The sequence below is a fragment of the Sphaerodactylus townsendi genome, linkage group LG16, assembly GCF_021028975.2.
Source record: "Sphaerodactylus townsendi isolate TG3544 linkage group LG16, MPM_Stown_v2.3, whole genome shotgun sequence".
Lineage (NCBI taxonomy): Eukaryota > Metazoa > Chordata > Lepidosauria > Squamata > Sphaerodactylidae > Sphaerodactylus > Sphaerodactylus townsendi.
Window position 1 is genome coordinate 31,333,118 of NC_059440.1, and position 69,784 is coordinate 31,402,901.

Below are 69,784 nucleotides of genomic sequence, written 5' to 3' on the forward strand. Positions count from 1 at the left end.
AATGCTAAATTGAAGGAAGCAATTTATCTGAAACTCTGCACCAGTGGCAAGAAGCAGACCCAAATACTGCTTTATCTTTTGCATCGTTTTGTATGGTTTAAAACAAGCTGGTGCTAACTGGTATGATGAACTGAACAGTACATTGCTTAAACTGGGGTTTAAGAAGTCTGTTGCGATGCATGTTTATATATCAGGGGAACTAAAAAGAATCAAGAGGTCATTCTTTTCTTTATGTTGATGATATATGTGTGTGCAAGATCTAACAACAATTTGACAAATTGTACAAACAACTCAGTGACATGTATGTTCTAAAGGACTTAGGTTTTATCAAACATTACTTGGGTATTGATGTCATGTCTACACCAAAGCAAGGCTATCTCCTGAGTCAGAAGAACAAAATAAATGAGTTGGTGCTAAGACTAGATTGTCAAAGGCAAGGGTTGCCACTAACACCAATGTCCCTAGACTCTTCAGAAAGTTAGCAGTGAAAGTGAGGAGTTCAACAATCCTGAACTGTACAAATCTGTTGTAGGTAGTCTCCTACATATATCTAACTGACACGCTTCAGATATAGCGCTTGCTGTTAGTGCTTAAGCAGAAAAGCTAGCAAGCTCCAGCAAACATGATTGGGAGGAAGTTAAACGCGTTAGGGTACTTAAAAGGAACTGCTGATCATGGTTTACTGATCCAGTCCAACGCCAGCACAGAGTTGCGCGGCTATTGCAGATAGTTCATTTGCAGACTGTGGTGACAGGAAGTCCTGTACTGGTTTTGTCATTCAGTATGGTGATGTAGCTATCACCTGGTGTTCTAGAAAAACAGACACAATCAGCCTGTCCACTTCTGAGGCTGAGTTCTGCGCATTATCCTAAACGGTTCAGAACTACTTTGGGTTGAGACACTGCTAGTCTGAGTTAGGTATGTGGAATCTGAGAAGAAGCCTATAATCGTGTTTTGATGATTCACAGACCTGCATCGCATTAGCAGAGACTGCAAACATAAAGACAAGAACTAAGTACATAGGAGTAAAGTACCAGAATGTTAGAGAGCTAGTAACAGAATGGGAACTATTCAACTTGCCTATGTTGAGACAGAGCTAAATGTTGCTGATGTAAGTTTACTTTAAAGCTGTGTGTCACATGAATAAGCATCAGACAATGTTAGAACAGCTTGAAAGTAATAAAAAAGCTGTCATAGTAGTTTTGGGAAGGGGTGTTAGGACTTCTGACAAAGTTAGATCACCAAAATCTACTTCGACAGCTTGGCTGCTGGATGCAACTCTCCACCTTTCACCCTAGTTTCAGTGGGTGATGCAACCATGACCAAGCACATCTAGTGTGATTGCATCACTGCTCCCTGATTGGTTGAATGTCTCTATATGTATGCACAGAACAGTTTGGTCTATGCGTGCTTTGGTTATCCAGTTGCTGCGCTGCACTCTGTCAGACTGTTTTGTGCTTTTGGAAACAAGGAATAAAACCCTTCTGTTCTTTGAAGTGAACAACGCCTGGGTTCCTGTGTTTTCTTTTCCTCAACTGCTTCTGCTGTTACCACGACCGCTGCTGAGTGGATCCTTCTCAGGTGCGTGGGCCTTTCTGATGGACCACACAACAGCAAGGATGACTCTTAGCTACCCACCCAGCTCACTTGCTTCTGGAGGCTGTGGTGTGCCCGCTAACTGCGCAACAATGTTGTGGCAGAGAAAAAGTCATGCTGGTTGAATCTCCCTGCCCCCACACACAAACCACTTGCCTATCTAAGCGCCAACCTGCTGCCTGTCAGTGGAGATCCGGAGGAAGATGCTGTGGGATGCAAGAGACTGGGTCTTATAGTTTTATACTTTTATTGGTGGAAGCAAACAAGTTTACATTGAGAGAAAGCAGTTCTGTGTAGTTGAAATGTTTGTGAATATTCTGTAGGAGCTCAAGAGCTCAGCCAATAGCAGGGACTCAGATGGGAGGGGAGCCCCTCCCCGTCTTTTCTCCGGCCACCAGGTGGGTTGGGTGTTTTTGGGGGGGTCGCTTTGACCAACTCAGCGGGTTCCCTGATTGGACCGTTGATTCCAATGATCCTTCTCCCATTTCCCTCTTTTATTACCTTTCGGAGATGCTGGCAGTCTACCAGGGGGGAAAGGTGAGGGACCAGCCGACCCCCACCCCCAGCCTTCCAGAGGTGGGTGGGAGGAGGAGCAGCCCCAAGTTCGACCCCCTCCCAATTATCACCCCCCCCCCAGCAGACGCACACACCTGATCTCTCCGGCAGAGTTCAATACACCCCCGCTCCGCCCCCGTCTCCATCTGCGCCTTGGAGAGGCTGGGGGGCTCAGGGTACCAACCGTCTTTTGTCCCCTTTGTCTCTTTCTGGAGCGCCCCCTCCCTCGGGGACGCGCCCGGCGGAGGGGACGCGGCTCGCCCCTGTGGCACTGATCCCCCCCGCCCTTCCTCCCTCCCCCCAGCCCAAAAAACGCCGGCCAAAACCACGCCCCCCTCCCGCCCAGGGATGCCCTCCGCCCCCGGGCGCCCCCTCTTGCCAAGCCAAGCCTCCTCGGGCTGGCAGGGGGCCCCCTAGGCCAGCCCCCTCCCCTCCGGTCTCTGCCAAGCGCTCGGCCGGGCAAGGCAGGCTGGAGCTCCGGAGCGCAACTTTGAGCAGGTAGGGAAGCCGGCTTCGGGCAGCGGGATCGCGACTGGGCTGCCCGGGGGTGGGGTGGTGGTGATTGTGGTGGTGGAGGGGCGCCGTCCAACCTGCCTTCTCCCCAAGGCGGCATTTTTAAGTGGGGGGAGCAGACTCCGGCCGTGCCAAGAATTGGGCAGGGGAAAGTATCCGAGGACTGGGATGAGATATCAAAAGTTGCTTTGCAAGTGGAGAAGGCAGTTTAGCCAGGGGCATCCTTACCTCCCCCCCCCCCCCAACACACACACACCTGTCCCGCGTTAGATTTAATGCATGTCCCGTTTAGGTCTGCCCACTCAGAGGGGCTTGTGATGAGAGCATCAGGCTAGACCTGGTGGTGGTGGGGGGGGTCGTCAGTGGAGGGGGTCGGGGGGGGGGTCGTCAGTGGAGCACAATCTGCTTGGCCTGCATGCCAGAGGTCCCAGGTTCCGTCCCACACAAAGGTTGGTCCGTGGTGGGGAAGACCTTGGAGAGCGCAGGGGAGACTCACCTGGGGTGGGGTGGGGGTCTGATTCAGTATAAGGCAGCTTCGTTCATTCAAAAGTGTGTGTGGGGGGGTAGAGGTGTGCTCCCGTTTGCCCCAGCTGAGGAGCCCCAAGAGGGGAAAGGGCACCGGGTCAAGGTCTGGAGCCTGATTATCCTTCATAGGGAGGAATCATCGGGAAGAGAAGGGCCCACAAATGTCTTGGAAACGGCAGGTGCCACCTGGCTCAACACAACTGGAGGCAGCCAGCAGGTCACATGAAGCCCAAATTCCTGCCCAAGCCTCCCCTCCCCTCCCCTAGGTTTGTGCAAGGGGGCTTCCCGCCAGGCCGGGCACAAAATATAGAAATCTGAACAATGAAGGGCGGGGAGGGGGGGGGGGGCCCGGTTCCAATCTTCCATATTGAGAGCAACCTGCCCCACCCTCTCCACCATCCCAATTGGCAGAGGGAGACAAAGGCCCATAACAGGGGAGGGGGGTGGATGAGAGAGAGAAGGAGCTCTTACTCTTCTGGAGAACCGGAAGAATTTTGCCTTTCCAGGAGAAATTTGGTGGAGTCCCTGCGTATCCACAGAACCTGCAAACTGGAGGAGACTCCGCTGGAAGGATGAAATATTGCAAAGTGGGAGCTAGGAAGAATTGCTATAGGTTTGCGAGGAGGGGCCAAGTCCTCTCACCTGTTCCCCTCCCCCAGCCCCATCTACCTGGGCTTGCCTTCTTCATACCTGAGGCTCGAAGCCTGGTTTCTTCTTCTTGCTTCGGCTGTACCTGAGCAAAGTCCCTCCTCTCCGACTCAGACAGTTCAATCAGCATTTTTTTTGGCCTCTTTGTAATAGGGCTGTGCTGCTGCACCAGTTTGTTGTCTGGGGAGGGGGGGCTGCTCAAGGAACATTCTTTCCACTGCCAGCCTCATCTCTAAACCAGCTTGTCCCCTGTCTGCCTCCCCAACTATTAAAACCACCCTAAAAACTGGGCGAGGGATGCTCAAGCCTCATAACGTTCCTGTTATTTTTAATGTTGACATTTCCTGTGAACCTTGCATGCTTCTGGAGGGCTTCACCTCCCCTGTTGTCTTATTTTCTCCTGAAACGCAGCTGACTTTCAAAAGTTAAGATGTGCGCATCCAAGTCAAAATATTCCAGCAGTGTATTGTCAAAGGCTTTCATGGCTGGAATCACTGGGGTGTTGTGGGGTTTCCAGGCTGCACGGCCGTGCTCAAGTGGCATTTTCTTCTGACGTTTCGCCTGCATTTGTGGCTGGCATCTTCAGAGGATTCTCTGAAGGTGCCAGCCACAGATGCAGGCGAAACGTCAGGAGAAAATGCTGCTGGAATATGGCCATACAACCTGGAAACCCCACAACAACCCACCGTGTGAGTTCTTTGGTGACTGGATTACATTTTCCAGCTGCTGCTTTTGAACTGTCTGTATCTATGAATGGACAGTTAATTTCACACGTTTGTGTTTGCATGTGTAACAGTCACCACTAGATGTTCACTGCAAGTAACTCTGTGTAGATTGTTGTGTAAATGTAACTGTGAGCAATAATCACTGCTGTTTGCATACAGGTGGGACTGTTGAAAAACACGCTTGCAAACGGGGCTGTGGTATCCTTCATAGAGTCAATCCGTCCCAGGCTAGGCTGTCTTTCCCTGCCACCTTTGACTTTTGTTATCATGGTTGTCTTTTTCAGCGACTCTTGTTTTCTCATTGTGTGACCAAAGTACCATAGCCTCAGTTTAGTAATTTTAGCTTCTAGAATCAGTTCAAGCTTGATTTGATCTGGAATCCTTTTTTTGGTCTTTTTGGTGCACTGTTACAAATCTATTTTCCACCCATCTTCACCATGCACATTCTCAGCTTTTACAGGGTCTCTATCATGGGCCCCTTCCGCACACGCAAAATAATGCATTTTCAAACCACTTTCACAACTGTTTGCAAATGGATTTTGCCATTCCGCACAGCTTCAAAGAGCATTGAAAGCAGTTTGAAAGTGCATTATTCTGCATATGCGGAATGGATGCTCCTTTGAAAGAAACAGATTGGTGGGACAGGGGGGAGGGCAGGACACACACCCCATTCCCCGGAAACCTCCACCTTTAATCCTGCGTGGGGGCAAGGCATGACATTTCTTTCTTATTACTCTGCCTAGTTCAGAATTCTAATATGAAGAAGACAGATCCGGCCAGGGTTGCCAATTTCTTGGAGAAGAGAACAGGTTGTTCCTTTAACATGCAGGATCAAAGTGATGTTACTTACCTGGAGATAGTGTTTATTGCAATTCTGCGGAAAGATTCCACCACCCGATTTGAGCAAGTTAATCCTTTGTCAAAGAGACAGGATGCTTTTTCTAGGATTGTTGGCAATGCTACATTTGTATTGTTGAAGACTTTCATGGCAGGAATCACTAGTGTTGTGGAATTTCCGGGCTGTGTGGCCGTGTTCCAGTTGCATTTTCTCCTGACATTTCGCCTGCATCTGTGGCTGGCATCTTACCAGCCACAGATTCAAGTGAAACATCAGGAAAAAATGAAACTGGAACACGGCCATACAGCCCGGAAACCCCGCAACTCTCCAATGCTACATTTAATAGCTGAAATCAGTTACCATCTTTTGTTATGGTTGTGCAAAAAGAAAAAGACCGTCATGCTGTCGCAAAGGTCCTGACCACTTGCCTTTTCTGCTCCAAGTGTCCAGGACTCGGGCACTGTGTTCTAGACCCACAAGGGGTGAAATCAGCTCTCTGCACATGCTCTCTGCCCCCCTCTGTTACCTGCTCCTTTTGCTCTGGGAGAAAACGAACTGGCAAGTTCTGAATGAAATCAATTTGGGCATCAGCGAACTAATGGGCTATTAACAGCTGGTCATTCATCAAGGGGGATTTATTTGTCACATGATCCACCCCATCCAACCCACCGGTTTCCCCTTCATTACTGTACCCATTTGGATGAAAATTGCTTTGCAGTCCAATCACGTTCCCATCCACTCCCCCAGCTGGAAGCTTATTCATGCAGCTGATTTTTTACAAAAGGAAATATAACACTGCAGGGATAACTTTGATATTCCAAAATGAACTGGGCAGGGACGGGTGTGGATTCAAGAGAAAAATATTGGACCAAACTATTTGAAGTTCTCGATTAGGAGTTCAGGGCTCTAAACACTGGTTCACATTGCTTCCGAGGCGCCCGTCCTAATGTTTCTGCTTAGCCATGTTGGTTTTTCACCACTGCTAGCAAATGAGTTGCTAAAACCAGGTTCTTTATATCATGCATTTCCTCAGTGATCAGAAAACGTTCCTTGGTAGGGTTGCGAAATCTCCGGGGGGGGGGGGGCTCAGTGGTCTCCCCCAGAATCAACCTGGAGCAAATGACTGCTGCGGGGGTGGGGGGGGTGGGGCTGTATGTCTTCATACTTCACTGACGTCCCTCCGAACCCCAAATCTCCGGGCTTTTTCCGACCCAGGGCTGGCAACCTTATGCTTTGCCCGTGGCCCAAAGACAGGGCCTAAACATAGGATCGGAGGAAAATGGATCCACTTGATTGAATATGGTGTGCGTGGTCAGGGTAGGCCAGGTTTCCAGCCTGTTTCCACGCAGTGCGCTATCGATTTATTTTTGATTTTCTTTCATAAATGCATTCATGAATTGTTATTTCATAAATGCAAAAGACATTCTCTGTCCTTCTTGCAAATGCCCAAAGGCCTGTGCGGCAAATCTGCCCCTGGATGGTGTGTGTGTGTGTGTGTTTGTGAGAGAGAGATGTGTGGTTCCTGAGCCTCGTTGTTGTATCTCTTTCTGCTTCAGGCAAGCAATGGCATTTAAACAAGTGCGGGGGTGGGGGTGGGGGTGGGGAGCGAAGTGCGGATGAAAGCCGAGCCTCCTGTCGGGGCCTACGCCCCTCACTGCATGGGCTCTGAATACATGTTCAATGGCGGCTGTAGAAGAGCCAGACGGGGACAAAACCAGGAATGCCCCCAGTGGTGTGCCTGGCGCTGTCCTATGGCAGGAGGGGCGGGGGCGTCAGCAGCGCACTGATGAATGGGGGGCAGGTTGAAAGGGGAAGGGGGCATGCTGGAAAGGATGGGGCCTGTGAATTCAGGGTGGGCTTTTTCTCTGAAGAAAGTTGGCACCAAAACCAGGTCAGGCTGAAATAAAAACATAAAATAAGCGGCTTTACAAACTCCGCTGAATGCCCAGGAAGCAGTGGGAGAGGATGTCTTCTCGGGAAGGGAGGCTTCAAAGGAGCCCCTCAGGGGTGTTTTCTAGAGGCAAGGTGGGGGGGGGGCATCTCTTGTGACTGTGGGGTGTGTGTGTCTGTGGGGGAAGGCCTCCTCCCTTCCACAGAGAACTGCCCGAGCATGCCTCCCTCTCCCCTGTCTGCCAGCCTGGCACAGCTGTTTGCCTTTGGGATTCAGGGAAGCAGATGGAGACGAACTCAGCAGGGTAGAGAAACCTCATTTGCCAGCACAATGCCGCCTTCCCGCCTGCTGGCCACACGGCTGCTGGCGTGCGCAGCTTGGCCGGCACCGTGCACTTCCGAGAGCCTCATACATCATCTGTGCCCACCTGCCAAGCCGCCATTGACGAGCCTTCTTGGCGCGGGGGGCTCGGCCGAGTCGTTGGCCACCTCTGACACGTGCACATAGATTTGCCCGGTGCCACAATGCCAGGCCTGTGGACTTCCAGGGAAAGGCAGCCAAATTTCTCACAGGGCAAGCCACAGGAGGGAGAGGGAGAGTTTTCCCTGTGCGTAAGCTGCATGGCAATGGATGGGAAACAGCACATGGGCGCACTGTCTTCCTCCCGTTGGTTTCTCTGGCTGGCTTGTATGCTCTTGGTGGCGTGCCAGATGGAACAGCTTTGTGAAGGGTTACTCCGCTCTGTTGTCACTCTGCAAAATTATGGAGTGGAGGTTTCTGTGATGATACTCTGAAAGCAGGATGTCACATTTAGACAACAAAAGAGAGGGAGACGAAGGAAGGAAGGTGGTCACGTGTTAAAACAGTTATTGTCCCCCAAAGCAGCAAAAGCCATAAAAAAGAGCCAAGCATGGATACAAAATCTTTGTCACATGTTCCGTTCCGAAAGGGGCCAGTGTGGGACAGTTGTAAAGTGTCAAACTAGGAGCTGGGAGGCTCAGCTTGCTCAGTTAGCCAGTCTCCAAGGTTTTCTGGTTGGGAAGGGAGTTTCCATAGTCAGCGTGGTGTAGTGGCTTAGAGCAGGTGCCCTCTAATCTGGAGAATCAGGTTTGATTCCCCACTCAGCCACTGGAGCTGTGGAGGCTTATCTGGGGAACTAGATTAGCCTGTGCACTCCAAAACACATCAGCTGGGTGATGTGAGCGGCGAGTGGTGACCTTGGGCTAGTTACAGCTTTTCGGAGCTCTCTCAGCCCCACCCACCTCACAGGGTGTTTGTTGTTGTTGTGGTGGTGGTGCGGGGGGAGGGAAAGGAGTTTGTAAGCCCCTTTGAGTCTGGTTCTGGTGGGTTTTCCGGGCTGTGTGGCCGTGGTCTGGTGGATTTTGTTCCTAACGTTTCGCCTGCATCTGTGGCTGGCATCTTCAGAGGTGTATCACAGAGAAAAGTCTGTTTCACACTGTGTCTAAGTGAGAAGGGAAAGTTTAGTGTGGTATATTGTCCATGTCCCAGGGTGGGGAACCAATCATTAAGTGTTTGGGTGGAACTTGCTATGCAAAGGTGTGGTTGAGTGCACTGTATTGCGGGTGGGGTTATCAGTTCATTTTTTAAGTAGTGTGAGCCAGGCTTTGCTAATTTTTAATGTCTCTTCTTTCTTATTGAAGTTGTCCTGGTGTTCGTGAATTTCAATGGCCTCCCTGTGCAGGACAACATGAGGACAACTTCAATGCAGGCAAAACGTTAGGAACAAAACCCACCAGACCATGGCCACACAGCCCGGAAAACCCACCAGAACCAGCTGAATCCGGCCGTGAAAGCCTTCGACAATACCCTTTGAGTCTCTTTACAGGAGAGAAGGAATGGCTGGTTGCAGCTGCTCTCCACGTGTCAGAGATCAGTTCACCTGGAGAAAATGGCCGTTGTGGCAGGTGGAAGATATCACACCCCATTGAAGCCCCTCCCCTCCCCAAGCCCCACCCTCTTCAGACTCAGCCCGGGTGCCAGTGAGGAGGAATACAGGCATGGGGTCCCAAATTGGCACACCTCGCTCAGCCCCCCCCCCGCTTCCCATAAGGATGTGAGGTCTTTCTTGAAGGCCAGAGATGGGGGGGGGGAATGCCCCCAACAGCTGGCGCTGCACAGCTCCATATTGGCTCAGCTGGAACTGGTCAAGGATCAGAAGGAATAGCTGGTGATTAATGACCATCATTTGCACATGAAACGCGGCCTCCTCTCCCACTCAGGGGCAGGCTTTGCAGGGGACCTCTGGATACTGGGACTAATGACAGAGTGGGAGGGGAGGGGGCTCTTGAGGCCATGGAGACCCTGGCAAGGTTGGCTTGGAGGCTTCTGTTCTCTGAAACCAGTTGCCCGTCGCCTGGAGGCTAACTAGCGCACAACAAAAATGGACGCTCTGTTCTGTGTTGTCAGCTCTGGGTGAGAAACAGCTGGAGATTTGGGGGATGAGGGGAGGTTGGGGAGGGGAGGTTGGGGAGGGGAGAGAACTCTGCAGAGTAGAACACCATAGAGTCCCTCCTCCAAAGTAGCCATTTTCTGCAGGGGAATTGTTCTTGGTCATCTGAGATCTTTTGCAATTTACGGACATTTTCAGGTGCTCCCTGTAGGTTGGAACAACCCCACACCATTCCCTTAATGTCGCTAAACGATTGGAAAAAATAAATGCCTAATGTATTGTCAAAGGCTTTCACAGCCAGGATCACTGGGGTGTTGTGTGGTTTCTGGGCTGCATGATGGAAGTGTTCCAGTAGCATTTTCTCCTAACGACACCACGCTGGCTCTCTTGAGGTTGCAAGGTCCCCGATCCATTGGATTACAGAAGATGGGCATGTCTAGATCACCCTGACCTAGATAGCCAAGGCAAGCCTGATCCTATCAGATCTCAAAAGCGACCACTTCCAAGTTCCCTTCCCTCCATCCTCCACAGGTCCCACCAGCAGATCTTCACAATGGGCAGCCTCGGTGCTTCCTGACCACTGATTTGAGCCGTTCTTTTGCAGGTGAGGACCAGCTTTCGGGAAGATGGCCTCCTCCCCCGCCCATCTCCCCCCCATTTTTGTCTTCTGCCTGCTGACTCTCAGCCCCACGGACTCGCTTGAGCCAGCCCCCATGGTATCCAGCATCCCAGAGGTCACCAATAATTTCGACAGCCAGGATCTGTGGGCCTCCCAGCCACAAGCCGTGACACATCACCGCAGACACAATTTCCGCAAGCAGGAGTGGGCGCACCACGGGATGCCGGCCCGGGCCAGAGGCTCCGGGGAGGGCAACCCGCACCACCGGGGCAGATCTGGGTCAGTGGAACGGCCCACCAGCCTCCGACAGAAGGACATTTTCTTGGGCTTTGCATTCCCGTATCCCAAGCAGGAGAACCAAGCCCCAGGATCGGAAAGAGGGAAGAAGCAGGACCGTGAACTCCGACGGCACAGCCGCAGGGACAGACTGAAACAACACCGCGGTACCGGGAGCCGGTGCAGGGTGGCGTATGGGGAAGGGTACAAACGGCTCACAGCTCCCTTGGCTGTTCGTAGCGGGGCTGCTGACTAAGTTGGGAAATTCCTCGAGATCAGGGAGAAGAAAAGGTTTGGGGCAGGGAGGGACCTAAGTGAACCAGCGTGGTGTAGTGGTTAAGAGCAGGTGCACTCTATTCTGGAGCACCCTGCTCTGCCACTTGAGCTGTGGAAGCTTATCTGGTGAACTAGATTAGCTTGTGCACTCCAGCACAAGCCAGCTGGGTGACCTTGGGCTAGTCACAGTTCTTCGGAGCTCTCTCATCCCCACCAAGGGAAAGGAGATTGTAAGTCTTTTTGAGTCTCCTTCAGGAGAGAAAAGGGGGATATAAATCCAAACTCCTCCTCCTATTAATCTGTGGGACTCTCTGCCACAGGATGTGGTGATGGTAATTCACTGGCTTTAAAAAGAGGATTAGACAGATTCATAGAGAAGGGAAGGCTGTTGTTGTTAGCCAGGATAGCTGAATGGAACCTCCATGCTTAGGGGCAGCATATCTCTAATTATCAGTTACTGGGGAGCCTTTAGGCCTCACTTGTGGGTCTTCTGAGTGGCTGAGCTAAATGTCCGTTCTTCTGTCTTGCAGGCAAAGGTCCTAATCCGGGGCCAAGCGCGCTGTATAAAAGGCCTGAAAACTTTGAGCAGCAATTCCAGATACTCCAGACAGACGGTTCTCCGACAGGACTGGCTCCTACCTCCCTTCTGGGCTCTACCCCAAAGACCTCGACTGAGGAGACCCCCGCTCTCCAAGCCACCTCCCCCCAGCCTCGGGTCCGCATCAGGCAAGAGGGGGACGTGTTGCCCACCTTGGACATGACTCTCTTTGACTGGACGGATTACGAAGACCTCCGGCCAGACATGTGGCCCCTGTCCCGGAAGAAAGGTACCACAAGCCCTGGGCGATGACAGCCTGAGGTATCTAAGCCAAAGGGGGAGTGGGTGTCCAAAAGCATTCCTAGAGTCTGGTTTACTTGTGGAGGAGCTGTGGCTCAGTGGGAGATCTAAAGGCCCCAGGTTCAATCCTCGGCATTTCCAGCTAAAACGATCAGGGAGTTTATTCAGTCTTCCCCTCGCCTCGAACTGCAGAGCCTACTTTTAATTTCACATCGTCTCTTCTCTGGGTGTTTGTCGTCTTCTCTACTGTTTCCTCCCTTCACCTTCTCCTCCCCAGAGAGACAGCAGAGTAATCCCAGTGGGAACGAAACCACGCCGGCTGAAGAAGACCCCTGTGACCATCACCTTGACTGCCTCCCAGGTAGGCCTCAGGTTTCACGAGGACTGGCACCAAATGCCAGGGAATCCCTGGGCAGACTCCGAAAGTTCAGATCCTTTATTACAGGGGTCTTCAAACTATGGCCCTCCAGATGTTCATAGACTACAATTCCCATGAGCCCTACCATTTGGCCATGCTGGCAGGGGCTGATGGGAATTGTAGCCCATGAACATCTGGAGGGCCATAGTTTGAAGACCCCTGCTCTATTTAGTTAGCAATGTAGATGGCCCCTCTCCAGATATCTGCCAGTGGGGCCTAGCGGTTAGAGTGCCGACCAGGATCTGGTAGACCCAGATGCAAACCCCAGTTTGCCACAGTAGGGCTAGTAGTCACAGGCTCTCAACCTAGCCTACCTCACAGGTCTGTTGTGCACTGAGAGCAATGAAGCTGCTTTGAGCCCCTGTTGTGGGGAAAATTTGGGTATGTATGAAGTAAAGCCACCCCCGTCCTTCTCGATTTGGCAGGCTGCTGTTGTGATTTGCGGGAGCACCTCTGCAAACCCCACAATCGTGGCCTGAACAACAAATGTTACGACAACTGCATGTGTGCGGAAGGTGAGAGCTGACTTTTTTTTCCGGTAAGAGGAAGTCGAGGCGGTCCTCTTCCCAGAGGCACAGAATTGGGGGGACCATCTCCACCGAGGGTATTGGAGCCAGAGCCCCAGCCAGGTCTGATGACTCAGGGAAAGGCCAGAACAGATTTCCAGAGAGGCCTTAATTCAGAAATGACTCACACAGAAGGAGGGTGGCAGCTCACTGGCTGGGCGATAGCCCACAGACAGTGCCGTACCGGTGCTAAACTGCGCCTGGGGGCATGACCGCCTCCCCTCTGCCCCACTTATGGGAGCCAGTAGGGAGGCCCACGGAGGGTTCAGACTGGCGGAAGCTTTTGCCCTCCCCAGGCCCTGGGGACAGCAGGAGCCAGCCTGCAGGGAGCCGAGGGGGTGGGGCTCAGCAGCGTGTGCCTGGCGCCCCCCCATGTGACAAAATGATGTGCACCCAGGGACATGGGTGTCCCCACTAGCCGCACGCCACTGCCCACAGATTCCAGAATGTATTCGAGGGGACTATTCACCAGGCAATAGCGCAGCAGGTAGGGACAAAATTTTACTTAAATTTGTTTTAAAAGAGCCCAGCTCCTGTTATAGGTGATGGCAACTATATAACTTTTGGGCAAAATTGCAGCGTATGGAAGACTGTGGCAGGTGCATTCGTGCAAAGAGTTTTTGCCTTTAGTAAGGGAACAAAACGGCTCCCGCGGTGGGATCTGCTCTATCCCGGCACTCTTTCCTTGCTTATCCCCCAAATTCTCTCTGCCGCTCCAGGTCTGCGCTGTTATGCCAAATTCCACCGCAACCGGAGAGTGACCCGGCGAAAAGGCCGCTGCGTGGAGCCAGAGTCTGTGGATGGAGATCAAGGATCGTTTATTAATGTCTAGGAAGACGCTGGCGAGCTTTTCTGGGCTGGTGGCATTAATTTATGACTAGTGGTGGGGACGGAAAGGAGAAGGGCCACTGGGTGGCTTTGATGCTGTTGGCTGAGCTACAAATCCCGTGCCGCTTTCCTGAAACTTCCACAAACCAATTCTCACTCCCCCCCACCCCTGCCCCCCACGCTGCCACTAGAAGCTGGAGGCAGTTTTTGATCTGACACCTACAAGAGATTGTTTTTAAGATCTGAGGAAACTTTACCCATTGCCTGCTGCATCTCTGTGTGAGTCTCTGTGCTGGGTCATTCTGCTGTATCAGGAATGGCTGAATTTAACACATAGTCAGAGGCTGGGCAGTTACTTGTTGGAAGGTGCTGGGAAGAACATAAGAACATAAGAACTAGCCTGCTGGATCAGAACAGAGTCCATCTAGTCCAGCACTCTACTACTCGCAGTGGCCCACCAGGTGCCTTTAAGAGCTCATGTGCAGGATGTGAAAGCAATGGCCTTCTGCTGCAGCTGCCCCTGAGCACCTGGTCTGCTAAGGCATTTGCAATCTGAGATCAAGGAGGATCAAGATTGGTAGCCATAGATCGACTTCTCCTCCATCAATCTGTCCAAGCCCTGTCCATACGCCGAAGGAGGCAAAGTAGACCAGTGATACATCCAGAGAGACAGCAGGCAATTCTCTTAATGGCATACCAATACTGCCTGGCACACAGCTTGGGAACGTCATATCCAGTGACAGGGCTTGCGGCCCAACCCTGTGAGTTACTACATTGAGGTTTTGGCTGGGGTATGATGGGGCATCCACGTTAGCCCATCAGATAAAGGCACATATAACGTGCAAGTGGCAAGGCTACGCTCTGGCAAAGTCACATCAGTGAATCCTGGAAAGCACCACAGGGACAGGACATGAAGAGACACCGTGGCCACTCAGCTAACATGCCAAGAAAATCTAAATTCCATGTCTAGAATCATAGTTGGAAGAGACCCCGAGGGCCATCAAGTCCAACCCCCCGCAGTGCAGGAACACACGATCAAAGCACTCCTGATATGTGGCCATCCAGCCTCTATTTTAAAACCTCCCAAGAAGGAGACTCCACCACACTCTGAGGTAGTGCATTCATGATGTTCAGGTGGAATCTCTTTTCTCCACCTTGAACCCATTACTCCTGGTCCTAGTCTCTGGAGCCGCAGAAAATAAGCTTGCTCCCTCACCAACATGACATCCCTTCGGATATCTAAACATGGCTATCATGTCACCTCTTAACCTTCTCTTCACAAACTAAACATCCCCAGCTCCCCGAGTCTCTCCTCGTCGGGCATGGATTCCAGACCTTTTACCATTTTGGTCAGGTCGCCCTCCTCTGCACTGGTTCCAGCTTGTCAATATCCTTCCTGAATTGCGGTGCCTAGAACTATACACAATCTTAGATGACAAATTTCCCCAAGTTTTTATTTATTTTGAATGCATTAATCTTATTTCTGTTAGTCGGGGGTGGAGAAACCACACAGAGCCCTGAAGCTCCATTCCGTGTTGTCCTGCCCCTATTGCAGTAGTGGCAAACCTTTGGCACTCCAAATGGCCATGCTGGTAGGGGCTGATGGAAATTGTAGTCCATAACATCTGGAATGCCAAAGGTTCGCCACCATGGCCCTATTGTGAAGTTTTCTGGCCGGTGTAGGGTCCTTTTGCTTCTGAGCGGCTAGTGGCTGGGATGGGCCTTCTTTCTCCTCCAGGGAATTCTCTTTGTTGGAATCCAAGAGCTTCTCCGCCAGGCCCAGCAGCAAAGCTATTCAGTTCCCCCTTCTGTTCCTTATTGTTATGTTAGATTTGGGGGTGGGGGTTAATTTTCCAGACAAAATGGGAAAGGAAATGGCTGGTAACAGGAGAGGTTAGTCGATGCTGTGATGTGGTTGTAGGTTTTTCTATTTTGATGAGCTGTAAATAAAGAGATAGTTATCCTTCGCAAAGACGGTCTCCCCGTTTCTTTCCCCTTAAGGGGTGGGTGGGACACCAGAGAATTCTTGCATTTTTTAAAAAAGTTTGTTTTTGTTTGAATATTCTGATAGTTCCCACCCAATTTGCCAGCATGGTGGAAACTATCAGAATTTGCCAGCCATAGCTTGACCTACTGGAATAAATAAGTGGTTTCCTTGCTTCTTAGTACCCCCCTCGGTAATCTCGCCACCCCCTGGGGGTGGTCCTGCTCACAGTGGGCACCACTGGTCCCTGTCATGGACAGCAAAATAACCCTGGTGGCTTCTGGGCCAAGGAAGATCCTCCGGGCGCATTTTCCACACGCCCTTTGCGCTTTGCAGCAGAGGCCTGATTTTGGCCTCTCCCAGCCACATGCCGTTGCAAAGGGCTCCCAGTGTGCCAACGTGACCCTGGGCATCCCTCCCCCACTGCTAACCTTGCCCGCTTATCTCTTCCGCTGGGCTCCGCGTGTCCTGAGTTATCCGGCCAGTGGGCCCAAGCGGTGGGAAGCCAGGACCGGCCCTCTAAGCTATCCAGCGCAGCACAACACTGTAACGGGTGCTGGCAGATTAAAACGTCTCCCCGGCCTTGGGTGGCCCAGAAGAGGGGATGGGGAAGGAGGGGTCTGAAGTGGTGCCATGCCAGGGGTCTTCAAGGTCAGCTGTCAACCTGGCACCGCTTGAGTGAAGTGCTGCTCAGCGTGCATGTGCAGAGTGCATTTCCCTGACCACTGGGAACAAGAGTTTGTGGGGGGGGGGCAGAGGGAACCTACAGCAGATGGGGAGGGGGGCCAGGCAGCTCCCCCGGGGTCTGGGCTGACTGAAATCACTCAGAGGTGACTTTCTCCACTTAATTGTTTTTTTAAGGGGATTCTGTCAGGAGACCAGGATGTGACACATTTTAAAGCAGGTGCTTTCCACTGGGGACAACATTCTTTATATGGGCAGAAGAACTGTAGTTCCAGGGGGAGGGTCGCTTCACTTAAGGAGAAGGTCTTCTGCCGTCTGACCTGAAGCACCCTTTCAAAGATGGGAGCGGTGTGATTTATTGGTGGGGAGGAGAGAAATAACTGCACTTTGCACATGCTCAGGATATCTCACCCAGGCTGATGGCCCGGTGGCTCGGAGGTGGTCGCAGTTCATCTTCTCTGGCGCCACATCCTCTTTGAACCCGGGTTTCGCCCTGCAACTCGATCCGGTCCCGTGCCGTGAAGAGTGGCGGCTCTCTGCACACGCTTAGGGGAGCCTCCGGCGGCGGCCAGGGACGTCACACCGGCCTCGCTCCGCTTCCCGACGACTGGCCCGGGTTTTCCGGCTTCCTGGGCCGGGGCCGCTGTGGAGGAGGAGGAGGAAGAGGAGGCGGAGGAGGAGTCTGGCCCCAGCCGGCGTCACGGGTCCGGGCAGGGCTGGACGGGGCGGGGTCCGGCCGGGCCGGAGCAGAAGAAAGTTGGCCGGACGGGGCGGCTGGCCGGGCCCGCGGAGATGGAGGTGCCGGCGGTGAACCTCAAGGTGCGGCCAAGGCAGGAAAGGGGGGCAAGCCCCAGGGCTGGGGGGCTGGGGTGCATGTCCAGTCCTGCAAGGTAGGCCGCCGCTCTTATCCCCATGGGGGGAGGGTGAGAGGACAGGCAGCCCTTCCCGCTCACTCTTTACAGCATCACTTGGGGGAAGCCGGCTGTGTGGTGCAGTGGGCAGAGTGTCGGGCAGGGACTGGGAAACTCGAGTTCCACTCTGAAACGAACTCTGAAGGACCCTTGGTGGCCCCGGGCCCCGTCCTCTCCGCCCCGCCTCCCTCGCAGGGGCGTTGTGAGGATGAACTGGGGCTGGGGGTGGTCCCGAAGGAGGGAGGTGGGGATGGGAGAAACGTAACGGGGGGTCTGTTCCAGAAGGGGGGAGAGTGCACAGCTGGGGGAGACCAGAGAGCAAGACGGCGGGGTGCAAGAATGTGTGTTGGGGGCGGGGGGTTGTATGGGGCGAGGCCTGCAGGTTCTCAGAAGCGACTCCCCCCTCCCCTCGCACCTGGAGCTGCTTCTGCCCTTGAACTCGGCTTCCCTGCATGTCCCGCGCCCCCCTTGAGGCCGTGGGGCGGTTGCGGGACATATCCCTGGTGCTGCAAAGACCACTTGCAACATTTCCTTTCTGTCGCAAAGTTCTCCCTCTGCAGTTTTATTTTCTGCCGCTTGCTGGGAAATGAGCCGTTTCCCAACCTGGGGTTTGCTTCCACTTTCTCCTTGAGAGTCTGTCTCGAGTTCCTGGTTGGGGTGTGTGTGTGTGGGGGGGGGATCCCGTCGGGGGTCCCCTCTCAACTCCATCTGCTGCTCCCACCTATCAGTTATGCCCCATAATCCTGGATCCCCAAAGCTGCTTCCCAGAGCCCCCACCCCCCAACCATCCCGCTGTTGCCTCCTGCCTTCAGAAGAGCCCTTCCAAGATGTTTCCTCAGAGGGGATTTGTTGCTGACTTTTAAAAAACAGTATTTGTAGCATTCCTTTCTCACTCAGACCCAGTGTGGATTACTCAGTGTAAATACCCTCCTCTGTTTGTCTGTGCAGCCCCCCACCCCCGAATTTGGTATCCTCAGTTTCTGCCCCCCAGTTTCTGCCCTCCTGGCCCTGATAGAACCCAGCCTGCCACTTCATACTGCCGGCAGTGGAGAATCACGCTGTGAAAAAAAAACCTCCTTGCAGGTTGAAAGTCAGCACAGCAAAGGGGGGCGGGGGCGGCTTTCTCTCTGCTTTCCATCTGCATGGAGGCTTCTCTGCAAAGGAGCTGCCAAAGCTGGAACGCACCCCTGGGAGAAATGCGGTCTCTCCCATGCCTCCTCGTCCTTTTGCACACGTGAGCCAGGCCCACGGCTAGGGTTTTATGGCTTTTCCATGTCTCTTTGTGTTCCTGGTTGTTTGCACCTAGCCAGGTCTGTCCGCTCAGAAGTGATTGCAGAAGGCCAGTGGAGGGTGTTCAGACTGGAAAGAGAATTAAGGAAGGCTGGTTTGATGCATCCAGTTCCTCCCAGACTGTGATTGGGGCCGCCCAACCACCCTTTAATTTCCTGTTGGTTTGTGGCAGTCTCCCCAGGTGGAACGGCCGCCTGCGTTGAACCACGGTTAGCACCAGTGGAGGCTTCTGATTTTGCTTGCTCAGCCTGTGGTTAGACCTCACATTAGTGAAACCCCCTGTGCCTCTGGTCTGGTGTGGCATCCAAACTGCCCTTTAATCTTGAAAGCGTGGGCAGAAAGTTGGAGAAGAGAGACCCGAGTTCGAGTGTTGCCTCTGTTCCCTTTGAATTCTTTGGGGCCTCTCTTTGTGCCTGGTTCTTCGTTCTGGGAAATAGGAATAAAGAATCCCACTCTTTTGAGCGTAGCTGAGTTGAAGATACTGAAGATCTGGCTGAATTACACTCTCGGCAAAATAAGAATCTTTCCAGAACCTGACGATGTGGAGGGGTAGCTTTCAAATGCTTCCCCGAAGGAGCTCCCTGCGAGCAGGGAATTGATCACAGTGGGGCAAGAAGTTTGAGCGTGGATCTTGTCCTTGAGGTGCTGGCTTTCCACATGCAGGGAGACATATTTTTTTAAGTGCAAGGATTTACAACAATATTTATAACAAGGGAAATAATGCTTCTCTGTCTGCTCTTGTAGTGATGAAGCGATGTCTGACTCCTCAAACTCTTACGGAGGAAAAAACAGGGTCCAAGGAGGCCAAGAAGGCAGGCCCACAGGGTTCTAAGGGGGGTAAAATGGGGCGCAGGAGAGAAAGAGGAATGAACTGTTTTCCAGCGGCCTTGCCAGGAGCTACACATAGTTAAATATTAACCTGGCACATTTTTGTCACACAAGAGGAATTCAACAGAGTCCGAGCATAGTTGGTTGACGTCTCTCTGCTGTCTGGAGTGGGCCACCGGGTGCACCCGCCCCTACTGAGTGTAGAAGGAGGGGTCAGCTTCAGCAAGGGCATCATACTGGAAGCCCCCTGAGATTCAGATGGTCCCCCGCTAGTTGGAGAGGCAGCTAGCTGTTTTGCCACTGAAACAAGTAGACAACCCTTTTCTTCTGCAGTAGCAATTTAAGTGCTACCCCCCCCCCCCCGCCACACACACACATATTATGTCTTTGCTGTGTTGGGGTCACTGAGAGCAAATATAAAACAGTTGAAACTGTTTTTAATTTGGATGGTTTTAAGGTAAGAAGACCGAGACATGTTCCAGAACGAATGAAAAAACACTATTAGTTCTACTTGATCTGTGAGTGGAATTCGGGGGTTGAGATAAATCAGCAGGAATCACACATCCAGTAAATTTTTGTTTGCAGATAAAGATTTGTCCCCTTGTGGAGTTCACAACAAACAGCAGCTCTTTGACTAAAAGGAAATGCCCTGCTGCCCTGGATCCCTTTTTGCTGTTAAAAAAATTGTATAACAGAGCCTGCATGTTTAGAAGCAGTCTACCTCTGACTGCTAGCTGCTTGGGTCAAATATCAGAATGGGAATGGATGCTAATTATACTGTGCTTTCTTTAGAAGCTCCCTGGAACATCTAGACAACTTCTGTGATAGAAACCAGTAGCTTGAATCCATTTCTTTCGGGTTGTGTAAGAAACCTACTCTAAGAGCGGGGGATTTTTCAAGGCAAAATAATGGGGTTTCAGTGTTTTCTGTGAGGTCGTGTGTGTCTGGCTGGTGGGAAAAGGAGTGGTCATCTGGAGTGAATGGGTCAGCGCTGTCCTTGATCAGGAAGTTCTTCCCACAGATCTCGATTTTTGTTCAGCCAAATGTTGCAAAGAGAGCCTTGTAGCCAAATTGTGCCAGCAGGGAAAGAACAAGGAAGAATCATTTGTGATAGTGTTGTCTGAGTCAGCAACTGAGTGGTTGAATTCCTGCTGCCAGGCTGGCACTGTGGCTGCCCAAAGAATTTCCTGGTGGGAAAAAACCCCAAGTGACTCTCTTGTTACCTGTCTCCCGACAAATGGCTGTTTCTCTCTTCTCCATGGATCTTCCTAAACATGTTTTGCCTAAACCGTTCTTACCACACCCCAATTTTTTTTTTTTGCATCATCAAAACTGTTTTGGAAACCTGCATTTTAGGAACAGGACAGTGATACTAGGTTGCATCATATGCCGCTCCTCCAAAAGTCCAGCATCTGTTTGTTTTTTCCCTAAGGACGACTACATCGCAACATCCTCCGGGGGAGGGCGGTATAAAAATCCAAGAATGAATGAATGAATGAATGAATGAATGAATGAATGAATGAATGAATGAACGAACGAACGAACGAACAAACTTAAGCCGAGAGTCCCATGCATTTGCAGCTGTTTTTCTTCCCAGGGGTTGGGGTCAGGCCTTTGTGTGGCCCACCATTTCTACTTTCTGAAGTTGACCCTGCGCTTCTGGAATGTGGCGGCAATTCGGAAATGGTCCTCATAGGTCAGTGATAGCGAACCTTTTTGAGACCAAGTGCCCAAATTGCAACCCAAAACCCACTTATTTATCACAAAGTGCCAACACGGCAATTTAACCTGAATACTGAAGTTTTAGTTTAGGGGAAACGGTTGGCTCCGAGGCGTGCATTACTCAGGAGTAAGCTTGGTGGTAGTCGGTGACTTTGCTTTGAAGCAACCGTGCAACTCTTCCAACGGGTGAATCATGATTCTAGGAGGGTTTACTCAGAAGCAAGCCCCATTGCCAGCAACCGAGCTTACTCCCAGGTAAACGATCGTGCTTTAGTTCTTCGCATGAAAATCAGTGGGGTTTAACAGCGCTTAACAGGGCACTGCTTCCCCAAACTAGGTCTTAGGTTTAATGCTAATAATCGAGCCCAGCGGCCCAGGCCAGCCTAGATGTCTGTGTGGAGGGTGGGGGCGACTCTGTTTGTGCGTGCCCACAGAGAGGGCTCTGAGTGCCACCTCTGGCACCCATGCCATAGGTTCGCCACCACCGCCATAGGTCCATGTTGCACTTCAGAAGGGGAAGAAATTTCAGAAGGCTTTGAGGAATGTCAGAGCTCTCTGCTATCTCGCATGCCCCCAGAACCACCCTGTGTCTTAAAAAGAGAGAGAGAGAGAGAGGAGAGTTGGATTTATATCCCCCCTTTCACTCCTGTAGGAGACTCAAAGGGGCTGACAATCTCCTTTCCCTTCCCCCCTCACAACAAACACCCTGTGAGGTGGGTGGGGCTGAGAGAGCTCCGAAGAACTTTGACTAGCTCAAGGTCACCCAGCTGGCATGTGCTGGAGTGCACAAACTAACCTAGTTCACCACATAAGCCTCTACAGCTCAAGTGGCAGAGCGGGGAATCAAACCCGGTTTTTCCAGATTAGAGTGCACCTGCTCTTAACCACTATGCCATGCTGTAGAGAGAGCTCAATTAATAAAATCTCTGTGCGCATATTAAATAATTGGGCTCTAAAGGGGACAAACTGTTTGTTTGGGGCCCCCCCTTCTGCCTTCTCTCCCACGTCGTCCCAATTTTTCATAGAAGCCCCTGGGAGCAATTAGTGTGCCGGAACCCGGACCTGTTTGCCCTGGGACACGCCATGTTAATTGTATTGGGTCCTTCAAGGGGATTTTAGCGTTTGAGGGCATGGTTGGGAAGCGAATCTTAATTAGCTGGGGCTCCTGTAATGAATGTTACGTACACGCTAGAACCCCCTGAAGGTTTGCCGCTGATATAATTGTCACTTAAAAAAAAATCAACGTACATGAGAAATGTGTTAAAATAAGGGAATCCCCCCCCCCCCCAGCCTCTAGTCTTATTTAAGACTTTGTTAAGCAAATGCATTATGATGCTGTTTCCTGTGAAGATTTTAGGAATCTGGCCGTTCTCAGAAATATCTTTGGAAGGATTGGCCAGTTGTGCTTGACACGATTTTTGGGGAAACAATTTAAATGGTCATAACCTATTTATACCCCTAATATAGTTTTCAGCCCCCTGGAAACAATAACCTTTGATTACTCCGTGACAGGTGGGTCCTCTGCAGGTGCTCAGAGGCATTTAAACATGTTACTTCTGGATCAGAAGAAGAAGAAGAGTTTGCATTTATATCCCCCCCTTTCTCTCCTGTAAGGAGACTCAAAGGGGCTTACAATCTCCTTTCCCTCCCCCTCCCCCCCACAACAAACACCCTGAGGTGGGTAGGGTTGAGAGAGCTCCGAAGAACTGTGACTAGCTCAAAGTCACCCAGCTGGCATGTGCTGGAGTGCACAAGCTAATCTGGCTCCCCAGAAAAGCCTCCACGGCTCAAGTGGCAGAATGGGGAACGAAACCCAGTCCTCCAGATTAGAGTGCACCTGCTTTCTAGTCCATCAGCAAAATCTATGGCGATGAATATCATTTTCTGTGTGAGTATTGAGATGTCTCATTTAGTATTCCCAAATATTCTGGTTGACCCCAGTGCCAGTTAAAGGATCTTGTGCCCGGGAAACTCTGTGAAAAAGGAAGCCGGTTCCTACCAAGGAGATCAGTCTTCTACCTGTGTCACTACTGCCAAATCTGGCTTCTGCTGCTCTGTCCACCAAGACAGGTCAAGGGTGGCATCATGTTCTCAAAAGAATGGCATCCTCGTTCTTGGCCCAGTTCTTGCGTTTTGCTTTGCTGTTGTCACTCTGAGTAATGGTTTAGTAATTGTGGGTTTCGGGTGGTTCCACATGAAAAAGGATCAGGAGCATCAAGGGTGTGGCCGGGCGAAGGGCTGCTTGCGACACGGCTGCCCAGAAGATCAGCTTGCTTAGAATTTTGCATTTGTGGAATATCTGTGTCTTCATCCTCAAAGCAGTTCCATGAGGCCATTTTGCAGGAGTGTGGAGAATTCACCCAGGGATAAATATGGAATGGGTGGAATCTCGCAGGTGGAAGCGGTTTCCCCTGTCAGAGCAAGGCTGGGTACAGGTGGAGGTGGAGTGGAACGTGGAAATGGCCACCTACTGATCTCAGATTGCAGGTCTGTGGAAAGTCCCCCTATGAAGAAGAAGAAGAGTTGGATTTATATCCCCCCTTTTTCTGCTGAAAGGAGACTCAAAGAGGTTTACAATCTCCTTTCCCTTCCCCTCCTCCCACAACAAACACCCTGTGAGGTGGGCAGGGCTGAGAGAGCTCCAAAGAACCCATCACTAGCCCAAGGTCACCCAGCTGACATGTGTTGGAGTGCACAAGCTAATCTGGTTCACCAGATAAGCCTCCACAGCTCAAGTGGCAGAGCGGGGAATGAAACCCAGTTCTCCAGATTAGAGTGCACCTGCTCTTAACTGCTACACCACGCTGGCTCTCACCACTACTGCAGGTCAGAGTTGGCAATGCAGAGACTTATGGCCTGATGGTCTATATCAGCTTTATGTATCTTGGCATCTATGATGCTGGTGAAATGTTAAAAGCAAAAACTACCAGACCACGGTCACACCGCCCAGAAAACCCACAACAGCCATCTTTCAGACAGTTGCTCCTCTGTCGTTATTGTCTAAACAATGCAGTTCTGCTTCTTGCTTCCAACAAGCTCAGAATGGCATAAACATGGCCATCTTCCTCCTCCATTTCACTGTCTTAACGACCTTGCAAGGTAGGCTAGATAGACAGTGGTTGGCTCCATGACTGGGTGGGGATTTCACTTTGGGTCTCCCTGATGTGGCTCTCTACCACCTATACCGCTCTGCCTCTTATTTCCATTTTTGGCTTCTTCTGATACTGTAAGTTTCTCAGGGCAGGGACCTTTTCCTTTTTTGCCTTCGCTACTTTGCAAAGCACTATGTGCCTTGACCTCTTTCTGTTTGCAGGCCATCATCCTGGCGCACTGGCTGCTTTCAACGTGGTGAGTAACTTCCTCACTGCTCTCCCCTTGCTAGACCTGGGAAGTCGTGGGGATGGGGGCTGTGCAAAGGTGGAGCAGGGTGGTGTCTGAACTGGCTTGGGGCAAGCTGTGTGAAGGACCATGAGAACGAGGGAATCCCAACAATGCGTCTTGACCAGGGCAGAGTCAGAGTTGAGAAGAAAAACGTAGAGCAGAAACACTTCAGCTGATGAGCGTAGTGGTGGGGCTGGGATTTGTCTGTAGGTTATGGGGGAAATGGTTGCATCAAAAGACTTTGTGGGGCTGAGAGTTCAAAGCGCTGGCCAGCGTGTATTATCCATCCATCCATCCATCCATCCATCCATCCATCCATCCATCCATCCATCCATCCATCCATCCATCCATCCATCCATCCATCCATCCATCCATCCATCCATCCATCCATCCATCCATCCATCCATCCATCCATCCATCCATCTATCCATCCATCCATCCATCTCTATCCATCCATCCATCCATCCATTCATCCATCCATCTATCCATCTATATCCATCCATCTATCCATCCATCCATCCATCTATCCATCCATCCATCCATCCATCCATCCATCCATCCATCCATCTTTATCAAATTTAATAGACCGCCCACCCCCGGAGGGCTCTGGGCGATCTACAAGATAAAACCCATAGACTTAAAATCACATAGTTAAAACCAACCTAATTAAATTGAGCAACAACAACCCCCCCCCCCAAAAACCCTAAGATCAGATGACAACCCAAGAATACTTCCTATTCCTCAAGGAGGGGACCAACAGAGCACACAATAGCCAATGTGATGGTATATGGGGGAGTAGCGGGGTAAAGGGAAATTGGTATGCAGGAGGTGGGGGTAAAGTGAAATTGGCCGAGTTCTTCGTTGGCAAAGCCCGTTTGTCGAGAAACGTCCCGTATGTCCCCCTTTTCTGTCCTCGTTGGCTCCCCTAAGGAAGGGCAGTGGTGAATCGGTGTGTAAAACCAGCCCTCCCCAGATCAGTTGTGTGATTCATGGTGTCTTCAAAATGGTTTAAGCCAAGTTGTCTTTTTTCCAAACCAGGGGCTACATGGCACTGTGGCTGCCACCGTCTTATGCTTGGGGAAATTTCACCATTCTGGCCGTGGGGGTCTGGGCCGTTGCCCAGAGGGACTCTGTCGATGCCATCCTCATGGTTTGTTCCGGGAATTTTGATTTTCTTGTTCGTCTTTGTTTCTATTAGCTGCATCATCCAAGCATTTGCAGTTCAAACCCTCATGGGAAAATGGTCTTTTCCCTTTGCCTCAGCTTCTATGGCTTCCTGGTTCTTAAACCCCACCCACCCCAACATGAAGGTACCCCACCCAGCACTGCATAAGGCCTTGTGTCCCTAGCCCTTGTATGACAGTTTTTGCACCCAAAGCAAATTCTCTTTCACAGAAGCTGTATTGTTTGTTACCAGGAATTACTGAGCCAGGGAGTTCTGCAGGCTAACGGCTGGCAAGGGAGCCAGTGTGGTGTAGTGGTTAAGAGCAGGTGCGCTCTAATCTACAGAACTGGGTCTGATTCCCCGCTCTGCCACTTATTTATTTATTTATTTATTTTATTGTTCCACTTATATACCGCCCTCCCCCAGAGGGCTCAGGGCGGTTCACAACATTAACAGCAAACAAGTGGATAAATAAAAACATATAAAATAAAAATTTAAAATACAGCGCTCAAATTATCGCAACCATTTAAATACAGATGGCGTCCGACTACTAAACTCCTCTAAGAGGCCTTAGTTGTTGTTAGCGGGCACAGATATCACTTGAGCTGTGGAGGCTTATCTGAGGAACCAGATTAGCTTGTGCACTCCAACACATGCCAGCTGGGTGACCTTGGGCTAATCACGGGTTCTTCGGAGCTCTCACAGGGTGTTTGTTGTGGGGGGGGGGGGAGGAGATAAGCCCCTTTGAGTCTCCTTACAGGAGAGAAAAGGGGGGGGTATAAATCCAAACTCTTTTTATTCTCTTCTTCTTTCGGGCCGTCTCCCCCTCTAGTTCCTCGCCGGCCTCCTGCTGACCATCCTGACGGACATCGTGCACATCAGCCTGAGTTATCCAAACCACCTGTCGGATGTTCTACGCTTCAGCACCGGCATGGCCATCTTCAGTCTACTCCTGAAGCCGCTGTCCTGCTTCTTCGCCTACCAGATGTACCGGGAGCGTGGGGGAGAGTACGCCATCAACTTAGGTAGGCGGCTACCACCTGTTTCGGTCCTGCCCTCATCCGTCTCTGTTGTGCCTGGAGCTGAGCTCCCTTCCGCATTCACGGGTCTCATTACATTGCTTTGCAGTGGCGCACCACTAATGGGATCATGGGGTGTCCCATGTTCCTAGGTGCACGCCGTTTCTTTGTCTGATGAAACAGTGTGCGCCCGAGCCACCCACTGCGGCGCCCCGCCCTCCTGCCCTCCCTGCAGGCCAGCTTCTGCCCTCCTCCCAAGCCCCGGCCTCCCTCTTGGCTCCCGTAAGTGGGGCGCAGGGAGACGAGTGTTGGGGGCGGCATGAGGAGGGGGTCATGCCCCCAGGTGCCTTTTAGGCCCAGTACACCACTACTGCTTTGTGTAAGGATGAGAAGGAAAAATGCCAAGTTGTTGTCAGAATACTGCACAGGGGGATGGAGGCTCATCCTTTCTCAGCTTGGGACCCAGATCACGGTTGGTTGCCCCTTCTGCATCTGAACCCACAGGGTTATTGTGCCTCTCTCCTTTCCTCCATACAGGTGTTCTTGGGGTGGCCTCGGAGCACAGTGCGTACCAGTCCATTGACCACGCGGAGCCGCCACGCCCCTTTCCAGACGTGACCAGCAAAATGACCCCACCCCACCCCTACTGAGATGCCGTCCTTCCTTGGTTGGGTCTCTGGCCTGCATTATTTTTCGTCCTGTGCCCTTTACTTGCTGCATTTGGGAATAAACTTTCGCACTCCCTTACCGCTTGTTTCTCCTCTAGAGGAAATGCAGTCACCTGTACAGAAGACAACTGGACTTTCCTACATTTCTTTTCTCCTCTCAGGAGAGCTGAGGGGGTGGGGGGAAGGGGGTTTGGCTCTTCCCGAACTTCCTGCTGCATTTCCTGAGCCATTGAGCTGAGGCTTCTCTGCTCTCCTGTGGAGCGTCCCACGTACAGCTCCAAGAGCCACGTTTGTGCCTCCCTGCCGTGGAGTACCAAGGGTCGCTTCAGCCGTGTTGTTGGCAACCAGCCCCAGAAATGTGAAGAAGAAGAAGAAGTCCAGTCTAAGGAGAGATCTTGTGTGGTTGTCGGTGGGGGGGGGGGGGGAAGCCCCCTAAGAAAGCCCTGTTTGGGGTGGGGGGAGCGTCGAGGGAGGGACAGGGCCTCCACCCAGCGCCACTTTGGGATAATGAAGGATGCATTTTCTAATGCCTGCTGGGGGAAGGCGGTTTGACTGGTTACAGATTGTTGTGCCTGAAACCCCTCATTTTGCACCTGGATTTCTAAAGAGAATTAAAAGTTTTTTTTAAAAATAAAAAAAATCTGGAACTTTCTGTGCAAAGGAAAACGAGTATGTTTCTTCTACCGGTGTGCGCTTGTGTGTGCATGTGGGTGTACGTGCCTGTGTGTGCGTGAAGTTGCAGCCCCAGAGGGTTTTCAAGAGAAGAGAAGAAGAGTTTTGGATTTATATCCCCCCATTCTCTCCTGCAGGAGACTCAAAGGGGCTTACAATCTCCTTGCCCTTCCCCCCTCACAACAAACACCCTGTGAGGTAGGTGGGGCTGAGAGAGCTCCGAGAAGCTGTGACCAGCCCAAGGTCACCCAGCTGGCGTGTGTGGGAGTGTACGGGCTAATCTGAATTCCCCAGATAAGCCTCCACAGCTCAGGCGGCAGAGCTGGGAATCAAACCCGGTTCCTCCAGATTAGATACACGAGCTCTTAACCTCCTACGCCACTGCTGCTCCTAGATAAGAGGCGAACGGAGGTGGCATGCCGTTTGTTCCTGCCTCTGCGTAGTGACCCTGGACTTCCCTGGTGGTGCATCCAAGTATGTCCAAGTAGTACTACTTAGTACTGACCCTGCTTAACTTCTGAGATCTGGTGAGAGCCGGGCTGCCTGGGCTATCTCGATCAGGGTAATCTAGTTCTTACAGTGGCAGAAATCCCAGTGCTGTAAAACCGGATGGCAAAGCAAACGCCCAGAACTGTGGTTGCCCCACTAAACTGGGCCCAGCAGAGATTTACCTGTTGTGCCATGACTTCTCCCTACTTGGCGCAGACCTTGGCGCCCTGATCTAAAAGCACGGACTTCTTTGTTCAGCGGGGCATGTCAGTTCACGGAGTTCAGCGTGGCTTCCCCTGCGAGCTGTGAAATGTTTCCCAACTCTGGACACATGCCAGCCCACGTCCCCAGCTCTTACTAGTTTGGTTGTGGCGGGTTTTCCAGGCTGTGTGGCCGTGGTCTGGTGGGTCTTGTTCCTAATGTTTTGCCTGCATCTGTGGCTGGTATCACAGGGGGAAGGACACAGTGTGTAACAGACTTCCCTCTGTGATACACCTCTGAAAATGCCAGCCACAGATGCAGGCAAAACGTTAGGAACAAGATCTACCAGACCACGGCCACACAGCCTGGAAAACCCACCACAACCAGTGGAATCCGGCCCTGAAAGCCTTCTACAATACATTCTTACTAGTTTGTTGAAGGCGATTAGGCTGAGAGATGCACCCCGGGGTCCCAGCCTGTGCCTTAGACCTGACCTGTAGCTTGGCTACACAGTATATTAAGCGAGTGCAGCAAGCGGCGTGCAAATTTAATCTCTAGATAGATACACATCTAAAGAGAAGCCACTGGCATCAGGCGAGCAGACATCATGGGACTGAAAAGGAATGCAATGGCTCAGACGAGCCCCCTGGTTTTCTTTGGGGAATACTTTTACCTTCGCGTCCGCCTCTTGAGTCTTGCCCGCATTTCTACACTGTCACCTTCTTCCCATGGACGTGGGGAAAGTGCCCGTTGCGCCTCGGCGCTCGAGGACTCGTTCCTGGGGGGGGGGGGGCACCGGCCACCCCCCTTGGCTTCCCCCGTTTCGTTTGCACCGCCGACAGTTCGAAAAGAGGCGCCGGCAGAAGCCGCAACGGAAGCCGCGTTTCCTCTCCCTTTGCAAGGGGGGGGGGGTGTCCCGTTCCTGCAACCCCCCTTTTCCCCTGTCCCTGCTGCGAGGTTACTGCTTGCAGGGTACCTAAAATTTGGGGTCTCTCAATGTGAACTCACCTTTCAGACTTAAACCTGAAAGAAGCATGGGCGTGGAGAATCCAAACAAACCCCTCCGAGACAGCGCGCCGATTGGACCGCCGCCCTTCCTCCTCCTCCTCCTCCTCCTCCTCCTGCCGCTTGATTGGCCGACGGGGCCGGAAAGGCGGAAGCGTCCAGGGGGCCCCCCGTGAGCGAAGACGCCGGCGTGGAGGAGAAGGGGGCCCTCCTCAGGGGCGTAACGAGGCAGCCCTGGGCAAACTGTAGCCCTGGGCAAAACCTGAGTTGGATGCCCCCCCACCCCCCATGGGCAGCCACTCCACCACGACCAAATTTTTTTTTTGCACCAGGACATTGGTGCCTACAGGGGGTGAAGTTTTTAGACATTTCAGCGCCAAAATTTCAGCATATCATCAGGAGACTTCCCTTATGCTACTCCCCACGTTTGGTGAGGTTTGGTTCAAGGAGTCCAAAGTTATGGACTCCCAAAGGGGGTGCCCCATCCCCCATTGTTTCCCATGAGAGCTAATAGGAGATGGGGGCTACAGTTTTGAGGGTCCATAACTTTAGCCCCCCTGAACCAAACTGCACCAAACCTGGGGGGTATCATCAGGGCAGTCTCCTGATGAGACCCTGAAAGTTTTGAGGCTGTGCCTTCAGACAACTTCTTGTCCCAACCTCGCAATCCCTTGATGGACAGGCAATACAGAAAACTCAATCCCGAACAAAGATTCTTGGGCAAATTTCTGGGATGTTCCTGCAGGGGGAGCATTTTGGGATGTATCGGCACCAAAATTTCAGACTATCATCTGGAAACTGTCCTTATGGTACCCCCAAAGTTTGGTGCAGTTTGGTTTAGGGGGTCCAAAGTTATGGACCTCTCAAAGGGGTACCCCATCCCACATTCTTGCTAAGGAGATGGGGGCTACCCTTTTGAGGGTCCATAACTTTGGGACCCCTGAACTCAAACTGCATCGCAAACTCTTGCGGGTGCCATCACATGACAGTCTCCAGATGATACCCTGAAATTTTGGTGCTGATATTGTCCAAGAATGCCCTCCTGCAAGAACATCCCGAAATTTGCCCCAAGAATCTTTGTTCTGCATTGGAGTTTTCTGCATTGCTGATCACAATGGGGGTTGCAGGCTTCAGGGGCTTACATTTTGAAGGAACAGTCTCAAAACTTTCAGGGTCTCATCAGGAGACTTCCCTAATGATTCCCCCCAAGTTTGGTGCAGTTTGGTTCAGGGGCCCCTCAAAACTGTAGCCCCCATCTCCTATTAGCTCCCATTGGAAACAATGGGGGATAGGGGCACCCCTTTTGGGAGTCCATAACTTTGGACTCCCTGAACCAAACCTCACCAAACTTGGGGGGTAGCATAAGGGCAGTCTCCTGATGATATGCTGAAATTTTGGTGCAGCTAGCCTAGAAACTGCGCCCCCTGCAGGCCAAAATGGAAAACCACTAAAAATACCCAAAAACGAACCCAGCATTTTGATGCCCCCCGCAAAGTGATGCCCTGGGCAGCTGCCCACCTTGCCCAATGGGCATTACGCCAGTGGCCCTCCTGCAGGGTTGTTGGCTGCTGCTGCTGCTGCTGCTGCTGCTGGTTCGTCGTCCTCGTCGCTGGGGGGACTCTGGCTGCCCTCCCTCCCTCCCTGGCCCTGATGGACAGGGTGGGAGGGGCTGGCAATGGAGGAGTGCTCGGCTGGGAGGTTGGGGAGGCAGGAGGAGGGGGCATCTGCTGGGGGGGAGGTGGAGGGCGGGGGGGGGGTTTCTGGTCTCGGGAAAGGGAGGCATGTGGGGCTGATCTTGTCCTTCCATAGGACGAGGAGGAGGAGGAGGACTGGAGGAAGGCTCGTTACTGCTGCTTCACTCCGGGAGACCCCTGAGCCCACCTGAGCAGGTGAGTGGAGGCGTCATGCCCTTTTCTCCGGCGTGGGCTGCAAGGGGGGGGAACACCTCGGGACAGTCGTTGTGGGATGCAGCGGAGCAGCAAACGAGGTCCTTGGGATGAGTGTTGTGCTGGGGTCTGCAACCTGCGGCTCTCCAGATGTTCATGGACTACAAATCCCTTCAGCCACTGCCACCATGGCCAATTGGCCATGGTGGCAGGGGTTTATGGGAATTGTAGTCCATGAACATCTGGAGAGCCGCAGGTTGCAGACTGTCTGGAAAATCCCAGTTCTAGGGCCCAAATTGGCTGCCATACCCCAGTTGTGAGACTTTTGTTGCAGAAGATCAAGGCTAGATTTTCGATAAGACAGAATTTTTCTGCTTCCGGCCTACCAGGGAACGCTGCTCTTGTAATATAGCAGTCCCTAAGAAACAACATGGTGCGGGACATCAATGGGAAAGGGGAATCAATGGAAATTGTCCATGCAACTTGTAACGATCCAGTTTTTTCTCCCACTTCTGAGCTCTGGAAGGTAGTACGGGAAGCTCAGAATAACACGCCCATACTTCCGTGCATTATTTTTGTTTTTCAAACAAGCAAGAGAGAGTTTCAGTTTCAGAGAGTCGCTGTTTTGAGCTCCAGTAGAAGACCCAAGTTCAAATCCAGAGATACCTCAGAGACCGACTAGATTTACAGGGCGTACGTTTTCGAGAGTCAGAGCTCCGACGTATTGTCGAAGGCGCCACACTACAAAGAGAAACACATCTTGCCTTCAAGTGCCTCTGAAGACGTGTGCTGTAGATGCAGGCAAAACGTTAGGAGCTTGAACTACTAGACCAAGGCCGCACAGCCTGAAAAACTTACAACAGCCAAAGTTGACCTATCTTGAAAGTCTTATGAGTCTCTAAGATGCCGTTGGACTGGAATCTAGCTCTTTTATGGGGAGGTACATTGTAAAAAAATAAAATAAATTCCTAATGCACAGAGAAGTGGTACCACCTTAATCCACATAATGCTCAGTCTTAGGCCCCTTCCGCACGTGCAGAATAATGCACTCTCAATCCGCTTTCAGTGCACTTTGCAGCTGAATTTTACTGTGCGGAATAGCAAAATCCACTCGCAAACAGTTGTGAAAGTGGACTGAAATTGCATTATTCCGCATGTGCGGAAGGGCCTTCTGATTTGCCCGGCTCAGTTGTTTGAGCATTTGTGTGAGAGGACGACATAGGAGGTAACTATGGTGGGTCTTATTACTAGGAAAAGATGAAGGGAGCTTAGGTTATTGGTGTGCTCAGACCTTACAGGAGTAGTAAATATTCTCCCTTCTCACTTTTAAATGTTCGTCTTTTTTTAAAGCTGAAAAAAAAATCATTTCAATAACGTGGATTGTGTCCTCGTTTTCAAAATCCAGCCTTGTCTGAGTTTGTTTCCCTCCGATGGCAAATCCGACCACTTCCCCCGTCCCCCCCTCCAAACCAAACCAATGATACAAATGTTGTTTGTTTTTAAATCGCCTAGTCATCCTGTCTTCTGTGGCCTACTCAGTTAATTTCATTGTAATACTTATTTTCGTGCTGCTTTTTTATTACGAAATAAATTATTGATATATCAAGTAACGTGGGGTGCCTGTTTTGTATGTAAGGCATATACACTTGGTGCGTGGATGTGTGCGTGTCCCACCTACTTTGCTCTTTGGACAAAACCCACAAGTGTTAATTTATTGCTGTAAATGGTATGCTGCGATGACTTTTTATTTTGTACCTTTCCAATAAAGCATTTTTTCTGGTTTCAGAGATGCCCTGACTGGTGAATTTGTGAGTTCAGAGCTTGTGTTGATGCTATGCGGTGTTGATGCTATGCGGAGGTAGAATACTTAGCATAGGCATAATCCGAGCTCCAGAGGTTACTGCTTGCAGGGTAGCTAAAATCTGGGGTATCTCATTGTGAACTCACCTTTCAGACTTAAACCAAGTCCTACCAGGAGGTTGGCATCTCTGCTGGGACAAGTGAGGGGAGCGCACAAGGGTTATTTGTTCTGTTGCACCAAACCTGGAGCCGGTGCTAAATGTAAAGCAGTCAGAGTAGTAGATTAGGGCTGGGAAGATCCATGTTCCAAACAAAAGTAGCATTTCTAGGAAAAGAGGAATTAGCTTGTGTAACTCCCTGCCACAGGATGTCAGGGATCACTAGTTTAAGATAGCTTTCAAAGGGGACTGGAAACAGTCATGAAATGGGAGGTCCCATTGTGGCTCCAGGCCATGCTGATCCTACAGGAACTCAGTGTTCACGGTCAGCAACTGGAGAGGTTAGTTGTAGACCTTCGGGGAAAACAGAGTGTGAAATCAAATGCAAGATTATATGGACCACTGGCCCAACGGCAACTTAGTTTGGAAAACACACTGAGCTTATGCACAAATCAAGCCCTGTCTGTATCAATACGTATATATTTTTTTTAAAACCTCCCCCTTCAACTAAAAAAATAGCATCTCAGGGGAAAAGCTTTCAGCATAGCCTTTGCATGTGGAAAGGGGAAATTTGGTGGGGGGATGTAATCCCTTAGCTGCAATCTGAAGGGTTACATTTTGGCATACCACCGTGGGCCTCAGCCACCTCAATTCCCCTGCCTGAGTGAATCGAGCCTTGGGTGTCCTGTGATGCAAACTCTTTAGGCAAGCTGATGCCAACCCCTGTGTGGAATACAGTGAACACACTGGTCTACCTCACAAGGTTGTTGTAACACATGAAGATCTCTCCCTGCTCTAAGTGCAACGTTGTTATTATTTTGTCACTATAGAAACCAGCAGAGTTCTGAGATGACAGAACTGACCACATCCCTTCAAGGGGGTGGAGAGGAGATAATATTTTCCAAATGCCCCCCCCCCCATATAAAAACATGCCAGACATTAAGTGAAAGCACATCAGAGACAGAGTTATCCTAGTCCATCTTACCCTCTGCTGGATTAAAATTCTCTCTTTGGGCGGTTGTTTCCCTAGGCCTAGGGGAATACATTTAAGAATACATTTAAGCCTTCAACAATACATTTAACTTTATTGTTTTGTCACCAGACAGGAATTAAATACATTTTCAGACACACTTCATATCTGCTGTTTCATCAAGTGCACTTGAACAAACACCACCCTTGCCAATAAACTGAAACGCCTTTTATAATTGAAAAAAGCACACAGAGCAGTTAAAATCATTTGTTTGCATTTACAGCCTTTTGTTTCTTTCAGGTTCAGGTGGCTTTAGCAAGAGGCCACATAGAATCATCACGTCTGAAGATACTTAAGTGTAAATAACTTTACCCAACCTATTATTGTACCATGCATGTGCACGTAATATATATCCTCCACTTTTGGAAATAGGGGCCTGCAGTCTATCTAACCCCAAAAGGCAGCCCCAGAACTTGTATATATAACAGTGAACATGAGGATCAAACAAGTTATGGACTGGCTACACATACAGTGAAGCAGTCACTTGCTATGCTCTCTCTCTCACACACGTAACAATTGCCAAACCTTCAGCTCCACCTAACTAAACCCTGCCAAATTTTTTTTTATGCTTTATATCTTTTCATGCTTTTCATTTGCATTGTTTTATTCATATTTATGCTTTTATGTTATGGTTATTGGTTTTATCCGTAAGTTTTAACGTATTGTGTACAGCACCCAGGGGGTGGGCAGTGTATATTAAATTTAAATAACAAATAAATAAATATATCTGCCCTTTTGAGCACATTTTACTGAAGGTTAGCAAAAGCTGTGTACGCCCAGTCCCCACACACCTGCATTCTTCAAAATTTTCACCATTATGTCCTATTGTGTCACACTGTTCAATTGCCTGGCACAGTTACAATACCAGTAATTTATTCCCACTTCAAAGCCTTTAGTGGCATACTAAAACTAACAGATAAAATCTATATAAAAATACATAAACTATAGAAACAAGAGAAAAAAGATTACAATTAGTACAGTACCCATAAATACAATGCTACTATTTCATTAGCTTTATCAGCTCTTGTTAAAAAATTTGCAATCACTTTACAAAACATAAGATCAGAATTATTCAATAAAGATGGAATTGCCAGTACATCAGCTGAATCCTCCTGAAACAACGGAATAATTGTGGCATATTTTTCTTGATCTTTGACAAATCTGGGACAATGAAAGAAAATATGTTATAGTTTCCACTTATTCTCTCAGTCCTACCAATTTTTTAACACCTGCTACATAGTAAAGCTGAGGGCATTATATTAAATCTCGCTACTGCAAGTGCCCTCTGTTTGGGATTTTACAGGTTCACAAGATAATTGGCCATCTGCCCTTGTTCAAATGGGATTAATAAATTTAGAAGTGAAATTATTCCCACTTACTAGTATGACTACTATGTAATTATAAAATAACAAGCATAGTTAGTGCTGCGATCCCGGTCCCTTTTGATTCTGTGGTCACTCTGGAAGCGGGGCAGTTAAAAATGTTTATCCGTTTTGGGATGCCTCAGTCTGCCATTAACTGTGGAATTGGACCTGATTTCTTTTGCAATAAGTGACTGCCAAGGGTGGGCTTCATAAAATCATTAAAATATTTATTTATTTTATTTGTTGGATTTATATCCCATCCAGTCCCTGAAGGGGATACATATCTTCCTCACCTCTATGATCACATCAAGTGACAGCATACATTGGTAAATATATCCCAGCGGCAGATTTATCCCCTTCCAAAATCAAAATGTGTAGGATTTCCAGATGTGTCCCCCTGCATGGAAGAAGTCAGGGTTTTGTCCCAGCTGTTAATCCTAACTATCGACAGTCTGCAGCCTAGCCCTTACCTCACTTTCTATTTCTGTTGTCTTTGCTTGTCTCCTTCTCTTGCAACCTGTAGTCAACCCCGCAGGGTCGTCGCTAAGGAATAGGCGAGACGCGGAGGAGGTTTCATCTGGCGGAGAGCGTCAGCAACAGGAAGCGCGGGTTTTCGTGATCCTGACAACTCTCCCTGTGCTGGTCTCACCTTTGCTGTGGGGTTTCATTGTGGGGCGTGCAAAGGGAGGTGGGTAGGGAGATGAGCCGGAGACAGGAGACCTGGAATCATCATGGCAGTGCATGATCTCACCTGGCTACGATGCGGAGAGGGCGTGGCGTCTGGAGCCTGAAATCTCACCTGAGGGCAAGACCATTGTCCCTGCGCCCGATGACGCTGAGCCAGACAGTTCATGACCCCCGTGACTCATAGGGGATGAGAAGTGGGAATGCGGTGCGACCAGCAGCAAGGCCGTGAGGTCCATTAGCGTCCCAACGTTCTACCACGGTGCTGCTGGGTCAGCAGTGCATCACTACATCTCCTCCTTTTATTTAGAAAAAAGGGGACCCGAAATGCAAGGGGCGTTAAAGGGGCGCTTGTCTCCCTCCATACATCTGGTCAAGCTGACCAAGCTGCTTGTGTAACATTAGAACTTGGCTGCGGGGTAAGGGGAAATTCGAGGGGCTTCTTGCACGTTACAGGCAATGATAGACACACATTAGGCAGTAAGATCCGATAACGAGGGCACACAATTAAACCAATGCAGAGCTGTACAATAACACTCAACCATCCTCCCGACAGCCAGCTCCAAGAGGGGCGACCACCAATGGGGCAAAACATCATGCACTTCAGATTAGATACAACTTCTTGCAGCTCACGTACTTTCATATGAATCAATTGGGAATTATCAGAAAGATTAAAACAACACATATTATGTACATTCTCACAACCTTGGTGATGTAATAACAATAAGTAATCAATAGCGCACGGTGTCTGGGGTCAGCTTGGACGAGTTCCTGCTGCTCGGAGGCCAGAGCGTCCAGAGCAATGGAGGTAGAATTGATGGGCCATGGGGGCACAGGCCAGCCCGTGTGGTCTTGGTGTTACAGGAAACAAGTCCGGGGGGGGCTCCCACAAGGGGATGCAGGGGGGACAGGCTCCGCCTTGAGAGGCGACGCGTCGTTTGACAGGAGGGATCGAAGGCAGAGCGGAGGCGGCGGCGTCAGGCTCCTGGGGTGGAGCCTGGGGTAGCAGAGAGTCCCGGCAGACAGACAGAAGCGGAAATGCAGCAATAACAAATAACCATAACTTCAAAACTGGGGGCATGCAATAAATTTAAACAACAAAATGGCAATTTCAAACGATACATAGGCTGGATGATGGGCGGAAGGAGGCAACCCGTGGTTGCATAATTGTCCAATGCATGGCTCTTGCTGTTTGACTACCAAAGCTACAGAGCGATGACGTTAGAGTCCATGGATTTCTCAAGGCGTGGGAGCTACTGATAGTCTTTAGCATTGCAGGTTCAGTGATTTCTCCACGAACGAGGTTGTGAGAGAAGTGTTCCAACAATTATTCAAGCTGACTGAAAACAGCGAGAGGAGTTCCAAGGGTTAATCTATCAGGAATGTTCCTGGCTGCAATTCCAAGTTTCAGCCGGGGGGGGCGGCAGAGAGGAGAGAATGGCGGCTGTAGATGAGGAGCAGCGACACCTGGCACGTCAACCTTTGAGCCATAGCTTAGCCGAATAGCGGCCACAGGTTGCGATCTCAAGTGGAAGAATGGGTGTACTGGTTCCAGAGAGGTCCCTCCCATCTTGGCCCAGGCTGGAGGGTGATCGAGACTCTCTCAGCAAGGGGCCCGGCGGTGGGATCCTCCAGGGAGGCCCCGCTCCATCTCCTCGGAGATGAGGCTGGCCTGGCATGGCGAGAGCTGGACTCCTGTATAGAAGAGAAAAAAAAAACAAGCGGCTTTCCCAGGGGTTTTGCGTGCTGGCTGAGTTAATTCGTTCTTATAGATGACAATGGAAAGCCGAGCCCTGAGTGCGTGAACCCAATTTTTGATAGAGAATAGAGAAGAGTACTTTGGATATGGTCTGCTGGATGAGACCTTGATTGGGTCGATAGGGGAACTACTCCCCTTTTCGTTGTTTTGGCCAAGCTTTCGTTGAAAGTTGGCCCATTCCGACAACGTCACTTGCAACATTCAAGGCGTTAAAGAGATACAAGGCAGGGAATTGCCGAAGAGCTTAGGAGAAGGGAGAGGTCATATCCAGGTGGGATGTTTGTTTGTAAAACAATCCCAATCACCGTCTAAGGTGTGGGTTTTGCAAAAGCAACAGAACAATTCACAATTATAGTCATATCGTAATATAGCGTCTATAGGAAGATATAGAGAAAGTACAAAGAAAACAGTTCCTGGGCTTGAGGGTTTGATCACAGGAGCAAATTGAGAGGGTTTGCAAAAACCCTTTATCAGATCCTAGATCTAGAGGTGGGGTCGTCAGCCCATTAGAAAGAGGGAGGGTGTGCAGAAGGGTTTTGGGAGTCAGCTCTACAGCTTCCCCTCATTAAAGGAGACACAGCGGTTTGAGCTCGCTTCCTTCTGGCCGAGGCTGTGTATGCAAGATAGGTAATGGCTGAGAGACCCCCTTGGCACTGTGACTAGCCAGGGAGCCCTCAGCAGAGAAATGTGGGAACATGAAAATGATTTTGGCTTCATATGTAAATCCTGCCACGCCAATGTGGCAGTGTAGGCTCAGATGGGCCGAAGGAAAAGGTTCTCAAGGGAGAGGTTTGAAGAAAAGTTTTGAAGGTTTAAACCCCTAAGATGGAAGTGACTTGAAGCAGGTCCCATGTCGGTATCCTGAGGGAGCACGCATACGAAGCTGTGTGTGTCCCGTTTAGAAGGATGCTGTAATGGGCTAAACCTTTCAAGGCATTGGCACACATAATCAGAAGGAGAAAAACTTTAGTGGAAACACAAGAGCATGTAGCTTAGAGCAATGGAAAAATCCCCTATGAGGGGAAAACTTTGAGGGGTCTCTTGAGGGGCAAGACATACAGAACATACATAGGCATACAGAGCACATATAAAGTAGCAGGGGAGGTTGCAACTCTGATTTGAGATTTTTGCTCTCTTTGAGGTCCTTTAGCGATTTTGCTGCCACTGGGAGCTTTGAGCTTAGGAGCTTTGCACAGGCTCAGAGGCTATGAGATCTGGTTTGAACCTTACAATGGAGAGGGGCCAAGGGGGCTTCTTCTTCACAGCGAAAGGACTTTTGGCTTAAGGCCATTGTGCACGAGCATCTTCCCCTTTCATGCCTCATTGTCCTGTAGGGTGGCTATGGGGCATTCTGAGGAAGGGCACAAAGCAGCAGTCCCTCTTCCGTCAGCATTTCCTTTCTGCTGCAATTCAGTGACTGTGGACTCTGCAGAGATTTTTGAAATCTGCGTGCCATTCTGGGGGCACTGGCGGAGGCATGGTGACTTTGGAAGTAGAAGGGGCTATGGGGAGCAGGAAGTATAGACGTAGAGGGAGGCGAACAGCGAGATTTAGATTAGCTGAACTTAGATTGGACTCAGAGTGAGAGCATAGAGGCAGAGTGTTCGGTGAACTTGGCAGTTTCTGCGGGATGTTTGTCCATACTTGGATGTGGATGGCTCCCTGGTGCATGGGGTCGATGACCCTGGGATGATGAACAACCCTGTTCAGCGTGGCCGGAAGCTTTGGCAAGACCAGCCTAATGGTCTCCGTGGGGATGGGATCACTATACTGAGCTGGAGCAGCGAAGATCTCATGGGGAGCTCCGGAGGAAGGGTTTGAGTGCGGATCTTGGTTCCGGGCTGGGGAGATGCCGGTGAGCCTCCCCAGCGGGCATTAGGGGCGCCCGGCCCTAGACTTTCCTGGGGGTCTTAAGCCCTCTGAGGGAGAACCCTCCTCCGTCAGGGTTGTAGAGCCCCACAGACGGCCTACGAATTCCCTCGGGAAATGTCCTGGCTTGCCATAGTGGAAACACTACGTCGGGGCTGCCTCATGGCGGAGAGGCCCGTGACTAGAGAGGCTGGCTGTGGGCGAAGACCGATATCTGGCAGAAACTTTGAGCATGTCCTTCGGGTTCCTTCCCTAGGCCTGTGATCGCTTTCGGCACTCAGCCCAGGCGTTCTCCCCTTAGCAAAGCGCTTAGGAGTTCGCCCTGGGCCTCCCGTTGTCAACCTCTTGAGGGGCCTCTGGAGCCTGTTCACAAACCTCAGCATGGGGCTCTTGAGGCTTCTGCAGGTGCTAGAAAAACTTTGGGTTGGCTGTCCGGCGTGGGGACTTTCAAAAAGCGCTTTGTAGAGGCATTCAGAAGCGACCGTGGCAAGGGTGGCCAAACCGGCAGGAACCCCGATCAGTGATTGCAGGGTTCTACCTAAGAAGGCATCAAAGCCGCTACGTAGTTGAGCTAGGCTGACTGTGTAAGCGCCGCCGCGAGGGCCCAGCTTTCACCCTGCTAAAAACATTACCGGCAGCCGGAATTCGGCTTCTCCCAGATCACAATTACGTGCCACAGGGCTCCAGGAGCATCACGGGAGGTGAGTCTTCCAGTCGTCCGGAACCATTAAAGTGATTCCTCGCTGACCGCCTCTAGCATTACCTCTCACACTTAGGGCTGGTGACTCCTACGTCCCGCTTTACCGCTTTAAGCGCGAGCTCAGTGAGGGAATGTTACTAGCTTAAAGGCATGGTACTTTCGACAACTCAGCCCGCGGAATGGCGCCACCCTCCCCTCAATGAGTATCTCCGTGAAGTGGAATGCCGGGCTGACAATGCAAGAAGTCTGGCATCACGATCTTCTCCGTCCAGGGTTTCTTTCTTCTGCAGATGCATTATTTAATAAGTTCTCGGCGAGTTTGAAAGCCCCAGCGCCAGCTTAATACACGCATGCCTGACGGAGGTGGCAGTGGCCCGGAGGAAAGAAATGAAAGGCGGAACAGGGGAGGCGGCTGAGCCCTTGTAGGAGAGTTTGGAAGTGGGTGAAGGAGCGAGGGGGGGGGCAGAAGGAGGGGACAGGCGTCTACAATTTGAGTGGATAGAGAAAATTCCGGGGTTGAAAGTGGAAGGTGAAAGATCGAAGGAAGGGAGGCCCTACAGCAAGGGAGCCACCATGGGTCTGCAGGCTGATGGCGGCAAAACATTGTCTCCCGCGCACGTCGGTAGCAGCTGCTGACATCGGGCGCTTGGTGGCGAGGCTCTAAATGCTTAAGAGGAAGTAAACCGTGATGTTTTCCCAGTCCTTAAGATTCAATGTCCCCCCCCTCTGGGTACCATGGACACTGGAAGCTTCCAATCTCCTCAACCCAATTTCGCTGCAGCTCCAGCTTCTCTTCACAGGGGACCCTGCAGCATTTTCGTTCGCGCTTTCAGTTCGTCAGCGTGGCTTGTCATAAGCCCTGCTTTTTTGCAAGCTCCCATACTCACCGGTAAGTCCCCTAGCCGGACGAGAGTGAATTGTCCTAGGACGCAGCGTGTCTCTGGATCGCTCGATCCAGAGGACAGAATGATACCGGCAGCAGTGGTCCCTGGATCACGCGCTCGATCCCAAGCCGGACTTCGGTATCCTTGTGGCGAAGCCCTTCCCCAGGCGACGGTGAGCAGGGTGGAGGTTCCCGAGGATTCCCCGGGTTTGAAGCACCAACTTATAGTCAACCCCACTTGCCAGGGTCCAGTCGCCGCCATTAAGAGAATAGAAGCGCAGACGCTGGCCAGGAGGGTTTTCCATCTGGCGGAGAAGCGTCAGCAACAGGAAGCGCTTGAGTTTTACGTGATCCCTGACAACTCTCTCTCCAATGCTGGTCTCTACCGCACCTTTTATTAAGGGTTTCATTGGCCAGGTGTAAAGGAGGTGGGTAGGGAGGATGAGCGGGGAGCCAGGAGACCTGGGAGATCATCATGTGATGCACTAGAGTCTCCGCACCTGGCTACGTCGGAGAGTAGGGCGTAAAGCGTCTGGAGCCTAATCTCCCTCACCTGGGAGCAAGACCATTGTCCCTATAGCCCGATTGACTAAGGCCAGACAGTTCATGACCCGTGACTGACTCCACTTAGAGGGGGATGAGGAGTGGGGGTGCGGTGCGACCAGCAAGGCCGTAGGTCCATTGGCGTCCCAACGTTCTACCACGGTGCTGCTGGGTCAGCAGTGCATCACTACAGCAACCCTTATAGGATTTCCTACCAGCTTGTTGACAAATGGCAGCTGTCAGTATTTTTGAGTGAGTTTGCGCTTCCTACGCCTGAAACATGGCATAGTACCTACAGATTGGGTTTTTCTCCTTGTGGAATAAGGGGAGATGGGGGGGGTTGCTCACAGAGGGCAGAGAAACACAAAGTCCAGGCGATGTAGGGACCCATGGTTCCTTTGTTTCCAAGCCCACCTTCTCTTGAAATCCAGAGGAACACCAACGTGAAGCGATTCCCTTTTCCTTCTGCAAATTTTTCATGGCCACTGAAGTCTTTTGCTTTACACTGAGTGGGCCATGAGGCCGAGATCCTGGAACTGGGTGGAGATTTCTTCAAAAAATGACCCTTCACAATAGAAAAAGAAACAAAGAGCTCAGCTTCTAAAGGCAGAAACAGAATATCTCCCATGAATAGAACCAAAGTCCAAGGGAGAACATTTTGATCACTTGGAATTGCTAACTCTATCAGGAATTATCAAAATCTAGAGAATTTACAAAGAAGCTGAATTACAGTCATGATCTGGACATTGACCCCAGTATCTCAAGAGAAGTTTCTGTAGCAACCCCATGACATGTTCAACACATTGAGAGCGCTTACAGAGTCACAAAAAGAGGAGGAGGTTTAGTGTCACGCAACATGGCTGAACATGCCCCCCCCCCAAAACCTCTAATTAGTGCTGCTGATAAAGGAAAAGGCTGTCAATAAAGTGCTACCAATTGCATAAGTGCACCCCTAACAATGTATTTCCATACAGGTTGATGACCCTCTTCAGCACACATTTTCCTGGAATATTCTGCTTTTGTGATTGCAGAGTATGGCGAACAGAACAGGTGCAAGATTGAAATGTTCCCTTTACCTCAAAAATCTCTCTGAAGAGGAAGATAATTAAGAAGGGGGCGCATGATAGCAAGGTTAAAACAGTGCAAAGGGGGACATAAATACTTCAGCCTCTCTATATCAAAATACTATTAGGATGAGAGGATCACTACTTACTTAAAATGAGTGGCAGAAATGAAATTCCTACAACACACTCTTAAAGTTACGAAATTTATAAGCTGGGAAAATCCAGTATTACACTCCTGCCTTCCTAATGAGCATTTTGCTGGGCCATTTGTGGGAAAGGGGTTTTGGACTGAGATGGAGCCTTTGGCATGATCCAGCACTTTACCCTGGTGAGATATGGTAGAATGCAGTGCTGGAACTCTGCAAAAAAGTACCTCAACACAGTGAACATTTATTTCATGCCTTTTCTTCTTGCCCAGTAGATTTGTTTACATAAGCAGGCTACACAATCCCACCAAGCATCCTAAAAATGAGACCCTTATTATCCATTTTACCTGGCTGCTGCTTGGGTTTTTTGGGCACTGTGGCTGTGGTCCTGCAGGTAGTTTTAACTCCTAGCAGTTTTTGCTTCTGCATCCATGGCAGCTCACATCTTCAGGGAAGATGTGTGATCAGTATGCTCTATTTTTTCCCCCCCATGTGAGTACAAGCCTTAACTGCAGTTTCGCTCTCAAACTATTCCAGCAAATCTGCTTAAACTACCAAAGCTACTGCTGCTGCTTGTTCTGACTGGTGCCAAAATTGAAGAGTGTGAGGCCCAGAACTTAATGATCTTAGTTGTTACAAGGAAATTACCATAGACCAATACCCAGTGAAAATAGCTAATCTACCAACTCTCAGGGGTAATCAGGATGCAAGTGTAACATTCAACAGACTACCACTTTGTTTGGGAACATCCTGGAGATGTGTTTGAGAAAGATGCTGAAAATGCTTGAGGTGTAGAGAATTAGCTTGCAATCCCTAGAATTTCCTGGAAATGTATATGACTTTAGCTTTCGATGTACCCCCCTTGCAAACCACATTTATAAGGCTTTAGGAACTCATCTTTATGGCAGTTCAGGCGCAGCTCTCCTGATGCTGACAATTGCCTGTGCTGGCTAGGGAAATAAACTCTTGTTACTCTCTTTAAAATTGCAGTGACTTATTGGCTGGGAAGTCTGCCTCTCTTTCTCTCCTCTTTCTCTCCCTTGCCCCCTTGGCTTAGGAGGCTTATGTAACGGAGGCCCTAACTAGCTAGAGGCATCTCTATTTCTCCCTCTGGCTTGAGGAGAGCAGGGTTCCTTGCTCTTTTTGGCTTAAAGGAGCTGGAAAGGGAACTCCTATACAAATTGGTCCTGAATCTCTACTTCTTTGCTGTGGCTTACAGAGGAGAAGGTTCCCTTGCCCTTTTGGCTTAAAGGGGTGAACGGGAATCCGGGCAAATTGGTTGCAAGAGCAACTCAGATTTCGGAAGACAAAGGGGGAAATTAAAAAGGCCCTGTGAAGGCCTGAATTCCTATAAAGATATGCCATCCCCATGATGTCGCTCTGAGATAAACATGAACACTCTCGTGCCTTTGTTGTGGAACTATGCATGCTGGATCCATGAGTATGTTTTAACAAGGAGAAAGGACTCTTCAGGGTAAAATTAAATTATCCTGAAGATAAATAGAGCAAAGCCAGCAGGTTAACAAACAAAACAAACTGGATTATAGTGGATCTGCACACATAGAAAATCACCCACAATAAGCAATGGACTCAGGCATTTATGGCAAAAGAAAGGAGGCACTAATTCCTTTTGTCCTGCCCCAAGGGCACATACCTGGAGTCTCCATTCTACACTAACATCGCTATATTTTTCTTCTCGGCTCCATGCATAGAATTTGTATTGGCTGATGGAAAACAGAAATCAAGGGAGTAATCAGAAATGGATGGGTTTGAAGCCGAGACGGAACACAAGGGACAGGTTTGCTCTGTGAGAAAAATTCACACTTAAATCTAAAATGGACAGCCTTCTAGAATACATGGAATACATAGGGATGGGCTTAAACCCCCCCCCCCAAAAAAAAACACAAGGTCTTCCCTGTAAGAAAAAAATCACAGGTAAAGATGAAATAAAGAGGTTTGAACCCAGGGTTCAAAAGAAGGAACACATCTGCTTTGTGCGAAAAATTCCCAGGTAAATATGGAATAGAGAGGCTTGAAGCCAGGGTTCAAAAGAAGGGACACGCCTGTTTTGCGCAAAAAATTTACAGTTAAATGCAAACAAGTGGAAAAATACAGAACTGGGAAGATCTGAGGCCCTGCTGGGAGTGAAGGGGGATGCCTCTAGTGGAGAAACGCAGAACTGGGAAGATCCGACGCCCCGTTGGGAGTGAAGGGGGATGCCTCTAGTGGAGAAACGCAGAACTGGAAAGATCTGAAGCCCTGTTGGGAGTGAAGGGGGATGCCTCTAGTGGAGAAACGCAGAATTGGGAAGATCTGAGGCCCTTTTGGGAGTGAAGGGGGAGGCCTGTAGTGGAGAAACGCAGAACTGGAAAGATCTGAGGCCCTGTTGGGAGTGATGGGGGATGACTCCAGTGGAGAAACGCAGAATTGGGAAGATCTGAGGCCCTGTTGGGAGTGATGGGGGATGCCTCTAGTGGAGAAACGCAGAACTGGGAAGATCTGAGGCCCTGTTGGGAGTGATGGGGGATGACTCTAGTGGAGAAACGCAGAACTGGGAAGATCCGACGCCCTGTTGGGAGTGAAAGGGGATGACTCTAGTGGAGAAAGGCAGAACTGGGATGATCTGAGGCCCTGTTGGGAGTGAAGGGGGATACCTCTAGTGGAGAAAAGCAGAACTGGGAAGATCTGAGGCCCTGTTGGGAGTGAAGGGGGATGCCTCTAGTGGAGAAACGCAGAATTGGGAAGATCTGAGGCCTTGTTGGGAGTGAAGGGGGATGACTCTAGTGGAGAAACGCAGAACTGGGAAGATCTGAGGCCCTGTTGGGAGTAATGGGGGATGACTCCAGTGGAGAAACGCAGAACTGGGAAGATCTGAAGCCCTTTTGGGGGTGGAGGGGGATGCCTCTAGTGGAGAAACGCAAAACTGGGAAGATCTGAGGGCCTGTTGGGAGTGAAGGGGGATGACTCTAGTGGAGAAACGCAGAAGTGGGAAGATCCGACGCCCTGTTGGGAGTGAAGGGGGATGCCTCTAGTGGAGAAAGGCAGAACTGGAAAGATCTGAGGCCCTGTTGGGAGTGAAGGGGAATGCCTCTAGTGGAGAAAAGCAGAACTGGGAAGATCCGACGCCCTGTTGGGAGTGAAGGGGGATGCCTCTAGTGGAGAAAAGCCGAACTGGGAAGATCTGAAGCCCTGTTGGTAGTGAAGGGGGATGACTCTAGTGGAGAAACGCAGAACTGGGAAGATCTGAGGCTTTGTTGGGAGTGAAGGGGGATGACTCTAGTGGAGAGCATAGAGACACTGGAGAGATCCAGCCCATTGGGAGTGAAAGAGTTCCCTCTAGTGGAGAGAAAAAGGAGAACTGGGATGATCTGAGGCTTTGTTGGGAGTGAAGGGGGATGCCTCTAGTGGAGAAAGCATGAGAACTGGGAAGATCCAGCCCTGTTGTTGGGAGTGAAGGGGGGGATGCCTCCCTAGTGGAGAAAGGCAGAACTACTGGGATGATCCTGAGGAGGCCCCTCTTGGGAGTGAAGGGGGATGCCTCTAGTAGAGAAATGCAGAACGGGAAAGATCTGAGGAGGCCTGTTGGGAGTGATGGGGGGATGACTCTGGTGGAGAAACACAGAACTGCAGGAAGATCCGACACTTACGTTGGGAGTGAAAGGGATGACTCTGGTGGAGAAAGGCAAGAACTAGGAAGATCCAGCCCTGTTGGGAGTGAAGGGGGATGCCTCTAGTGGAGAAAGGCAGAACTGGGAAGATCTGAGGCCCTGCTGGGAGTGATGGGGGATGACTCCAGTGGAGGAAAGAAGAACTGGGAATATCCGACTCCCTGTTGGGAGTGAAGGGGGATGCCTCTAGTGGAGAAAAGCAGAACTGGGAAGATCTGGGGCCCTGTTGGGAGTGAAGGGGGATGACTCTAGTGGAAAAACACAGAACTGGGAAGATCTGAGGCCCTGTTGGGGTGAAGGGGGATGACTCTAGTGGAGAAACGCAGAACTGGGAAGATCCGACGCCCTGTTGGGAGTGAAGGGGGATGCCTCTAGTGGAGAAAGGCAGAACTGGAAAGATCTGAGGCCCTGTTGGAGTGAAGGGGATACACTCTAGTGGAAAAAAAGCAGAACTAGGAAGATCTAGGAGCCCTGTTGGGAGTGAAGGAGGATGACTCTGGTGGAGAAAGCATGGAACTTCACGATCCGGCCTTATTAGGAGTGAAGGGGATGCCTCTAGTGGAGAAAGGCAAGAACTGGAAAGATCTGAGGCGATGTTGGGAGTGATGGGGATGGGGATGACTCTAGTGGAGAAAGCACTTAAGAACTGGGAAGATCGGCCCTGTTGGGATTGAAGGGAGATGCCTGTAGTGGAAAGGCAGAACCGGAAAGATCTGAGGCCCTGCTGGTAGTGAAGAGGGATACCTCTAGTGGAGAAAGCATAAGAACTGGAAAGATCTGAAAGCCCTGTTGGGAGTGAAGGGGGGATGCCTCTGGTGGGCTTGCTTGGTATTGGGAGATCGAGGAGCCCTTTGGGGAATTGTGGGGGGATGACTCTAGTGGAGAAAGGCAGAACTGGGAAGATCTGAGGCCCTGTTGGGAGTGATGACCCTGTTGGGGGATGACTCTAGTGGAAAGCATGCTTGAACTAGGAAAGATCCAGCCCTGTTGGGAGTGAAAGGGGATGACTCTAGTGGAGAAAGGCAGAACTGGGATGATCTGAGGCCCTGTTGGGAGTGAAGGGGGATACCTCTAGTGGAGAAAAGCAGAACTGGGAAGATCTGAGGCCCTGTTGGGAGTGATGGGAGATGACTCTAGTGGAGAAAGCATGGGAACTGCAGGAAGTCAGCGCCCGTTGGGAGTGAAAGGGGATGACTCTAGTGGAGAAAGGCAGAACTGGAAAGATCTGAGGCCCTGTTGGGAGTGATGGGGGATGACTCTAGTGGAGAAAAGCAGAACTGGGAATATCCGACGCCCTGTTGGGAGTGAAGGGGGATGCCTCTAGTGGAGAAAGGCAGAACTGGGAAGATCTGAGGCCCTGCTGGGAGTGATGGGGGATGACTCCAGTGGAGGAAAGAAGAACTGGGAATATCCGACTCCCTGTTGGGAGTGAAGGGGGATGCCTCTAGTGGAGAAAAGCAGAACTGGGAAGATCTGGGGCCCTGTTGGGAGTGAAGGGGGATGACTCTAGTGGAAAAACACAGAACTGGGAAGATCTGAGGCCCTGTTGGGGTGAAGGGGATGACTCCTAGTGGAGAAGCATGAGAACTGGGGAGGTCAAGCCCTGTTGGGAGTGAGGGGATGCCTCTAGTGGAGAAAGGCAAGAACTGCAAGGAAGATCTGAGGAGCCCTGTTGGAGTGAAGGGGGATGCCTCTAGTGGAGAAAGGCAGAACTGGAAAGATCTGAGGCCCTGTTGGGAGTGATGGGGGATGACTCTGGTGGAGAAGCTTGCCAGAACTGGGAGAGATCCGACGCCTGTTGGGAGTGAAGGGATGCCTCTGAGTGGAGAAAAGCAGAACTGGGAAGATCTGAAGGCCCTGTTGGTAATGGGGGGATGACTTCTAGTGGAGAAAGCAGAACTGGGAAGATCCGACGCCCTGTTGGGATTGAAGGGAGATGCTTCTAGTGGGGAAGTGCAGAACTGGCAAGATCTGCGGCCCTGCTGGTAGTGAAGGGGGATGACTCTAGTGGAGAAAGCATGGAGAACTGGAAGATCTGAAGCCCTGTTCGGGTGTAGGGAGATGCCTATAGTGGAGAAATGCAGAAGTATTGGGAGAGATCCCGAGGCCCCTTTTGGGAGTGAAGGGGATGCCTCCTAGTGGAAAGAAAAGCAGAACTGCTGGAAGAGATCTGAAGGGCCCTGTTGGGAGTGATGGGGGATGACTCTGAGTGGAGAAAGCTGCCAAGAACTGGGAGAGATCCGGCAGCCTCTGTTGGGAGTGAAAGGGATGACTCCTGAGTGAGAGAAAGGCAGAACTAGGATGATCTGGGGAGGCCCCTGTTGGGGAGTGAAAAGAGGGGATACCTCTAGTGGAGAAAGAAGCAGAACTAGAGGAAGATCTATGAGGAGCCCCTGTTGGGAGTGATGGGAGATGACTCCTAGTGGAAAGCATGGGAACTGGGAAGAAGTCCGGCGCTTACGTTAGAGTGAAAGGGATGACTCTAGGCGGAGAAAGGCAGAACTGGGAAAGATCTACAAAGAGGCCCTGTTGGGAGGTGATAAGGGGATGACTCTAGTGGGAGAAAAGCAGAACTAGGAATATCCGGCCCTGTTGGGAGTGAGAAGAGGGGATGCCTCTAGTGGAGAAAGGCCAGGAACTGGGAGGAGATCCTATGAGGCCCCTGCTGGGAGCAGTGATGGAGGATGACTCCAGTGGAGGAAAAGAAGAACTAGGGAATATCCAGAGCTCCCTGTTGGGAGTGAAGAGGGGGATGCCTCTAAAGTGGAGAAAAAGCAGAACTGGGAAGATCCTAGGGGGCCTATTTGGGAGTGAAGGAGGGATGACTCTGGTGGAAAAAGAAACACAGGGAACTAGGGAAGATCTTGAGGATGCCCCTGTTTAGGGGTGAAAGAGGGATGACTCCCCTAAAGTGGAGAAAGCGCTTGGGAACTGGGACAGAAGATCCGAGAAGCCTGTTGGGAGTGAAGGGGGATGCCTCTAGTGGAGAAATGCAGAACTGGAAAGATCTGAGGCCCAGTTTGGAGTGAAGGGGGATGCCTCTAGTGGAGAAATGCAGAACTAGGAAGGATGCAGGCCCTGTTGGGAGTGATGGGGGATGACTCTAGTGGAGAAACGCAGAACTGGGAAGATCCGACGCCCTGTTGGGAGTGAAGGGGGATGCCTCTAGTGGAGAAAAGCAGAACTGGGAAGATCTGAGGCCCTGTTGGGAGTGATGGGGGATGACTCTAGTGGAGAAAGCATAAGAACTAGGAGAGATCCAGCCCTGTTGGGATTGAAGGGAGATACCTCTAGTGGAGAAAGGCAAGAACTGGAAAGATCTAGGCCCCTGCTGGTAGTGAAGGGGATGACTCTAGTGGAGAAAGCATGAGAACTGGAAGATGCTTGAAGCCCTGTTGGGGGTGAAGGGGGATGCCTCCAGTGGAGAAATGCAGTATTGGGAGAAGATCCGAGGCCCTTTGGGAGTGAAGGGGATACCTCTAGTGGAAAAGCAGAACTGGAAGATCTAGAGGCCCCTGTTGGGAGTGATGGGGATGACTCTAGTGGAAGCATGAACTGGGAAAGATCAGCCCTGTTAGGAGTGATGGGGATGCCTCTAGTGGAGAAAAGGCAGAACTGGGAGAAGATCTAGAGGCCTTTGGGAGTGAAGGGATGCCTCTAGTGGAGAAGCACAGAACTGGAAAGATCTGAAGCCCTGTTGGGAGTGAAGGGGGGATGCCTCTAGTGGAAAAACGCAGAACTGGGAAGATCCGACGCCCTTTTGGGAGTGAAGGGGGATGCCTCTAGTGGAGAAAGGCAGAACTGGAAAGATCTGAGGCCCTGTTTGGAGTGAAGGGGGATGACTCTAGTGGAGAAAAGCAGAACTGGGAAGATCTGAGGCCCTGTTGGGAGTGATGGGGGATGACTCTAGTGGAGAAACGCAGAACTGGGAAAATCAGACACCCCATTGGGAGTGAAGGGGGATGCCTCTAGTGGAGAAAGGCAGAACTGGAAAGATCTGAGGCCCTGTTGGGAGTGATGGGGGATGACTCTAGTGGAGAAAGGCAGAACTGGGAAGATCCAACGCCCTGTTGGGAGTGAAGGGGGATGCCTCTAGTGGAGAAAAGCAGAACTGGGAAGATCTGAGGCCCTGTTGGGAGTGAAGGGGGATGCCTCTAGTGGAGAAAGGCAGAACTGGGAAGATCCGACTGCTTGTTAGGAGTGAGAGGGATGCCTCTAGTGGAAAAGCAGAACTACAGGAGAATCTAGAGGCTATTTAGGAGTGAAGGGGATGACTCCAGTGGAGAAGCATAAGAACTAGGGAAGATCAGAGGCCCTGTGCAGGAGTGAAGAGTTTTCTAAGTGGAGAAAAACAGAACTGGGAAGATCTGAAGCCCTTTTGGTAGTGAAGGGGGATGCCTCTAGTGGAGAAAGGCAGAACTGGAAAGATCTGAGGCCCTGTTGGGAGTGATGGGGGATGCCCTGTGAGGCCCTGTTGGGAGTGAAGGGGGATGCCTCTAGTGGAGAAAAGCAGAACTGGGAAGATCTGAGGCCCTTTTGGGAGTGATGGGGGATGACTCTGGTGGAGAAAGGCAGAACTGGGAAGATCTGAGGCCCTGTTGGGAGTGATTGGGGATAACTCTAGTGGAGAAAGGCAGAACTGGAAAGATCTGAGGCCCTGTTGGGAGTGAAGGGGGATGCCTCTAGTGGAGAAACGCAGAACTGGGAAGATCCGACGCCCTGTTGGGAGTGAAGGGAGATGCCTCTAGTGGAGAAAAGCAGAACTGGGAAGATCTGAGGCCCTGTTGGGAGTGAAGGGGGATGCCTCTAGTGGAGAAAAGCAGAACTGGGAAGATCTGAGGCCCTGTTGGGAGTGATGGGGGATGACTCTAGTGGAGAAACGCAGAAGTGGGAAGATCCGACGCCCTGTTGGGAGTGAAGGGGGATGCCTCTAGTGGAGAAAAGCCGAACTGGGAAGATCTGGGGCCCTGTTGCTAGTGAAGGGGGATGACTCTAGTGGAGAAACGCAGAACTGGGAAGATCTGAGGCTTTGTTGTGAGTGAAGGGGGATGACTCTAGTGGAGAAACGCAGAACTGGGAAGATCCGACGCCCCATTGGGAGTAAAGGGGGATTCCTCTAGTGGAGAAAAGCAGAACTGGGATGATCTGAGGCCCTGTTGGGAGTGATGGGGGATGACTCTAGTGGAGAAAGGCAGAACTGGGAAGATCCGACGCCCTGTTGGGAGTGAAGGGGGATGCCTCTAGTGGAGAGCATGAGAACTAGGAAAGATCTACAGAGAGCCGTGTTGAGAATTGAAGAGGGGATGCCTCTAGTGGAGAGAAAAGCAGAACTGGGACCGTCCAAGAAAGCCCTGTTGGGAGTGAAGCGGGATGCCTCTAGTGGAGAAATGCAGAACGGGAAAGATCTAAAGCCCTTTTGGGAGTGAAGGGGGATGTCTCTAGTGGAGAAAGGCAGAACTGGAAAGATCTGAGGCCCTGTTGGGAGTGATGGGGGATGACTCTAGTGGAGAAAGGCAGAACTGGGAAGATCCGACGCCCTGTTGGTAGTGAAGGGGGATGCCTCTAGTGGAGAAAAGCAGAACTGGGAAGATCTGAGGCCTTGTTGGGAGTGAAGGGGGATGACTCTAGTGGAGAAAAGCAGAACTGGGAAGATCCGACGCCCTTTTGGGAGTGAAGGGGGATGCCTCTAGTGGAGAAAAGCAGAACTGGGAAGATCTGAGGCCCTGTTGGGAGTGAAGGGGAATGCCTCTAGTGGAGAAAAGCAGAACTGGGAAGATCTGAGGCCCTGTTGGGAGTGATGGGCTATGACTCTAGTGGAGAAAAGCAGAACTGGGAATATCCGACGCCCTTTTGGGAGTGAAGGGGGATTCCTCTAGTGGAGAAAAGCAGAACTGGGAAGATCTGGGGCCTGTTGGGAGTGATGGGGGATGACTCTAGTGGAGAAACGGGAGCTGTGGAGAGATCGGCAGCCCTGTTGGGAGTGATGGGGGATGACTCTGAGGTGGAGAAAAGCAGAACACAGGAGATCTGAGGCCCTGTTGGGAGTGATGGGGATGACTCTAATGGAGAAATGCATGGGGCTGGGAAGATCCGATGCCCTGTTGGGAGTGATGGGGGATGACTCTAGTGGAGAAATGCATAAGGAACTAGGAAGATGGTACTGGGTGGGAGTGAAGGGATGATGCCTCTAGTGGGAGAAAGGCAGAACTGGAAAGATCTGAGGCCATTGGCAGTGATGGGGGGATGACTCTGGTGGGGAGAAAGGCAGAACTGGGAAGATCCGAGGCCCTGTTGGGAGTGAGGGGGATGACTCTAGTGGAGAAACGCAGAACTGGGAAGCTCTGAAGCCCTGTTGGGAGTTAAGGAGGATGCCTCCTGGTGGAGAAGCATAAAGGAAACTGAGGGAAAGATCTGAGGCCCTGTTGGGAGTTAAGGAGGGATGCCTCTAGTGGAGAAGCATGCAGAACTTTGGGAAGATCTGAGGCCCTGTTGGGGTGAAGGGGGATGACTCTAGTGGAGAAACGCAGAACTGGGAAGATCCGACGCCCTGTTGGGAGTGAAGGGGGATGCCTCTAGTGGAGAAAGGCAGAACTGGAAAGATCTGAGGCCCTGTTGGAGTGAAGGGGGATGCCTCTAGTGGAGAAAGGCAGAACTGGAAAGATCTGAGGCCCTGTTGGGAGTGATGGGGGATGACTCTAGTGGAGAAACGCAGAACTGGGAAGATCCGACGCCCTGTTGGGAGTGAAGGGGGATGCCTCTAGTGGAGAAAAGCAGAACTGGGAAGATCTGAGGCCCTGTTGGGAGTAATGGGGGATGACTCTGGTGGAGAAATGCAGAAGTGGAAGATCCGACCCTTTTGGGAGTGAAGGGGGATGCCTCTAGTGGAGAAAGGCAGAACTGGAAAGATCTGCGGCCCTGCTGGTAGTGAAGGGGGATGACTCTAGTGGAGAAACGCAGAACTGGAAAGATCTGAAGCCCTGTTGGGAGTGAAGGGGGATGCCTCTAGTGGAGAAAAGCAGAACTGGGAAGATCTGAGGCCCTGTTGGGAGTGAAGGGGGATGCCTCTAGTGGAGAAAGGCAGAACTGGGAAGATCCGACGCCTTGTTCGGAGTGAAGGGGGATGCCTCTAGTGGAGAAAAGCAGAACTGGGAAGATCTGAGGCCCTGTTGGGAGTGAAGGGGGATGACTCCAGTGGAGAAACGCAGAACTGGGAAGATCTGAGGCCCTGTTGGGAGTGAAGGGGGATGCCTCTAGTGGAGAAAAACAGAACTGGGAAGATCTGAAGCCCTTTTGGTAGTGAAGGGGGATGCCTCTAGTGGAGAAAGGCAGAACTGGAAAGATCTGAGGCCCTGTTGGGAGTGAAGGGGGATGCCCTAGTGGAGAAATGCAGAACGGGAAAGATCTGGCCCTTTGGGAGTGAAGGGGGATGCCTCTAGTGGAGAAATGCAGAACTGGGAAAAGATCACAGAGGCCCTTTTGGGAGTGAAGGGGGATGCCTCTAGTGGAGAAAGGCAGAACTGGGAAGATCTGAGGCCCTGTTGGGAGTGATTGGGGATAACTCTAGTGGAGAAAGGCAGAACTGGAAAGATCTGAGGCCCTGTTGGGAGTGAAGGGGGATGCCTCTAGTGGAGAAACGCAGAACTGGGAAGATCCGACGCCCTGTTGGGAGTGAAGGGAGATGCCTCTAGTGGAGAAAAGCAGAACTGGGAAGATCTGAGGCCCTGTTGGGAGTGAAGGGGGATGACTCCAGTGGAGAAACGCTGAGAGCTGGGAAAAGATCTGAGGCCCTGTTGGGGTGAAGAGGGATGCCTCTAGTGGAGAAAAGCAGAACTGGAAAGATCCCCAGAAGCCCTGTTGGGAGTGATGGGGGATGACTCTTAGTGGAGAAATGCGAGAAGTGGAAAGATCAAATAGCCCTATTGGGAGTGAGGATGCCTCTAGTGGAGAAAAGCAGAACTGGAAAGATCTGAAGCCCTTTTGGGAGTGAAGCGGGATGCCTCTAGTGGAGAAATGCAGAACGGGAAAGATCTGAGAGGCTTTTGTTGTGAGTGAAGGGGATGACTCTAGTGGAGGAAATGCAGAACTGGGAAGATCCGAAGCCCATTGGGAGTGAAAGGGGATTCCTCTAGTGGGAGAAAAGCAGAGGCTGGAATGATCACAGAGGCCCCTGTTAGGAGTGAATGAGATGACTCTAGTGGAGAAAAGGCAAGAACTGGGAAGATCCAGCCTGTTAGGAGTGAAGGGGATGCCTCTGAGTGGAGAAATGCATGAGAACTGGGAAGATCTGAGGCCCTGTTGGGAGTGAAGGGGATGCCTCTAGTGGAGAAAAAAGCAGAACTGGGATGATCTGAGGCCCTGTTGGGAGTGAAAGGAGGCCTCTAGTGGGAGCAAGAACTGGGAGAAGATCCGGCCTTGGTGGGAGTGAAGGGGGATGCCTCTAGTGGAGAAATGAAGAACGGGAAAGATCTAAAGCCCTTTTGGGAGTGAAGGGGGATGCCTCTAGTGGAGAAATGCAGAACGGGAAAGATCCGACGCCCTGTTGGTAGTGAAGGGGGATGCCTCTAGTGGAGAAAAGCAGAACTGGGAAGATCTGAGGCCTTGTTGGGAGTGAAGGGGGATGACTCTAGTGGAGAAACGCAGAACTGGGAAGATCCGACGCCCTGTTACGAGAGAAGAGAGATGCCTCTAGTGGGAGAAAGCAGAACTGGGAAGATCCAGGCATGCACGGGAGTGAAGGGGGATGCCTCTAGTGGAGAAATGCAGAACGGGAAAGATCTAAAGCCCTGTTGGAGTGAGGGGGAATGCCTCTAGTGGAGAAAAATGCAGAACTGGGAAAGATCTGAGGAGCCCTTTGGGAGTGAGAGGGATGCTCTAGTGGAGAAATGCAGAATGGGAAAGATGTAAAGCCCTTTTGGGAGTGAAGGGGGATGCCTCTAGTGGAGAAATGCAGAAAGGGAAAGATCTGAAGCCCTGTTGGGAGTGAGGAGAGGGATGACTCTAGTAGAGAAATGCACAATGGGAAAGATACTAGGAAGATCAAGCCCCTGTTGGGAGTGATGGGGATGCCTCCTAGTGGAGAAATGCACAGAAGGGGGAAGATCCTAAGAGCCCTGTTGGGAGTGATGGGGATGACTCTAATGGAGAAACGCAGAACTGGGAAGATCTACAAAAACCCTTTTGGGGGTGAAGGGGATGACTCTAGTGGAGAAACGCAGAACTGGGAAGATCCGATGCCCCGTTGGGAGTGAAGGGGGATGCCTCTTGCGGAGAAAGGCAGAACTGGAAAGATCTGAGGCCCTGTTGGGAGTGATGGGGGATGACTCTAATGGAGAAACGCAGAACTGGAAAGATCTGAGGCCCTGTTGGGAGTGATGGGGGATGACTCTAGTGGAGAAACGCAGAACTGGGAAGCTCTGAAGCCCTGTTTGGAGTGAAGGGGGATGCCTCTAGTGGAGAAACGCAAAACTGAGAAGATCTGAGGCCCTGTTGGGAGTTAAGGAGGATGCCTCTACTGGAGAAACGCAGAACTGGGAAGATCTGAGGCCCTGTTGGGAGTGAAGGGGGATGACTCTAGTGGAGAAACGCAGAACTGGGAAGATCCGACGCCCTGTTGGGAGTGAAGGGGGATGCCTCTAGTGGAGAAAGGCAGAACTGGGAAGATCTGAGGCCCTGTTGGAGTGAAGGGGGATGCCTCTAGTGGAGAAAGGCAGAACTGGAAAGATCTGAGGCCCTGTTGGGAGTGATGGGGGATGACTCTAGTGGAGAAACGCAGAACTGGGAAGATCCGACGCCCTGTTGGGAGTGAAGGGGGATGCCTCTAGTGGAGAAAAGCAGAACTGGGAAGATCTGAGGCCCTGTTGGGAGTAATGGGGGATGACTCTAGTGGAGAAACGCAGAACTGGGAAGATCCGACGCCCTGTTGGGATTGAAGGGAGATGCCTCTTTTGGAGAAAGGCAGAACTGGAAAGATCTGCGGCCCTGCTGGTAGTGAAGGGGGATGACTCTAGTGGAGAAACGCAGAACTGGAAAGATCTGAAGCCCTGTTGGGAGTGAAGGGGGATGCCTCTAGTGGAGAAATGCAGTATTGGGAAGATCCGAGGCCCTTTTGGGAGTGAAGGGGGATGCCTCTAGTGGAGAAAAGCAGAACTGGAAAGATCTGAGGCCCTGTTGGGAGTGATGGGGGATGACTCTAGTGGAGAAACGCAGAACTGGGAAGATCCGACGCCCTGTTGGGAGTGATGGGGGATGCCTCTAGTGGAGAAAGGCAGAACTGGGAAGATCTGAGGCCCTTTTGGGAGTGAAGGGGGATGCCTCTAGTGGAGAAATGCAGAACTGGAAAGATCTGAAGCCCTGTTGGGAGTGAAGGGGGATGCCTCTAGTGGAAAAACGCAGAACTGGGAAGATCCGACGCCCTTTTGGGAGTGAAGGGGGATGCCTCTAGTGGAGAAAGGCAGAACTGGGAAGATCTGAGGCCGTGTTGGGAGTGATGGGGGATGCCTCTAGTGGAGAAAAGCAGAACTGGGATGATCTGAGGCCCTGTTGGGAGTGAAGGGGGATGCCTCTAGTGGAGAAACGCAGAACTGGGAAGATCTGAGGCCGTGTTGGGAGTGAAGGGGGATGCCTCTAGTGGAGAAAAGCAGAACTGGGATGATCTGAGGCCCTGTTGGGAGTGAAGGGGGATGCCTCTAGTGGAGAAACGCAGAACTGGGAAGATCCGACGCCCCGTTGGGAGTGAAGGGGGATGTCTCTAGTGGAGAAAGGCAGAACTGGAAAGATCTGAGGCCCTGTTGGGAGTGATGGGGGATGACTCTAGTGGAGAAAGGCAGAACTGGGAAGATCCGACGCCCTGTTGGTAGTGAAGGGGGATGCCTCTAGTGGAGAAAAGCAGAACTGGGAAGATCTGAGGCCTTGTTGGGAGTGAAGGGGGATGACTCTAGTGGAGAAACGCAGAACTGGGAAGATCCGACGCCCCGTTGGGAGTGAAGGGGGATGCCTCTAGTGGAGAAAAGCAGAACTGGGAAGATCCGACGCCCTGTTGGGAGTGAAGGGGGATGCCTCTAGTGGAGAAAAGCAGAACTGGGAAGATCCGACGCCCTTTTGGGAGTGAAGGGGGATGCCTCTAGTGGAGAAAAGCAGAACTGGGAAGATCTGAGGCCCTGTTGGGAGTGATGGGGGATGACTCTAGTGGAGAAACGCAGAACTGGGAAGATCTGAGGCCCTGTTGGGAGTGAAGGGGGATGACTCTAGTGGAGAAACGCAGAACTGGGAAGATCCGATGCCCCGTTGGGAGTGAAGGGGGATGCCTCTTGTGGAGAAAGGCAGAACTGGAAAGATCTGAGGCCCTGTTGGCAGTGATGGGGGATGACTCTAGTGGAGAAAGGCAGAACTGGGAAGATCCGACGCCCTGTTGGGAGTGAGGGGGATGACTCTAGTGGAGAAACGCAGAACTGGGAAGCTCTGAAGCCCTGTTTGGAGTGAAGGGGGATGCCTCTAGTGGAGAAACGCAAAACTGAGAAGATCTGAGGCCCTGTTGGGAGTTAAGGAGGATGCCTCTACTGGAGAAACGCAGAACTGGGAAGATCTGAGACCCTGTTGGGAGTGAAGGAGGATGACTCTAGTGGAGAAACGCAGAACTGGGAAGATCTGAGGCCCTGTTGGGAGTGAAGGGGGATACCTCTACTGGAGAAACTTAGAATTGGGAAGATCTGAAGCCCTTTTGGGAGTGAAGGGGGATGCCTCTAGTGAAGAAACGCAAAACTGGAAAGATCTGAGGCCCAATTGGGAGTGATGGGGGATACCTCTAGTGGAGAAACGCAAAAGTGGGAAGATCTGAAGCCCTTTTGGGAGTGAAGGGGGATGCCTCTAGTGGAGAAACGCAAAACTGGGATGATCTGAGGCCCTGTTGGGAGTGAAGGGGGATGACTCTAGTGGAGAAACGCAGAACTGGGAAGATCTGAGGCCCTGTTGGGAGTGAAGGGGGATGCCTCTAGTGGAGAAACGCAAAACTGGGAAGATCTGAGGCCCTGTTGGGAGTGAAGGAGGATGCCTCTACTGGAGAAACGCAAAACTGGGAAGATCTGAGGCCCTGTTGGGGGTGAAGGAGGATGCCTCTGGTGGAGAAACGCAGAACTGGGAAGATCTGAGGCCCTATTGGGAGTGAAGGGGGATGCCTCTACAGGAGAAAGGCAGAACTGGGAAGATCTGAGGCCCTGTTGGGAGTGAAGGGGGATGCCTCTAGTGGAGAAAAGCAGAACTGGGAAGATCTGAGGCCCTTTTGGGAGTGATGGGGGATGACTCTAGTGGAGAAAAGCAGAACTGGGAAGATCCGACGCCCTGTTGGGAGTGAAGGGGGATGACTCTAGTGGAGAAACGCAGAACTGGGAAGATCTGAGGCCCTTTTTGGTGTGAAGGGGGATGCCTCTAGTGGAGAAAGGCAGAACTGGGAAGATCTGAGGCCCTGTTTGGTGTGAAGGGGGATGCCTCTAGTGGAGAAACGCAGAACTGGGAAGATCTGAGGCCCTGTTGGGAGTGATGGGGGATGACTCTAGTGGAGAAACGCAGAACTGGGAAGATCCGACGCCCCTTTGGGAGTGAAGGGGGATGCCTCTAGTGGAGAAAGGCAAAACTGGAAAGATTTGAGGCCCTGTTGGGAGTGATGGGGGATGACTCTAGTGGAGAAACGCAGAACTGGGAAGATCCGACGCCCCGTTGGGAGTGAAGGGGGATGCCTCTTGTGGAGAAAGGCAGAACTGGAAAGATCTGAGGCCCTGTTGGCAGTGATGGGGGATGACTCTAGTGGAGAAAGGCAGAACTGGGAAGATCCGACGCCCTGTTGGGAGTGAAGGGGGATGACTCTAGTGGAGAAACGCAGAACTGGGAAGATCTGAAGCCCTGTTTGGAGTGAAGGGGGATGCCTCTAGTGGAGAAACGCAAAACTGAGAAGATCTGAGGCCCTGTTGGGAGTTAAGGAGGATGCCTCTACTGGAGAAACGCAGAACTGGGAAGATCTGAGACCCTGTTGGGAGTGAAGGGGGATGACTCTAGTGGAGAAACGCAGAACTGGGAAGATCTGAGGCCCTGCTGGGAGTGAAGGGGGATGCCTCTACTGGAGAAACTTAGAATTGGGAAGATCTGAAGCCCTTTTGGGAGTGAAGGGGGATGCCTCTAGTGAAGAAACGCAAAACTGGGAAGATCTGAGGCCCAATTGGGAGTGATGGGGGATGCCTCTAGTGGAGAAACGCAAAACTGGGAAGCTCTGAAGCTCTGTTCGGAGTGAAGGGGGATGCCTCTAGTGGAGAAACGCAAAACTGGGATGATCTGAGGCCCTGTTGGGAGTGAAGGGGGATGACTGTAGTGGAGAAACGCAGAACTGGGAAGATCTGAGGCCCTGTTGGGAGTGAAGGGGGATGCCTCTAGTGGAGAAACGCAAAACTGGGAAGATCTGAGGCCCTGTTGGGAGTGAAGGAGGATGCCTCTACTGGAGAAACGCAAAACTGGGAAGATCTGAGGCTCTGTTGGGGGTGAAGGAGGATGCCTCTGGTGGAGAAACGCAGAACTGGGAAGATCTGAGGCCCTATTGGGAGTGAAGGGGGATGCCTCTACAGGAGAAAGGCAGAACTGGGAAGATCTGAGGCCCTGTTGGGAGTGAAGGGGGATGCCTCTAGTGGAGAAATGCAGAACGGGAAAGATCTAAAAGCCCTTTGGGAGTGAAGAGAGGATGACTCTAGTGGAGAAAAGCAGAACTGGGAATATCCGACGCCCTTTTGGGAGTGAAGGGGGATGCCTCTAGTGGAGAAACGCAGAACTGGGAAGATCTGAGGCCCTGTTTGGTGTGAAGGGGGATGCCTCTAGTGGAGAAATGCAGAACTGGGAAGATCTGAGGCCCTGTTGGGAGTGAAGGGGGATGCCTCTAGTGGAGAAAAGCAGAACTGGGAAGATCTGAGGCCCTGTTGGGAGTGATGGGGGATGACTCTAGTGGAGAAACGCAGAACTGGGAAGATCTGAGGCCCTGTTGGGAGTGAAGGGGGATGCCTCTAGTGGAGAAAGGCAGAACTGGGAATATCCGACGCCCTTTTGGGAGTGAAGGGGGATGCCTCTAGTGGAGAAACGCAGAACTGGGAAGCTCTGAAGCCCTGTTTGGAGGGAAGGGGGATGCCTCTAGTGGAGAAACTCAAAACTGAGAAGATCTGAGGCCCTGTTGGGGGTTAAGGAGGATGCCTCTACTGGAGAAACGCAGAACTGGGAAGATCTGAGGCCCTATTGGGAGTGAAGGGGGATGCCTCTACAGGAGAAACTTAGAATTGGGAAGATCTGAGGCCCTGTTGGGAGTGAAGGGGGATGCCTCTAGTGGAGAAACGCAGAACTGGGAAGATCTGAGGCCCTATTGGGAGTGAAGGGGGATGCCTCTACAGGAGAAACTTAGAATTGGGAAGATCTGAGGCTCTGTTGGGGGTGAAGGAGGATGCCTCTGGTGGAGAAACGCAGAACTGGGAAGATCTGAGGCCCTATTGGGAGTGAAGGGGGATGCCTCTACAGGAGAAAGGCAGAACTGGGAAGATCTGAGGCCCTGTTGGGAGTGAAGGGGGATGCCTCTAGTGGAGAAAAGCAGAACTGGGAAGATCTGAGGCCCTATTGGGAGTGATGGGGGATGACTCTAGTGGAGAAAAGCAGAACTGGGAATATCCGCATGCTTTGGAGTGAAGGGGGATGCCTCTAGTGGAGAAACGCAGAACTGGGAAGATCTGAGGCCCTGTTTGGTGTGAAGGGGGATGCCTCTAGTGGAGAAAGGCAGAAATGGGAAGATCTGAGGCCCTGTTTGGTGTGAAGGGGGATGCCTCTAGTGGAGAAAAGCAGAACTGGGAAGATCTGAGGCCCTGTTGGGAGTGATGGGGGATGACTCTAGTGGAGAAAGGCAGAACTGGGAAGATCTGAGGCCCTGTTGGGAGTGAAGGGGGATGCCTCTAGTGGAGAAAGGCAGAACTGGGAATATCCGACGCCCTTTTGGGAGTGAAGGGGGATGCCTCTAGTGGAGAAACGCAGAACTGGGAAGCTCTGAAGCCCTGTTTGGAGGGAAGGGGGATGCCTCTAGTGGAGAAACTCAAAACTGAGAAGATCTGAGGCCCTGTTGGGGGTTAAGGAGGATGCCTCTACTGGAGAAACGCAGAACTGGGAAGATCTGAGGCCCTATTGGGAGTGAAGGGGGATGCCTCTACAGGAGAAAGGCAGAACTGGGAAGATCTGAGGCCCTGTTGGGAGTGAAGGGGGATGCCTCTAGTGGAGAAAAGCAGAACTGGGAAGATCTGAGGCCCTATTGGGAGTGATGGGGGATGACTCTAGTGGAGAAAAGCAGAACTGGGAATATCCGACGCCCTTTTGGGAGTGAAGGGGGATGCCTCTAGTGGAGAAACGCAGAACTGGGAAGATCTGAGGCCCTGTTTGGTGTGAAGGGGGATGCCTCTAGTGGAGAAAGGCAGAAATGGGAAGATCTGAGGCCCTGTTTGGTGTGAAGGGGGATGCCTCTAGTGGAGAAAAGCAGAACTGGGAAGATCTGAGGCCCTGTTGGGAGTGATGGGGGATGACTCTAGTGGAGAAACGCAGAACTGGGAAGATCCGACGCCCCGTTGGGAGTGAAGGGGGATGCCTCTAGTGGAGAAAGGCAGAACTGGGAATATCCGACGCCCTTTTGGGAGTGAAGGGGGATGCCTCTAGTGGAGAAACGCAGAACTGGGAAGCTCTGAAGCCCTGTTTGGAGGGAAGGGGGATGCCTCTAGTGGAGAAACTCAAAACTGAGAAGATCTGAGGCCCTGTTGGGGGTTAAGGAGGATGCCTCTACTGGAGAAACGCAGAACTGGGAAGATCTGAGGCCCTATTGGGAGTGAAGGGGGATGCCTCTACAGGAGAAACTTAGAATTGGGAAGATCTGAAGCCCACTTGGGAGTGAAGGGGGATGCCTCTTGTGAAGGAACGCAAAACTGGATAGATCTGAGGCCCAATTGGGAGTGATGGGGGATGCCTCTAGTGGAGAAACGCAAAACTGGGAAGATCTGAAGCCCTGTTGAGAGTGAAGGGGGATGCCTCTAGTGGAGAAACGCAGAACTGGGATGATCTGAGGCCTTGTTGGGAGTGAAGGGGGATGACTCTAGTGGAGAAAAGCAGAACTGGGAAGATCTGAGGCCCTGTTGGGAGTGAAGGAGGATGCCTCTAGTGGAGAAATGCAAAACTGGGAAGCTCTGAGGCCCTGTTGGGAGTGAAGGAGGATGACTCTGGTGGAGAAACGCAGAACTGGGAAGATCTGAGGCCTTGTTGGGAGTGAAGTGGGATGACTCTAGTGGAGAAACGCAGAACTGGAAAGATCTGAGGCCCTCCTGGGAGTGAAGGGGGATGACTCTAGTGGAGAAACGCAGAACTGGGAAGATCTGAAGCCCTGTTGGGAGTGAAGGGGGATGCCTCTAGTGGATAAACGCATAACTTGGAAGATCTGAAACCCTTTTGGGAGTGGATGCCTCTAGTGGAGAAACGCAAAACTGGAAAGATCTGAGGCCCTGTTGGGAGTGATGGGGGATGCCTCTGTGGAGAAACGCAAAACTGGGAAGATCTGAAGCCCTGTTGGGAGTGAAGGGGGATGCCTCTAGTGGAGAAACGCAGGACTGCGAAGATCTGAGGTTTATTTGGGAGTGAAGGGGGATGCCTCTAGTGGAGAAATGGAGAAGTGGGAAGATCTGAAGCCCAGTTGGGAGTGAAGGGGGATGCCTCCAATGGAGAAATGCAGAACTGGAAAGATCTGAAGCCCTGTTGGGATTGAAGGGGGATGCCTCTTGTGGAGAAACGCATATGAACTGAGAAATCCGGGACTGGAAAGGCATGTCGCCCTGGTAGGACGTACCTCTATGAGAAGCTATTTCACAGAGAAATCAGGGAATGGACAGCAAAGCAGCCCTGTTGGGAATGAATGGAGATTTCTCTGTGAAATGCATATGAACAGAGAAATCCGGGACTGCAAAGGCATGTAGCCCAGACAGGAGGTTCCTCTATGAGAAGCTGTTTCACAGAGAAATCAGGGAATGGACAGCAAAGCAGCCCTGTTGGGAATGAATGGAGATTTCTCTGTGAAATGCATGTGAACAGAGAAATCCGGGACTGCAAAGGCATGTAGCCCAGACAGGAGGTTCCTCTATGAGAAGCTGTTTCACAGAGAAATCAGGGAATGGACAGCAAAGCAGCCCTGTTGGGAGTGAAGGGGGATTTTTCTGTGAAATGCAGACAAGTGAAATAATGGAGAACTGAAAAGGTCTGAAGAGTTTTTGGGAGTGAAGGGAGAATCCTCTATGAAATGCATGAACAGAGAAATCTGCGAATGGAAAGCCATGAAGCCCTGTTGGGAGTGAAGGGAGGTTTCTCTATGAAATTTATTTATTAATTTCGATTTGTATTCCCCACAATGGCCCAGAGCATCTTTCAATAGTGAATAACATAAGATTTGTTTAAATAAAAAGTAACACAATTAAAACAATGATAAAATTAATATCCAATCTAATCTGGTTAAAATGCATTTAAATTAAAATTTGTGTTTGTATTCAATGAAAATCACCACTTATCTCTACAACCTGAACTTCTGCAAGGTCCAGCACACAACATGAGAAGAGTCCTTCTGGATCATATTCATCCATCTAGTTCAGCATCCCTCAAGGGGACAGCTCCCCTCAAAGGACACAGTGACCAAGACCTTCCCCTGATTCTGCATGCAAGCCCCGTGTTTCAGATATTTGCTGTGTGTGTATATAAAGATACCCTAAACACACTATGGCTGGTAGGCATTGGTGGCCTTCTCTGACATCAATTTGTCTATCCCCCTTTGAAACACAACTGTGATCCTGATCTCTTTCAGCAGAAGCAAAGCCTTGTGTGGGAACTTTGCCAAGAGACTCTTTCCCCCACAAGGAGTCACTGCTGCCTAGCACAGTGATGGCGAATTGTTTGGGCTTGGGGGTGCCAAACATTTGGGAAATGCTTAACATGACTCCACTACCGTGTCACCCATCCCCCAAATAAAATGACACAGGTTTTTTTTACATATTTATTTATTTAAAAACAACAACAAGAACAATCCATTCATGTGTGGTGCTATCTGATTTATTTTTTAAAAGTCAAATAATTCCAAAATACATGAAACTCAAGCAGGAAGTATTGTCATGTGTTGGTGAACACAAGTGTGTCACCGAAAACACTGGTGTTTCACCTTTGACACAAGCGTCATAGGTTCGCCATCACTGGCTGAAAGGAATGATGTATCCAGTGCAGAGTGGAAAGAGATGAACTTTTCCTCTGGGAGGCCTCTCCACAGGAAAAAAGTGCATGCATATTAACTTTCAGGTGTTTGTACTGTATCATGAGTTCGTGCCCATCCAGGTTATTCTTAGGAGAGTTTGCATAGAACCCAAAAAAATTAAATACCCATTGTATTTATTTCAGGCCTCAGGTAAGGGGCTCTGTGCAGGAAGTGTATGTAAAGCTACCACAAGACTAAAGCCATACACTAATGAACAGAAATTGCATTTTAAAACAGAAATTTCAAAGCACCAAACCCAAAATCTGAAAGCAGTGCTTCTCATACAAGTCTTATGCAGCAAAATAAAGACTCTCCCCCACCCACCCAAAAATATGTGAGTTAAAAAGGGGCCAATTTAACAAAAATAAGAGCAGTAGAAGGAAGGAGAGAGAAATAATTTAAATTGCTGCTCTCTTTCAAAAGAAGAGAGAGAAAAAACCTGGCACCCTTCCTGTAGCACAAATATGCAAGCACAGGAATCTTGGCTTCTAGTTCAGCCTGAAGGAGGCCAGACATAAACCCACCCATAGCTGCATACATTGGCACCCGCCACCTTCACGGAACAAACTCACCCAATCTTGCTGTCCAGAAGACGAAGTCAAGAGGAGACTTTGCAAAACAGTGTCCTTCCATGGTCCCTGCGGTGCCTGGTGCTGCTGCTGTTGGAAAAGGAGAATCCAGTTAAGAAGGATCTAGCCAAGCCCAGGGCCAGACCCATTTCCTCCCTCTTCAGACCTAAAGAATCTGCACAAAGAAAAGAGCAAGCCAGAAGCCACACCTCAGCACCTGCCTGTGCTCTGGATTTGTACCTCGCAAGCAATGCTGTGTTGAAAGCAAATATGACCACAGCCCTTTTCAATTTAGAAATGAAATCCAGATTGGTGGGATGGCTCCAGACACCTTGAAGGCACAGTGTATGAATTAACTGAAAACAAATTTGACTTAATAGAGCTAAAAGGAGGGCAATTGCTCATTGACAGTACAGGATTGCCATAGAGCACGCATGATTGCCCATAGGAAATAATGGAAAGCACACTTGCCCATAGGGACTAATGGAAAGCATGCTGGCCCATAGGAAACATAGGAGTCTCTTCCACATTGCTTGCTAGGGGTACAGCCCCCATTGCAATTTGGAAATCCTCCTAACATGTACTCTCTTTTATTTTAACATTAAAAAAAAGAAATTTGTATATTTGTGGTATTAAAGATAAGTTGATATTATACAATACTATACATATTTTAATATATTTCTTTTGAACTGTTTCTGAGTTTCTAAAGCTTTTCTGTGTCATCTATTGGTGTTTGCATGTTATCTACAGCTCCTGCAAATTTCCCCAAAAAATCCCATTGAATTTCTTATGCTGACCCATGACATATCAAAACCATGATGGGAAAAGTCACAATGTGGAGCAGACAACTGTAATGGCAATCATACTTTCCATTATTCCCTATGCACAATCATGCATTCTCTATGAACAATCATGTATTGTCAGTGGTTTCAGTATATTTCCTTAATAAAAGCTAGATCTACCTTAAGCAAGCATGAGCCCTGAATCTCAATTTGTGGTGAATATCTCCCATTACACTCTTCTGAACATAATTTAATGGGCTGAGTCAATTAATACCTGTTACTTAGAGTTTCTATGATACTCTCAGGTTTACTGGCAAAGCTGCAATTTTGTGTTTGCCATTTGTATAGAGAATGCTAGTAGCAATTATGTCAAACATCCATGCCCAAATGGTAAAAATACATAAGGAGAGGCACAGCTGTTGTTTAAACCCAGGCTGGGCTGTTATTTGAGGGAAGATATTGAACAGGATCGACTCATTACCTGGGTCTCATCCTTGAAGACTCTATGTTCCAAAGAAGAGGCTGATGTGTTTGATATGCTGTAAAATAAACATTGACAGTTGATTAGAGGTCCCTCAGCAAACAAGTTGATAGCAGAACAAATTCTGGAAGCCAGAAGTTTGAAAACTCACTACATTGAGAAATTTTATAGCTTTCTCCACATTTTGGTTGTTGCTTTTTTAAAAAAAACAGTCAAAAGGCAGGTAGAGAGTAACCCTGCAAGATTCCTTGACTGCATACAATTGTATTTTTTTCCAGCTAGGGTGAATGTAACCCAGGACAGAGGAAGTGGCTATAGCTATATCTTCCATCTTTTTCCTAAAGTACTCCAAGACACACAGCACCATTGAGAAATGGTGAGACTATACTGAATATTCTGGTGAACCTAAGGAGAATGTTCTGTCAGCTGTAGATCCAGATCAACTCATTACCTGAGTTTCATCCTAGACAGGCTTGAAGCCAAGACAATTGTGCTTTCCATTATTCCCTATGGGCAATCATCCATTTTTTATGAGCAATTATGTATTGCAAATGGGTAATCACTACCTTTAGTTTAAGTATGTCTCCTTAACAAAAGCAGAATCCAGCTTAGGCAGGCAAAGTGAAGAGTGTCAGTTTTTGGTGAATACTGAATACTTCCTGTCACACTATTCTCAACATAATTTAATGGGTTGAGTCAATTAATACCTGTTACCTGTTACTTTTCTATGACACTCTGGTGGAAGATAAGGGACAGGTCTTCCCTGTCATCAAAATTCACAGGTCTTTTCTCTGATAGAAATTCAGAGTTAAATCTGGAACGGAAGGGTTTAAAGCCAGGTGGAAGACCTGGGACAGATATTTTCTGTGATCAAAATTAACAGATAAATGTGGAATGGAAGGCTTGAATCCCATGCAGAAGACAAGGGACAGGTCTTCTTTGACATGCAAGTTCTAATTCAGAGAGTCCTCTATGAAATTCACACAAATAGAGAAATCCAGGAGAGAGACCTGTTCTGATCTCCAAAATTTCACAAGCATTGTTTTGTGCGTGTATACAATGGAAAGCACCACTTACCTCTACATCCTGCACTTCTGCAAGGAACAGCAAACAACACGAGAAGAGTCCCTCTGGATCACATTCATCCAACTAGTTCAGCTACACTCAAAAGGAGGAAAAATGGGCACTAAGACTATAGTGCCTTTGGACTGGCTTGAAGCCATGGTTCAAAAGGAGGGGCAGGTCTGTTCTGTGAAAAACATTCCAAGGTAAATATGGAACACAGAGGCTTGAAGCCATGGTTCAAAAGGAGGGACAGGTCTGTTCTGTGAAAAACATTCCAAGGTAAATATGGAACACAGAGGCTTGAAGCCATGGTTCAAAAGGAGGGACAGGTCTGTTCTGTGAAAAACATTCCAAGGTAAATATGGAACACAGAGGCTTGAAGCCATGGTTCAAAAACATTCCAAGTTAAATATGGAATACAGAGGCTTGAAGCCATGGTTCAAAAGAAGGGGCAGGTCCGTTCTGTGAAAAACATTCCGAGGTAAATATGGAATACAGAGGCTTGAAGCCATGGTTCAAAAGGAGGGACAGGTCCGTTCTGTGAAAAACATTCCGAGGTAAATATGGAACACAGAGGCTTGAAGCCATGGTTCAAAAGGAGGGACAGGTCCGTTCTGTGAAAAACATTCCAAGGTAAATATGGAACACAGAGGCTTGAAGCCATGGTTCAAAAGGAGGGACAGGTCTGTTCTGTGAAAAACATTCCAAGGTAAATATGGAACACAGAGGCTTGAAGCCATGGTTCAAAAGGAGGGACAGGTCTGTTCTGTGAAAAACATTCCAAGGTAAATATGGAATGCAGAGGCTTGAAGCCATGGTTCAAAAGGAGGGACAGGCCCATTCTGTGAAAAACATTCCGAGGTAAATATGGAATACAGAGGCTTGAAGCCATGGTTCAAAAGGAGGGACAGGTCTGTTCTGTGAAAAACATTCCAAGGTAAATATGGAACATAGAGGCTTGAAGCCATGGTTCAAAAGGAGGGACAGGTCTGTTCTGTGAAAAACATTCCAAGGTAAATATGGAATGCAGAGGCTTGAAGCCATGGTTCAAAAGGAGGGACAGATCTGTTCTATGAAAAACATTCCAAGGTAAATATGGAACGCAGAGGCTTGAAGCCATGGTTCAAAAGGAGGGACAGATCTGTTCTATGAAAAACATTCCGAGGTAAATATGGAGCATGAGAGCTTGAAGCCATGGTTCAAAAGAAGGGGCAGGTCGGTTTTGTGAAAAACATTCCAAGGTAAATATGGAATACAGACGCCTGAAGCCATGGTTCAAAAGGAGGGACAGGTCTGTTCTGTGAAAAACATTCCAATGTAAATATGGAATACAGAGGCTTGAAGCCATGGTTCTAAAGGAGGGACAATGACCGCACAACTACTCTGTTCAGTTCTGGTTCTACATCAAAGAGATAGAAAAAGTGCAGAGAAGGGCAATGAGGATGATTGAGGGATTGGAGCACCTTC

At 50.5% G+C, this 69,784-nt stretch overlaps 2 protein-coding genes across 4 annotated transcripts; both read left to right on the forward strand.

Annotated features, from left to right (window-relative positions):
• The first annotated feature begins 2,052 nt into the window (after positions 1-2,052).
• DRAXIN (dorsal inhibitory axon guidance protein) lies at positions 2,053-14,020 on the forward strand. Of its 3 annotated transcripts, none has more exons than XM_048518440.1 (6): positions 2,053-2,133; positions 10,306-10,763; positions 11,403-11,699; positions 11,988-12,071; positions 12,554-12,643; positions 13,414-14,020. In XM_048518440.1, the coding sequence occupies exons 2-6, from the start codon at positions 10,328-10,330 to the stop codon at positions 13,524-13,526; spliced, it is 1,020 nt and encodes a 339-aa protein (XP_048374397.1). In that variant the 5' UTR covers positions 2,053-2,133; positions 10,306-10,327; the 3' UTR covers positions 13,527-14,020. The 3 variants fall into 3 exon arrangements, with proteins under 3 accessions (XP_048374397.1, XP_048374398.1, XP_048374395.1); XM_048518438.1 differs by lacking the exon at positions 2,053-2,133 and adding an exon at positions 2,181-2,649; XM_048518441.1 differs by lacking the exons at positions 2,053-2,133; positions 12,554-12,643 and adding an exon at positions 2,177-2,649.
• Positions 14,021-16,862: 2,842 nt separating this feature from the next.
• LOC125445937 (angiotensin II receptor associated protein) lies at positions 16,863-27,826 on the forward strand. The gene is made up of 5 exons (XM_048519378.1): positions 16,863-17,009; positions 24,255-24,289; positions 25,361-25,472; positions 26,320-26,512; positions 27,044-27,826. Exons 1-5 carry the CDS (start codon positions 16,983-16,985, stop codon positions 27,154-27,156), a joined length of 480 nt encoding a protein of 159 aa, XP_048375335.1. The 5' UTR covers positions 16,863-16,982; the 3' UTR covers positions 27,157-27,826.
• The last annotated feature ends 41,958 nt before the right edge of the window (positions 27,827-69,784 follow it).

Excerpts from the sequence above, each read along its gene's own strand:
- DRAXIN (XM_048518440.1), top strand. The coding sequence starts at position 10,328 with ATGGCCTCCTCCCCCGCCCATCTCCCCCCCATTTTTGTCTTCTGCCTG. Across the intron at positions 10,764-11,402 it reads CAGACTGAAACAACACCGCG|GCAAAGGTCCTAATCCGGGG; the intron begins GTACCGGGAGCC and ends TCTGTCTTGCAG. Across the intron at positions 11,700-11,987 it reads GCCCCTGTCCCGGAAGAAAG|AGAGACAGCAGAGTAATCCC; the intron begins GTACCACAAGCC and ends TCTCCTCCCCAG.
- LOC125445937 (XM_048519378.1), top strand. The coding sequence starts at position 16,983 with ATGGAGGTGCCGGCGGTGAACCTCAAG. Across the intron at positions 17,010-24,254 it reads TGCCGGCGGTGAACCTCAAG|GCCATCATCCTGGCGCACTG; the intron begins GTGCGGCCAAGG and ends TTCTGTTTGCAG. Across the intron at positions 24,290-25,360 it reads CACTGGCTGCTTTCAACGTG|GGGCTACATGGCACTGTGGC; the intron begins GTGAGTAACTTC and ends TTTCCAAACCAG.